The sequence below is a fragment of the Haliotis rufescens genome, unplaced genomic scaffold (genome assembly GCF_023055435.1).
Source record: "Haliotis rufescens isolate VD_foot unplaced genomic scaffold, xgHalRufe1.0.p SCAF_9, whole genome shotgun sequence".
NCBI classification, from domain to species: Eukaryota; Metazoa; Mollusca; class Gastropoda; order Lepetellida; family Haliotidae; genus Haliotis; species Haliotis rufescens.
Window position 1 is genome coordinate 43,324,336 of NW_025964383.1, and position 60,948 is coordinate 43,385,283.

The 60,948-nt window shown below is 39.5% G+C and overlaps 2 protein-coding genes across 3 annotated transcripts in view; both read left to right on the top strand.

Moving 5' to 3' along the window:
* The window catches only part of LOC124126353, a 15,609-nt gene extending 8,897 nt beyond the window's left edge, over nucleotides 1-6,712 (top strand). For both annotated transcript variants that reach the window (XM_048390943.1, XM_048390944.1), the window contains 5 exons: nucleotides 52-150; nucleotides 978-1,045; nucleotides 1,897-1,988; nucleotides 2,300-2,409; nucleotides 5,693-6,712. In XM_048390943.1, coding sequence (XP_048246900.1) covers nucleotides 52-150; nucleotides 978-1,045; nucleotides 1,897-1,988; nucleotides 2,300-2,409; nucleotides 5,693-6,046 — 723 coding nt within the window. In that variant the 3' untranslated portion in view covers nucleotides 6,047-6,712. The remainder of the gene's footprint in view (nucleotides 1-51; nucleotides 151-977; nucleotides 1,046-1,896; nucleotides 1,989-2,299; nucleotides 2,410-5,692) is intronic.
* Nucleotides 6,713-11,587: 4,875 nt separating this feature from the next.
* Nucleotides 11,588-56,901, top strand: LOC124145157. Its single transcript, XM_048390427.1, has 10 exons — nucleotides 11,588-11,760; nucleotides 12,805-12,977; nucleotides 15,868-15,932; nucleotides 37,614-37,683; nucleotides 38,108-38,281; nucleotides 41,869-42,036; nucleotides 45,419-45,619; nucleotides 51,679-51,801; nucleotides 55,359-55,540; nucleotides 56,666-56,901. Exons 1-9 carry the CDS (start codon nucleotides 11,588-11,590, stop codon nucleotides 55,538-55,540), a joined length of 1,329 nt encoding a protein of 442 aa, XP_048246384.1. The 3' UTR covers nucleotides 56,666-56,901.
* Nucleotides 56,902-60,948: the final 4,047 nt, after the last annotated feature.

The window sequence follows — 60,948 nt, forward strand, 5'->3', positions numbered from 1 at the left end:
GCATACCATGATACGTTTCACCGTCAATTTTCACTATATTTGTATTTCCAGGTTACCGCCCTAACTGCAAAAGTTACACGTTTGGACAACAGGGTCCAGGAACCAACACAAACTTCTACCAAATCCAGCAAAGTCAGTACAAACATAAGGGTAAGATCCCAGCAAAACATCAAAACGGCGGATATGTGGAAAACCGTGTTTAGCGACCGAGATTATACAGCTCGTTAAACGAGGGCAATCAACATAAACTATGTGTTGTTATTGGGAAGAAAAACACCATAACGATTGTTTTCCCGATGTACTCGGCACTAATAAGCGGATTAAGGTTCAATTCAGATACTTTCGGCTTGAAAGCATTCACTTTCTTTATCTAAAATAATATTTGGCATGGGGGAGATTGCACTAGTGTAATGATAAAACACCACTTTGTTTACAATCAAGTTGTAAACAATCAAGTTGTAAACCAACGCATGGACCTGTTACTGTTGTGGTACGGTATATTGTAGACATGGAGCATAGAGTGTTTTTGTATGTTGGATGAGTGTGTTTGGATGAGAAAGTGTTTGTATGCGTGAACGTTGTGTTTGTGTCCAGAATGGTAAATGCGTATGAGTTTCGTATGTACCCCGGTATGCAAGTATGAAAGTAATTATGTCTTGAGTGTATGTGTGTGAACGTTACGTAAATTTGTGCATGGAGGTATCTGAGTGAGGTAGGTATGTTGTGGTGTGTCCACAGAGGTGGATGTGGGATGCAACTGTATTTTATTGTAATTTTTTAATTTTTTTTAAATGGCCAGGTGTATCTATTTTAAATAGCTTGGGTTCAGCAATCGCATTAATTTCACGATTTACAGTAATCGATGCGTTTCTCATAAGACAATATCAAGTTTCGATAGATTTATCTCACAGATAAAATCACCAATATTGATTCTTTCTATTGTCTGTTAACTATATTTTATCAATTTTCTTCCTTAGGCAGCATTGAAGGCAGCGATCGACCATGCTGAAACTGAGAAAGGGTGGACTATGGAGCCTATGTTCACGTAAGTATCGTAGTGTGCAGTGATCATTTTGGAAAGGACGATATGTTCATTCTGTTACAATCATTTAAATAATTCGAAAATATCATTTTTACCATACTTGACAACCATTTGTTTGGAGTCGACTTACACCAGGAAAACGCTGTGGCATTGTAAGCACTATTTCTGTTGATATGTGTATCTTTGCGTCTGTGAGACCGAGTATGTAACCTATATAATTATTTATCTCTTTTTAAACCCCTATAGGTTTGTCGCTGATAAAAGTTAATCAAAACTATCAAAAGTCATATGTAATTTATCTTTGTTTCACTTATACTTTTATTACAGTACTTTTTATTCAGATGAATAGATAGGCTTGTTTTAAAATCTTATCGCATTTTTAGTGTTCATTTTACCTCCATAATCAATGAACGAGTCGCAAAGTTTTGTGTGCCTCAAGTTTTTCTGATAAAATTGGAGGTACATCCGAAAAAGACTGTTACGCAATTTTGGCAAAAATAATATTTTCTTAATACCACCACGATTACTTCTCTTCCATGAATCCCGTTTCAGTAGAAAATAGTCATAAATAAAGTCTTAGGAATCTTTGTAATGGGAAATTATATGAGACAGTCACATAAATATATATCTTTTTGTTATTTTTGTACCAGAAAACTGTACCACCAATATATCTCAAATCTAAACGAATATGTCTTAATTATGCAGTGAAATTATACCTAATAATCTTGCTTCTTTTAGTTACTTCAAAATAAGTTAATAAGTTCATGCTGAAGTCGTTAAAGAAGATTATATGTAATAGTTATTGGCATATGTATATTTCTGGTCATATAATAAAAGTAAAACATTTGTTGCAGGTTGGAGTCCGCACAGAATCGACAAGTTGTCAAATACATCTGGGACTTTTCTAAGGTGATAGCTCCAAGCATGACAAAACAGGAATTTAAAGGTATTTTTATCATTTAAGTGTATTTCAAATGCATGTGTCCGTCATGTACATTTTTAAAACATTTCAATTCCATAAGTCAATGCAAAGGTACACATGCCTACTAGTGGAAAGATTTAAACCTTTTTTCATTGTTTTGAAATGACTTATCTATGATGCGTAACATTCCCATTAGTCTGTCAGGAAAGAATTATATGCAGCATTCACAGGTAAACTAATGGTTAAAGACTTGCTGTACACTATTTGAAGATATGGAAAAAAGACCGGTATGTTGCAGTTCACATCCAAATAAGGAAAGAAACATTATGTTCCAGATGGTATGACCAGGATCATGTTAACGAAGAAAGAGAAGCTATCCCGAACACGTAACGGAAAAGAGAAAGAACACACGGACGCGTCCAGAAAGAATTCAAGGAAACTGACGGTAAGTTGAAAGATTTGTGTTGCTGGAGGGATTAAATACCCCCTTAGGATATAAAATTTGGATTATTGAAGATGAATTTTGAGTGAAGCTTAACTTGGGCAAAGTAAGGCCAATTGTTGGAAGTGTTTGAGGTGTGACTTTATATAGGCCTGTTGGCCATGGCCGCCGAGTTAAAAAAAAGAGAAATTTAGAATGAGGTGAGTGGCGCCTTATTAATATATAATTAAAAGGTGCCCAGTGGAGTAAGGTTATAGGGAGAGGTGGAATTTGGAATACATATGTTTTTTGCAGAATTAACAGCAGGATAGATTAGAATAGAGAATTTTATTAGGACAACCGGGGTGTATAAAAATTGGTAAATTGCCTGCTTTTAATATTTACCTATTTACCCTTATATAGTTTACACCCCGGGTAATTTTCTGTTGTTTATATTATGAGTGTATATATATACATAGTGCCCCAGGTAATTTTACAAGTATACACTACAATTCTAAGACGGAAAGGCCGTCATGTGTTGTCTAGACTGTCCAATCAACGTGAGTTAACAAACCGTGATCACTTGACTAGCATTGATTAGCTTGTCTATAATGCCCACCTTTGTAACATGTCAATATATTGCTTTGTCATTATATCATTGTAATTAGTGCTGAGAAAATGTTGTTATGAACAGTGGCACGACCATCACCCGACACCTGTATATATTCAATGTGTTACGTGACAGACTATTTCTATTATCCCCCAGTCTCTGTCTTGTTAGTTAACGCCAGAGTCGACACACGCGTAGCTCAGCTATTTTAGTCAGTCTTCTAATGACTGGGACAACACACACGACTTGTGTAACTTGTTTATAATTTCAATCACTGTTCAGAAAACATTTGTGGAGGTGTAATAAACCACAGGCGCGAAAGAGATTTTTTTTTAACCTTTAATATGAAAGTATATATTTTACAAGAGCTTTTTGCCAGTCTAGCTACCACTCGCTCGTCTTCTACATAAGAGTAAAAGTGGGGCACATCTCTGCCGGTATTCTTCCATGTATTCGCATAACAGCTTCGAAATAATATTTTGGGCGTCCATTGATGCACATATGCATCGGAGAGTCAACTAGGACATTGGCAAATGAATTCATGTAAATGCAATATCATCATACAACGTGTTTAGAAAATAATAAGAAGAAGAAGATTCCAAGCGATGCTCCCGAGTGCTTTGCCGGTACTGACGTCAGTGGTTAGGGCTTGTGGTTTTGCACATTAGTAGATAATAGAATCCAGTCAATATATATAATATCGTTTTTTAAGTCTTTCACAGTATTTTAACCTGTGAAATAAACTCATCATAATACTTATTAAGAGGTGTGTCGCTAATCACCTCGGGATATCTTTGATATTCCATGTATAACTTTGCTCTGACTTATTGAATTTCCTATTTACCTGGCTTGAATCAATTCATATACAGAAGAGTAAAACGACTGAACCTGCATACATTTTAAGCGGTCATTGATCAAAGGATATTATGAGGCGTACTACTTTTTGTTTGTCAACATCACGCCTCGAAACATTTTATAAAGTAAACCGTGACTGTTCTGTTGTTAAAATTAGGTATTACTGAAACGGATTTTTGAGCAGTTGTCAATATATGAAATAATAGGTCATGTGTATCCATTAATGCCCATCCGACGGATATGTTTCCATTACCAAGCCTAGTAAGGCAAGGTTGCCTGTTGTCCTCAATACTATTTTGTGTTGAGCAATACGATTTAGCAACAAAATTTAAAAAATCATTGGCTTGCTATTATATGCGTATGAATTTCTCTTTTAACAGCAGGGTTTTGCCCGGTCTCAGTAATATTGAATTGTATAAACGTTGTTAGGTAAGGTTTAAATCTTACCATTTCTTGGTAGTTATTATTGTCGTTGCAAGAAATTAATAGTTTCTTTTAAATGTTACTTGACGAATTTACATTGCACCCTCAATGTAAATGTGTTGTCAATATATTCAAACAGTTGAAATCATTTCCTAAATAACTAATGTTACACAAATAACACTTTCTGCCATAAAAAAGGTACATAACGCCATCTTTCTACCTTTATAGAAACCCTGAGCGTCACCCAATGACCCTAATAAATCTGTCACCCGCGGCCGCATGTATATGCACATAGAAAATTGGTTAGAGGTAGATATGCCACAAATACAATTACAGAAACTCTCAGAATATGATAAATTAGGAAGCATTTGTTTTTAATGATTTAAAGAATGGTTTATCTCAAATAAAGAAGGCCAACAGACAATGCCTATATGAAGTTCCCTCCAGACAAATTCCTTCCACATAATTTACTATTGCATCTCAGAGGACTGTACCTTGGGTACTGAAACAGATAATGAACATTACCCTGATGAAAGTAACCACAACTAGAAGATAAATTATGAGGAGCAAATCTATCAAATTTGTAGCCATTTATTTCACTACGTTCTTATCTAAATGTACTATGTACTATCCAATTCTTTCCGTTACCAAATATTCTATATTGATGAGTTACATTACTATCGATCCGGACTTTCGTTGTCAAACATGTTAAATCGACACAAATTAGCCTCGAGCAGATCACCACTCAGCTGCCCAGCCATTCCACAGAGATTTTTCTTAAATTGTTCTGATAAACAAAACCAGAATATCGGAATCGTAACTGACATATCTCCCTTACTTGCGATATGTTCCAATGTTGTTAGAAATGTCGTGTCATTTTAAAACGTATATAAATCCAATCATACCTTCAGATCATTGTTGTAACATGTCTTTTGGTAGTATATTTATCTATACTACGAAATGTTTCATGTTTCATACTCTGTGGGGAGTGACTAATATTCACACCAAGTACCAGATAGATAGTTAGGAATGTAACGATGCGTATAACTATAGTTGCTGCAATTGCTTCTCTGAAATGAGAATAAAATGTTTCATGTTTGTTATTCCTGCATTAAAACGTCTTAAATAACTCCTGCTTGTACGCAGTGAGTTTTACTTTAGGAGTTCAACTGCAAATAATATGTACTATGAGTTGTAAGTTAATGTTACTGAAACTTGAAGATTATCTGTAGACTTCTTTTTATAGATTTAGATATGTATTTCTTCCCACTTACAGAATTTCGATTTATAGTGACTCTAAACACAACATGCTCAGGACAAACTATTCTACTGAAGTAATGGGCACATTTCTGTTTTGTCTTCGTTTTATTTCGTGTTTAAGAAAGGTGGGTGTTATAAAGTGAACGGTTTTGCTTTCAGAAAAGCAGAAACCGTGTAACTGGCATTGAAAAATCCGAACTACCTCATCACACAAGGACCAAGTACATTCGAGTAATGAAAAAAACGCAGCTCATGTCGTCAGAAGAGAGTTCGGTCGACGAGGATGGCAACCGGGTCTTCAATGTGAGAAGGAGGGACTGGGAGAGTCATGAAATGAGGGCCGCTAAAAAAGTGGCCGACGAGACATTTAGTAAAACAACCAAGACAGCAGCGTCCATCGTACCACGGACGAGACGAATTACAGGTGTCTCGTCATTTGCACCACCTCCTGCCTGGTTGCAGAAAGAAGACAGCTGGGTCAGCTCAGCACTGACATACCATGGAGTAGTTTAGAATCATCATCATTCATATCCTCATCAGAACATGCTTACTTACTTACTAAAAGGGGTGTTTTTATAGGTTAGGAATTTTAGGGTTTATTGGCAGCTTGTTTTTTGTCCTTTTTTTTAAATGCGGCCAAGTAGGCCTGGTTTGATTAGATATATGCTTAGTGCTTCAAAGGTTTAAAGTCATGTAGGGGGTTCAGTACAGTCATGTGATTGTTGCAATTTAGTGAGGATTGGAGTGTTGTTTGGTCTGTGTTGCTGGTAATGTGTTCCATAAAGTATTGAATAGGGCGCTCTAAATGTAAATGTCACACGGGAATAATACGTGTTCGGGCGTTTCTTTTTAAGTTGCAGTGGGGGTATTTACCGGTTTGGTGGTTTTTTTAATTAGGTGTAGGTGAGAGCTTAACTTAGTGTGGCCTGTTTGTAGTTTGGTTATTACTCTGTCAATGTTTTTGGTTTTATGATGGATATGTTTTTTTGAGTGGCGTTTTAGTTTGCAATCATATTTCTGATTGTTATTTTGCCGCTATTTTCCTTTGAGATACTTTTAACTTCTTTTTTTTTATTTTGGTAGGTTGATGCTTGGGATGCTTACTTCTTCTAATTTTAGTGCTGATTTGGCTGCTTTGTCTACATGTTCGTTGCCAAACACCCCAACGTGGGCAGGGATCCAAACTATTTCTATGTCTTTACCTAGTTTACGTAGATTGTTGGCGCTTTTATCTGTTGTATTAGTTTGGGGCGTTTTTTGTGGTTTTGTTTTTATGGCCTGGAGCCCACTTAATGAGCCGGGATGCGCATGAATCACGGTCGTCAAAACGAATATATTTACCAATTATATGAAGTCAATTAGCCAGTTCAAGAGACAATACCCTGGTGTAATTACGTCGCATGCCTCTGGTTCACGGTTCGTCTGATCTCCCGTCATAAAACCACGATGTTTATTTACCTGGAGCCCCAGACAGCGCTGACTTCCCTGTGTGCAAGTACGTACATGGCAATAAATGGTTTGACAGTTGTTTGACGGAATCCCCCCCCCCCCCCTCCCCCCCCCCCCTCCTTCTACCTTTTATGGCATATTTCAAAATTCCAAACTTGACCTGTTTTGTATATATGTATATATTATTATGTTAATATGGACAATGGTAAAATTCATAATCACAGTTCAAGGGCTGTTCACAAATTATGTAAATCTGCTTCGTGATGAATGAAGCATGGTAATAAATGTATGCATCTGAGTCATTTGTTCTGTATTCTTTGATGAGAATGAGTTTTCTTATATTAATGATGATTACTCTCACAGAATATTTGATAAGAGGATAGGACTTTCAGTTGAGAATAGTTATGCAAAAGTATAGGCGGTCTGTGCACATGTGGTAAAACTGATATATCATTGACATGATAATCGGGACTTGGAAATCATAGTCTCTCATTATATGACATAAATACACGTCTATAAGGACGCCCGACTTGTTCACGAAGCGTAATTTCAGGTTATCTGAAATCTGTCGGTTTGGAATTATTATTTTTTGTTTGTAATAAGGATAACAAAAACATGTTTTGTATTCTATTGAAGCATTCATAAATAATTCAGTGTTCGTTTCCCGCGGTTAAAGAGTTTAAACTGATTGCAAACTGATTTTAAAATATATGGTTCTGTCTGTAGTACGTCCTGATGTCATAATATTATGTCGTAAACATGTTAAATAAAACAATTATTGATAACTTCCTGAATTCCAATTGTTCAATGAACAGAATTATTCACAGCTCTGGCCTGAGACAACAATCAATTAGATGTTACTAAAGATTGTCCATTCTATGATCTTAGGCACATGTCGGCGCACTTACATGTGAGCCGTCTAGACGACCGTCTGTTTTGTCATTAAATGGCAGCTGCCATCCAGCCGAATACTTAATCTTGAGACCTATTAGGGTCTTGTCGAGTCAAGTGCGGGTCTCTCTCCCACCTTAGGGACTGAGACTGTAAAAGCCCCTCGCTACACAGACAAGTAGTGAATGTTTGAGATAAATATATTATTATATAGTTTAAACTCAATAAATAACTGTTGTTATTGTCCAAATTACTGATAAAACATATTTTAACTTTTTCCTTCTAACCATATTTCCAAACCATTCCAAACCATTCCAAGCCATTCCAAACATTTCCAATTTTGGAAATATGCTTGGAAATGTTGCCATTCCAATTTTGGATTTTTTGGAAAGATCGATCTTTCCAAGCTTTGGAAATGTTGGAATGAGCGATCTTTCCAAAGAAATCCAACGATCATTCCAAATTGGAATGGACGCTATTTGGTCTTGTGTAGAGCGTCCGCCCGGAGAGCGGAAGGTCCGGGGTTCGATCCCCGGCCGCGTCATACCAAAAGACGTTAAAAGATGGTACTTGTTGTTACCCTGTCTGGCGCTCGGCATTAAGGGGCTAAAACAAGGACTGGTCGGCTCGGAGTCAGTATACTGTGTCTGAGTGGGGTATTCATGTTAAACTGCGGCATGGTATCTCAGTGGGCTAGCACTATAAATCGGCATCAGTCCGGACTAGTACAAGCAGCCACATACACACACCTGCATGCACTACGCTCTACATTGAAAATACAGTATGTGTATCTCCTAATTAACATAATATAACCAGATCAAAGCTGTTTTACTCCTGTCTGCTCAACCCTAGATAACCTCGCTCGACTAGAGCAGGACATTAAAACAGGCCAACTTAAGAAACAATATACAACAGGCATCTTTCTAGACTTCTCCAAAGCATTCGACATGGTTTAGCACAACGGGCTAATACAAAAACAGTACAAAAAATAGGACTCAAAGGTCAAATTATCCATTACACCCTGGACTTCCCAACTAATCGTAAAATAACCGTGGGCATAGACCAGACCAATGTCCCCTAGAAAATGGTACTCCCCAGGGCAGCATCCTAAGCCCCACACTCTTCAATATTATGATTAACGACCTTTTCGAAGGACTATCCCCCAAAGTAAACACTTCAAAGTTCGCGGATGATGGAGCCCTCTGGATCCGCACTAAAAGCATTAAAATGGCCCCAAACTTACTTAAAAAATCTCTAAATAAAATACAGCCATGGGCTTCTCCCTTAACTCGATAAAAACAACAGGAATAGTTTTTAAGCACAAAAACATGAAACCCGGCTCCCCAAACCTCCAAGTAAACAACAAACCAATCAAATTTAAAAAATAAACCAAATTGTTAGGACTAATTTTCCACGAACATCTCACCTGGGATGCACACATTAAAAGCCTTATAACCAAATGCAGCAAAGATCTCAATACGCTTAGATGTCTAACTGGCTCAAACTGGGGAGCCTCCAAAGATACCCTCCTCAAACTCTATATATCACTAATTAGATCAAAACTAGACTACGGCTGTGCCATATACAATTCTCTAAATAAAAAAAACTAGACTCAATCCAATATCAGGCTCTAAAACTAATTACACGAACTCAACATGGCACCTCCAACACATCACTCCAGGCCTTAACAGGAGAAATGCCACTAAATCTACGTAGGGAACAACTTACTTACTCCAATATCCCAAAGAATAATCAAATACCTAAAAGAACACAAAATACATAATCTTAAACAAAACATTAAACAATCAAATATCTTCACCCCAAAACTTAGAATATCCAAGATAGACACAACACCAGCCAATGAAATAAATAAACAGACTGACCCAAAACATCGCTAAAACCACCACACTAGCATACATACACAAACATTGGCCAAATTGGTGTCACATATACACAGACGGATCTTCAGATCTGATCTCCAAACACACAGGTTTCGGAGTCCACATCACACAACCAACCAAAAGCACACAATCCTACCGACTCCCAAACAACCAATCAATATTCACGGCCGAACTAATGGGCATGGCCTCAGCCCTTCATCATCAGCATTCAGGAATCTAAAAAAAACCCAAAAATCCTTATCCTTACCAACTTCATCAGTGGACTGCACGCCCTCCAAAAAAACCCCACAAAAAAACGCCCTTAACTAATAAATCAAATACTTAAAAGCTCAAACGACTTATAATATAACTAAGGCAGGCAAACAAATAGAATTTATTTGGATCTCCGCCCACGTAGGAATCTACGGCAATGAAAACGCCGATAAAGCGGCAAAATCATCCCTTAAAATCCCAGTAATAAGCTTAAATTCAAAATCAGAAATAAAAATTGTCACGAAACAAAAAATCACCAAAAAATGGCAAAATATATACCTAAACTCAAATAGCCAAATCAGAAAAGTTCTTAAAAAAAACCTAACTAAACCAAAAATTCTACACCCATCCAAAAAAATCGACAGAATAATCACTAAACTACAGACAGGCCACACCAAACTAAATAACCACCTTAAAAAATTTAAAACACGCAACAGGAACCTGCTCACATTGCAACCAACAAGAAACCCAAGAACACATACTCATTCACTGCACCCACTACCAAACACACCGAACCACACTACAAACCACCCTAAATCTAAATTCGGCCCTACCCAAGAAGTACTCCTAAACCCAAAAAATAAAATAGATTTTTTTTTAAAAATCCTTAGGCATATACTTAATCAAAACAGGACTAATTAATCGCATTTAAACCCAAATAAACTTACAAATCCAAATCACGTAAACAAAACATCCTACCACACACAGCTCCCTTAGTTCGCCCCCAACCACTCTTGGCATTTATTCAAAATCTAAAAATCTAAAAATTACTGTATAAGCAGCCCTTAAATCCCCCTCCTGGGTTGCACCACCAATTCCTCTTTCCCTTTTCCCCAACCGGAAAGCGCACGTAAAATCTCAAATATAAGTAAGTAAGTATTATATAACATACTCGCTAATCCTACAGAATCATATGCAACCAACTAGTCGGATTAACGGGACTTGACTGTATATCCCCAGCAACCTATCCTGGTCGTGGATAGAAGAGAGAATGGGCCCACTGCCCAGGGCAGCAACTTGAGTAGTGATATTGCATGAGTTCACTGTACATCAGTAAATAATATGCACCCCTGAATAAAATGGACTTGTCCCACATTGCCGAAGTCGGACTCTATTCAGGGAGTCATCATTATTAAAACATGGGTACATATTGTTTAAGCCTGTACCTTTCATCATCATCATCATCATCATCATCATCATCATCATCATCATCCTAAAGAAGCTGTACATTATGTTGATATCTCATTTAAAGAGGTTATTATCCGTAAATTATTTTGTCTACTCTCCTTTATTAGGGTAACAACATTACTACGCATGCGCTAAAGTGTGGATGGCCTGTTACAAAAAGTGAATTTTAACAAACTTTACAGAAATGTAGAAAACCTCAAAACAAACATCGAGTTTGTAAGAAGATTTTCTATCATTATTTCAAGCCTTTTGTTGAAAACATGACATTACAAATTTTGTACTTAAAACCCAAACCCTTCACACAAACTGTATAATGTGTAAACTTGAAAAGACCTAGCCGGTGTACCTAGGCTTATATCTTGATTGAACAACAATGAGTGACAGGGGAGAGGAGGACTTGTTGTATAATACTCAACCCAGCGACAGCCAGGACAAAGCAATATATGAAGAACTCAAGCTCAAGCTTGGACACAAAGACAAGGACTCTTTTCAACAAGGCCGATTAGTATCTACAACAGTGACCCCAAGGAACCTAACCACATTCGTGTAAGTGTGTATGAGTATGCTAAGGCTTCTTGTGACGAATTTCCTGCTGGAAGACTTGTATCACGACGATATAAAAACAACAAGCAATCTATTCTCAACAAATACGCACAAGATGTGTGTTATATATTCCAATATGTGGAGGAAGGAATACAAGATCACGTTTTACAGACGAAAGTGCTCAGCCGGGAAAGTATCAAATCTGTTGGTAACCATTCGATTCTCGGTGACGAATACAGCCATGGAGGAGACGACGGAGACGGCAATGCAGTGGAGGAAAGCATCACACACAGTGAAAGTGACTGGTTGCCCTTGATTTTAAGTCATGTGATCTAACTTAAACAGTGGAAAACCAAGGGAATGATGCAATAGACAACAGGATTAAGAAACTGGAGCAGAAGTTTGAAGATGAAGTTTTGACATTGAAAAACACTATCTATGAGAAGGAAGTACAGGTGAATGAGTTAAAAGATAGACTAAATGAATCAGAAAATCGACCAGCAGAACTCAGAGCTGAACTTAAAATTAGTAGTCAGGAAAACAAATGCTTCCGGGACCATATCCATGAACTGAAAGCAAAGTATTACACATGAACTACTCAATTGATAGTAAACTTAAGTTCATAGAAACGAAGGTCAGCAATATGGCGTCTAAACTGAATACTTCAAATACCCCTAATAGACCGAAATCAAATGGAACCATTTCCACAATAAATGAAGTCCAACCGATTGAGATGCATGGGATGCAAGCTGAACCTGGACCAAGAACCAGAGAAACTTTACCGGACCCCAATGCAGGTGACAACTGCCTTGATCTCACCAATAAAAACTATCTGTACGACTTTACTTATACTGGTGAACACAGTGATAATGATTCCTGGAACTCTGTGAGACGAAGACAACGAAGCAAAGACAATGATGCACGTGAATCTGGAAGTAAACAAGCTGGATATGAATCCTATCCAACTAAATCATTAGCTAAAACCTATTGAACTCTTGAAGGTGTACCAAGAATGCGTACCAAACGGATTGTGCTATATAACATTAGAGCAGATGAACCTTTTGAGACTGTGAAAGATCTGATATACAACTATGCCAAGGACAAACATGTTCGCGTGACATTTGCGCGACTCATGAAGAAGAGAATGAACTATAACCATCAGGATACGTATACTGTGCAAGTTAACATGGTCTTTGATGACTATGATAATAACGTGGCTGGTAAGTCAGATTTTTGTCCCCCTGACATCAGAAGTAGAGACTATGTACCTAAACACAGAATGGGCTATGACCAGACTGACTCATACACATATTAGAAGTTGTGATATTATATTTAGACTGCTTAATCTCTTGTCTCTATTCACATTTGTTCAAATGACTCTGTCCTTATTAACATGGAATGTACGTGGGGTCCTCCATGGTACAGATTATATTTGTAACACCTTATCAAAGACAGTTGACCTAGTTGCCTTACAAGAGCACTGGCTATCGTCTGATAAAGTAGACTGTTTAAGATCATTTCAAAACCTAAATTTAATCACATACAGAGCTTTACCCCCAAATGCGAGTTATGCAAGAGGGTCAGATGGGTTAGCTAACTTATCTTATACCCACACTGGACATACGGATATTGTCATCACAGATTGTATTGCTGTGAGTATGTTGTGTTTCCGAACAGGTAGTTCTGTTTCGTTCCTGTGTGTGAAAACAGTTCGCGCACACACTGCTTTACTTCGTGGATTCATATCTAAAAGCAAAAAAAAAGCATGCATGTGCGCCAGGTGTCGACCACCATGTGTCGTTGTTATTCAGTTTGGCTTAAGAGTTAGGATAGGCAACATCGTTCGACACGCGAGTCATTTGGTAATCGTGGCCATAATAGAAATTTGGGAATTCAGAAACTTTGTAAATGTGAATTGAAGTACAATAGTAATTGTTGTCTGTAATTGTTACTGGAAACTAAAATAAAACTATCCTAAATGAATTAGTGTTCTTTGCCTGTCTATTGCACTTGTACTATTTCTGTTGACCACACACCAAGTGGAAAGCTATTCCAATAGCTATAAGCTCGGATTATGCAATAAGTGTTAAATTGTCACAAACAGGCTACTGTGATGTTGATGTAATAGCCAGTCGACTACCATCTACAAATGTGTTAAACTCTGTATACCGTAATACCCTTGATTAACTGATTGATATATATGATAATCTGTGTGAATTAGGAACAGTTTTTATCTTGGGTGATTTAAATGCTGATGTTTGTAAGGCCAATCTAACAGCACGGGATAAGCTGCTTAGAAATGTTGTAGCAAATAGACATCTATTACATGCAGAAATCAGGTAAAATTCGGAGGACCAGGATATATACTGAACCAAATTAAAAACTTCACAATCCTAAACTTTTAACATTTTGACCAGTTATCATTGTGGGGCCTTATTGTGTATTTAAACAGTAATGGCCACGTATTGTCTTCAGATAACACCCGTTTTTGTGCAGGTGAATCGATCAAAATCATGTGCACAGCATTATAGTGGCAAAAGTGGTTTGCAGCTATACTTGTTCGCAGTTATTAACAAAAAAAGAAACATACAAGAAAACAAAAGTCTTTATGGTCATTTGTCATGCCGCGCCTTTCAAATGTGCTACGTGAACGGCAATTTTGACAAGGAATTTCCTTCAGAATGCGGGGATCGCTATATAAGTGCAATGATCTTGGACGCGACGTTAAACCCCATTTCACCTCACCTCAGAATGCGGGAGTCAACGTCATGGACTGGCCGTCAAGGTCTCTCGACCTCAATCCCACCGAACACGTATGGGATGCTCTTGGCAGAAGTCTGCGCAGTCTCCAGAACCAACCACAGAATTTGCAAGATCGTGGCACCATTTTGCAGCAACAATGGCGTTGTCTTCCCAATCATGTGTTCACAAGCATCACAAGGTCCATGCGGAGGCGTTGTGTGGCAGTTGTCAACGCACATGGTGGCCATATACGCTACTGAACTTGTGTACCATCAGATTCTCGTGCTTGGGATTACTTTTAAAAATGTGAATATTTTAATTTGACTCAGTATATTTTAATTTGTGGGAAAGGTTTCAAGCCGCAGAGGTCTACAAGCACAGATATGGCTACTGGTCCCGCTTGGCTAGGCCTAGTGCCCTCGCAACATTGTTTCAAAATTTATATCTCCAAAGTTGCCCAAACTTATAAAATGCCTTAGCTACGTCACAGCTAGACACTGATTTTAAGTATATTAGACTGTTTTTTTGATAATGATAGCAATTATCTCTGTAGTTTATCCAGATTCCCGATGGTTAATTCTGACTCGATTGCCGAATGACAAGGGCGACGCCGTGTTTGTATATAAGCACTGAAAGTAGTCCCTACTTGATCTTTGATATTTGTATCTCTATCTGCATATGACCCCAACTGATATCGTTTTTATCCGTTGGCTTTATCTTGCCAATGAACCTTCCCATTATATGATAAAAATTTATATCACGCCAATTTCTAGATTGGATCTGCTCATAGGCGCTTTTGCATGAGTCAGGTGGTCAAAGAGAGAGTACAGAGAGAATGACTGACATAGTATTATCTAGTAGGGACAGTTTGATGATCTGATTACTCCACACAGACAGCAGATGTGCGTATTTTTCTTGTGACAAAGCATTCGACGAGTTTTCAACAGCCTGGGGCGACTGGGATAGTATCCCACGAGCTATACAAGGATGCTAAAGACTGCTAAATAAGGGTAACAGTCTCCCCCGCTCATCTTATCAGATGTAGTGTCTCGTTCGGGGGCCGGGTATCAGAGGTGTCAGGGCTGTCACATAAATTCGTGTTAGCGTAAATCGTACTAACTGTACTTTCTGTTTCTTTCTGATGTTCCTTTTAGTCATAATCCTGCATCACCTTCACACAACTGGGGCAGTATAGATGTGGTAACATTCCCTGGCAGTTGTTTACGAGTCAAAATTGAACAGCCCCTTCAAAAATCGACTGGCTCCCATCTTCTTCGCACGTCACTCAAATTCAAGCTAAACAAATGAGAAGTTTCGATTATATGCACATCTGTTGGCGAACCTACTTTTAACGTATATATAGCGCAGGATCTCATGAACAGGATAGACTGCTTAGCCGCCGTGACGAAGCCAGGTTGATGTTCCAAAACAAGGTAGGGTATATCATATGATGTATATTTGTCAATTCACTTTCCACTATGTATACTTTCAACTTCATATTGTAAGAAATCAGGTACTGCTGCAGTATGTAAAGAGCCGTACTCTATGTGTAACTGCTCTGTTAAAAGTCCAAAAGTTAACAGTAAACTAAAAAGCTAAAAGTAACTGGGAATACAAGGTCACTGTGTTTCTATGTTGGTTTGACGTCAAAAGTAAACTCTTTTCCCTGTTAAAGCGCCATGAAATCTCGCACAAACGTTAGACATTTCGCTGTAATAATGAGTGGAATCGTTTCGTAAGGAGACAGTGTTTATTAAAGTCTCACTTGCTGTACAATCGTGACTTCAAATGTTTTTATGTTTTTATTTTACATGAAAAGTGTCTAAAGTCTATTCATAAAATACACCAAGAATAGTGATTACGGCGCCTTGATTTACAACGTTTATAGCCTCATTTTCCATACATTGGGGACTTCAAACGGATATGTCAATAAAAAGATGACAAAGCCATTGTACATTAAAATACACTGAAGTGTACATAAAGGAGTTTGAGGTATTGAGAAGCCACTAAAACCGTAAAACTAGAATGTAAACCATAGAATACAAAAAAATATTTACCACACTATTTGACACATATTGTATCGCATACACACACCGCTCGTCACGGAAGCCCATTTCTTGTGTTCCCCATGGTGATATTGCTGGAATATTGCTAAAAGCGGCATAAAACCAAGCTCACTCACTCATACACACACACGCGCGCGAACACACGAATGCACGCATACACAGTGAATAATTATAATCCAGATTGAATTAGTGGAGTAAGATTAACACTGTTTTAATTTGCTAGCGCTTTCAACTCTTACCAGTTATGCCCAGTTACAATTTTCAAGTAATCAGTAATGCTTATTAAAACGTTTTATGGCAGACATGTGGAGGACATTTCCGATATTGACGCATCAGTGACAAAAATGATGTCCAATTCCCTATTTTGACTTGTACCATATGTTCCTATGTTTTTTCGGGTGAACAATAATTGACTTATATAATTATAACTATTTAGGAATTATTAATCCAAATTGATTGTGTTGGTCGAAAGATGGTCAGACATTGGTGTCCAAAGCTAGTGAAGCTAAGTTATAAACTGTGAACTATTTCTCCAAAGGCATTGCTTGGCCTTCAGATTAAGCCGAATATTTATGGATCAGAGATCTTGGATCCTAATTAACAGGTGTTTCTCAAATTTTCTAAATTTGTTTCGGAGTTGGTTGAAAGGCTGCAAACGTTGCAGTGTTAGGGGAATGTGGTCGTTATGGTATTGATATTTTCACGAGATGTGTGAAATACTGTTTTAAACTCCTCAGTATGTCTCGAGGCAGATATACCAGACGGTGTTACGATATGTTAGTTGAACTATATGCAGTCGGGAGAAAACATGGACTTCAAATATCAAGAATATAACTTTTTCGTAGTCTTCGTTCAAAATATTTCCCATTTTTCAATGTCCATACTTATGTTAACCCAAGGTATACTTTGATAACAATGCTGCAGTCCTCCGATGTATGCTTTCTTACACATTTAGCAGATTACATTTAAGATGCCATCAATCTCCTATCTTCACATTTGTACATAATTGCACTCGTGCTCGAGATACTATCATTGTATTAATTGTACGTTGGCCTGAGAATGATGATGATACATACTTCAAAATACCATTCCTTGTCGTCACTGTGATAGTGTTTAATTTTCTACATATTTTTTCCCGTCAAGATATAAGTAAGTATCATATTTCATTATAACATATTTTCTTCTTTTTTTTTTTTTTTGTGTGCAAAGCAACTGTGCAATATGAATTTCCGTTAGGATAATATAGTATTATCTTATCTGATGTCTCTTTGTCTTTATGTGAAACGGGGCGGTCGGGTAGCCTAGTGGTTAAAGCGTTCGCTCGTCACGCCGAAGACCCGGGTTCGAATCCCGACATGGGTACAATGTGTGAAGCCCATTTGTGGTGTCCCCCGCCGTGATATTGCTGGAATATTGCTAAAAGGAGCGTAAAACCATACTCACTCACTCACTTTATTTGAAACCATAGGAAAATACACCATGGCCAGTGTCAGGCAATGACCATGTTCCCAGGCATGGGCGTTAACTGACTATGAAAGTCCAGTTTCCATCGTTGTCGAATTAGGGGATAATGTTACATCTAGAGCTTGATCAAAATCCGTAAGGTAAGACTCGTCAATGGTTTTGATCCTTCTTACATGTAGGCAACTTCGACGTGACTCTTATGTTCACGACGTGACTCTTATGTTCATATTATTCTTATCACAAATGTCAACTTGTGTTAACTGACTGTCACCCGCCATTACCCGTCTCACGTCTCACGTATGAAGTCGCATCGTCATGTACGAGTTCAAGATTGTTCATCAACCAGGTCTGTGCATTATCGGGAAAAAACGAGTTTAGGATAATTACTGAAGTTAATAAGTATCCCTTTCTATGTAGTTATATGTTTGTAATCAGGTAATAATTCACCTTTTCGTTGACAACGTCATCATGCTGCTTTCAAATAGACCGCTTCTTCCTCTTTATGAATCTGAACATTGTTTATTATCGTATCCTTCACTTGACTCAACGAAGACAGCATTGCCTAAAAGTCGGCATTGCCTAAAAGTCAGGTCGGGCCGGGCCAAGACGGGCCAAAGTGTTAGTAATTACATCATTGTCGGCGATCATACCTACATATTATTGATGCAACATACACACATGACATTACTGAACAACCACCAACAAAAACGGGCCCCATAATTAAGTATTTTGGAGTAAATCACTTGAAAACCAGTGCTGTGTGTAAGCGTAGCTGGTCTAGGTAATCGTTAAACGAAATAAGATTTGAAACGTACCAAATACTTCTAGCTATCGTGATACAAATTTTCATCTGTCGGCGTAGCGTTTATATTTATAGGAACGTACTATATCTAAATAAATACCACTTTATAATGTCACTGTTCATCGTATTTAAAGCAGACACGTTGGTTGAAGTAGACCTCTGCTCCTCATACTCTCAACAGTCTCACAAGTGTTCGGTCTGACTCGGACCAGGCTGTCAAAATCAACTTAAACCTCACAGATGTAACATGAAATGGATTCACACCTATGGATTAGTATTATATCTAAACAAATAAATACCACTTTATAGCGTCTTAGATCGCGGTATTTAAAGAAAACAAGGTGCTCAAAGTCACAGTCCATAACTTGAATCAATTTAAAATTTCAAATGCCAAGCCTTGTCGCACCTTTAAGCAAAATAAATGACAGTCATGGCAAACATATGTTTCTAAAATTAATTCACGAACGCCTATTTCAAAGGTTTGGAATATGGTTCAGAAAATTAAAGGAAAAGGGTTCAAATCCAGTGTTCGCCATCTCAAGGAGGGTGATACTCTTCTAACAGATAAATTTGATATTGCTAATAAATTAGGTAAAACATTAGCTCAACATGCCTTATCATCCAATTATGTATCTAACTTTCAGAAATATAAGGAACAACAAGAAAAAAAGAAACTTAATTTTCACTCAGATAACGGTGAGGATTATAATGAAGTATTTTCCATTCATGAGCTCCATACTGCCCTTGGGCAAGCTCATGATACTGCTTCGGAGCCTGATAATATTCATTATCAGCTCCTTAAACATTTACCTGAATCGTGATTAGAAACAATGCTAAATATCTTTGACAATATTTGGACTTCTGGTAATTTTCCATCATCATGGCGAAAAGCTACTGTCATTCCTATACCTAAGCCTGGTCGAGATCATAGTGATCCCTATCGACCATTATCCCTTATTAGCTGTGTTTGTAAGACTATGGAACGTATGATAAATAATCGTTTAGTTTGGTAACTGGAAACCAACAATCTCATTACTAACATTCAATGTGGCTTCCGCAAAAATCGTAGTACCATCGATCATTTAGTACGTTTAGAATCTTTTATTAAGAATTCCATTATAAATAAATAATAATTAACAACATGCTGTATCAATATTTTTCGATCACGAAAAAGCATATGATACCACATGGAAGAATGGTATTTTAAAAGATCTACATGATTATGGTTTAAGGGGCCGTTTGCCTCTATTTATATCTCAGTTTTTAAAAATAGACAATTTCAAGATCGTGTGGGTTCAACCCTGTCTGACCATTACAATCAGGATCAGGGTGTCCCTCAAGGTAGTATCTTGTTTGTAACATTGTTTAACATAAAGATAAACAGTTTGTCAAAGGTTTTAAACGATTCACTTGATAGATCATTATTTGTGGATGATTTTAATGTTTCTTGTCGTGGTAAAAACATGCATACCATTGAAAGGGAACTGCAATTGTGTTTAAATAAAATCCATAAATGGTGTATTGAAAATGGCTTTAAATTTTCAAAAGCCAAGACCAACTGCATTCATTTTTGTAGAAAGTATATACCGCATAAGGACCCTGATTTAGTTTTGAATGGTGCTCCTAAGTTGTCAAAGAGGCCAAGTTTCTTGGTATTATTTTTGACCATCACTTGACCTTTGTGCCACACATAAATTATTTAAAAACTAAATGCCTGACGGCTCTTGATATCATAAAAGTAATTTCAAACGCAAAATGGGGAGGAGAGCAGAAAACCCTCCTCCAACTGTACAGAGCCCTCATCCGCTCTAAACTTGATTCCGGGTCCATCGTCTATGGTGGAACATGAAACAGCAATTTGAAAAAACTGGATTCTGTTCATCATCAGGGTCTGAGGCTTGCCTTGGAGCCTTTAGAACTTCACCAATTCATAATTTGTACGTGGAGTTTGTAAGTGGAGTTAAACAACGTCGCATTAAATTATCTTTACAATATGTTTCTAAATTACGTTCTTTGAAATCCAACCCAGCCTTTGACTGTGTTTTTAACCCACTTTACGAAGACCTCTATACTAAAAAATCATCACTCACTCCACCCCTCGGCCTACGAATACAATCGTCCATTTCGGCTGCTAAAATAAATCTCGAAAATATAGCCCAACCCAACTTTTGACATCCCCTCCATGGCAGTTAGTGAAAACAGAGGTGGATCTAACCTTAATTAAATTTAAAAAATCTGAAACAAATCAACTAATTTTTCAACAAGAGTATAATCAATTAAGAAACAAAAATGATACTTTTAAATCTATATTTACCGCAGTTTCCAGCGCCACCATCACTGGATCCAGGACAATATCATCTAGAATACCAGATAACTGTTCCATGTTTACAGCCGAATCAAAGGCCATATTAACAGCTGAAGAATACATTCGTAAACAATCAAAGCATAAACAATTCCTTATATTTTCCGACTCCCTTTCCTGTCTTCAGGCAATTACAAATCAATCTACCAAACATCCACTTTTAATCGAAATACTTGAATTATATACTGAACTTGCTACTGGCCAATACGACATCGGTTTTTTCATGGTTACCAAACCATGTTGCCTTGAAAGGTAACACAGTAGCCGGTGCTGCTGCTAAAGCAGCACTCAACAAATCTGTGACACCACTCCTTGTTCCATACACTGATTAGAGACCTGTGATTGGATCATATATACGAGATCTGATGCAAAAGAAGTGGGACACCCAAGAAGGTATCAATAAATTACATGACATTAAACCAAATATCGGTTACACCTTCTTGGGTTGTCAGTCCAGATTTGAAGAGGTTATTTTAAGACGATGTCGTATTGGACATTTGCGTTACACCAATGAATATTTATTGAAATCTATGAATGTGTCTTTTTAACACTATTAGTTGTTTTTTTAAAGGAAATTGACTTGATTCATAAATTTTGATTGTTATGTTTCGTAAATAAATAAATACATTTTATAATTGGTTGAATAAATCAATAACTGAGATTGTTAGTGGCTATATCCTCGAAGGGGGTTAAAGTAGTGTAGAATTATTGTCCCCCTTAGAGGGTATGTAAGACCACGTCCTTCAAAGTATATTTATTTCTTCCACGTTTTTAATAGTAGTATATATGTTATTTTAATGTTTGGCTAAATTAGTCAGCCATCGCCAACAACTGAAGGGATGATGTAAATCCGACTGGGGTCCATGCAGGTAGCAAAAGTACTGTAAGTTCCCATGGTTCCCAGCGCGGTGATCAACCTTCAGTTGGTGGTGATCTATAGCCTGTTTTTATAATGTGTTGTTAAATGATAAGTTAGTTATCTATTTTTACTTGTTCTCAAACTAGTTTTACGAAAGTCTGTGATGTTCTAGTTAGTATACTGCTCTTTGTCTTTGCAGAATTTTATACAGTTGAATATATATTGTTCATATCAAATTTTGTTTCGTCACAATATGGCTGAAATATTGCCGATGTGACGTTAAATTTTAACTCACTCACTCACTCAGATCTCGGTATTTAAAGAAAACAAGGTGTTCAAAGTGAATGCCTTCTCCCTCTACATTCTCAACATATATAGTCTCTATCAGAAGTGTTTGGCTTGTGTTGGTCCGACATTCACTTAACCCCCTCAAGGGTTGCAAAGGTTGATACTCCCATATAAATAATACTGCAACGTTGACGCTCTTGTTTCTTAAGCCATTTAATTGATAGACCTGGTATCTCCAAACAAGACTTCAATAATAATTGTAGAAAGAGCAGGTATAGCATTCAAGTTCTGCTTTATATCATTGAATTCAGTAACCAAGTTTAAACTAACATTTTTTTATCCTGGACGACCCAATGACATATGACCGGGGTTTTCTGGCAGGGAGCAACTAGCACACTTTTTCGTTTTGATGGGATATAAGCTCCAAATACGATCCCACTATTTATTATCTAAGTTAAATTATGTGCCTTACCCATCATCACATACGGTTGGATAATGACGATATTCAGTAGCCGCTCGATTTTTGCTTCGACCATAGTCCATTTATTATCATTGTTGCGAGTAAGATTGTACGAAGTGTTTTTATTGAGTCTCAACGTCGACATCACTTAAATCTCCTAGATTACCTGTGAATGTGACTTCTTTCCACTTGTATACATTATCTTGTAAGTGTAAAGCGTATAACTTGCCATCGATACCGGGTTTACCGAATCCTTCTGTGTCTCCAAGATCGGAAAGTGCAATTGTATCAGAGTGTCTAAGGATATGTTCCAGGGCCTGATGAATCAACCATTGATTATAATATGGAGTGTTACACTCAAGTATCCTATATCTACAGGTGGATGTTTTATTTCTAATATAGAAATTTTGAGGTCTGAAATAATACCCTGCTTTATTTTTTTATATTCTAATGATGAGAATTATTCCATTCTACCGCTATTGTATTTTTCATCTTTGACTGGAATAGCCCTCAGCAGATTTGGAGGACTTTCTAATTGAATATTATCTGTTGAACTGATCTGCACAACTCTTTATAGGGAACTAAATCGGGTAATTTAGTTCCATGCCGTGTTTAGATGGGATTTATTATTGTTATTACTCCTCCATAGTTTACAAGTCCAAGTGTATCTGCTACGTTCGGGGCAAGCATTAAACTCTTTTCTCCAGAGTTTAAAATCAGCATCCCATTCCACTCATTTTGTGTGAGACTTACTCCCAAAGGCTTAAAAAATTCATCATTTAGTGAGCATACGCTGTAATACCCATCAGGTATAATGTAATTACCATCATCTAATCCACCTAGTACCCGAGTATCATGTCTTACAGCACTTATATTGGTCCACCGCGGGTAATACGTTACATCGCATAGAGAGACTTCAACTTGCCCAGCCGAGTTATCAATAGTATGAAGCAGTTGAATAGACTGACCATTTGTTATTCCTGGGAGTGTAACATACATATTAAATATATAAGATACTATATCATAACTTAATTATGAAATCAACCATTATTTATAAGATGGAGTGTTACACTAAAGTATCCTATATGTACAGGTTGATGTTTTACATCTAATACAGAAATTTTGAGGTCTGAAATAATACCCTGCTTAATTTTTTTATATTGTATTGTTGAGAAAGATTCTGTTCTACCACTATTATATTTTTCTCCTTTGACTGGAATAGCTCTTAGCAGAGATGAAGGACTTTCGAGTTGAATATTATCCGTAATACTTATCTGATCAAGATTGATGCACAACTCTTTATAGAGAACTAAATCGGGTAATTTAACTCCATGCCTTGTTTCGTTGGGTTGAAATAAAAATGATCCTACTCCTGCTTCGTTTAAAAATCCAAGCGTATATGCTAAGCTCCTTTCAAGAAGTTATTCCTCTTCTCCAATGCTTAATTTCAGCATCCCATTCGACACATTTTGTGTGAGACTATGTCCAAAAGCCTTAAAAATTTCATCATTGAGTGAGCATACGCTGTAATACCCATCAGGAATACCAATGTGATTGTTTTTATCCTCGATATCTTGAATTCTTAACCAATTATTATTTCTCGCAGCATGTATATTGGTCCACCGCGGGTAATATGCTACATCACATATAGCGACGTAAAGTTATCGATAGTATGAAGCAGTTGAGTAGAATCCTTGGAGTGTAACATACATATTAAATATGCAAAGATAGTATTTCATAACTTAAATATGAAATCAACTTACATTACTAATCAGTCGATTTTAGTAAGTGCCTCTAGTGCTAATTTCTTTGTTAAATTCCCTGATATCTTTGAAAAATTCAGGATCACGGCAACTAGTGATAAAAATGGTGCATGATAGGTTCCACAGTCCAATGCAATTTTGGCAGAACCAGTTAAACTTTGCCATATGGTGTGCCACAACAGGGTGTGGTGTATCTCTTTATGGCCCAGGATTTGAGTGAGTGAGTATGGTTTTACGCTCCTTTTAGCAATATTCCAGCAATATCACGGCGGGTGACACCAGAAATGGGCTTCACACATTGTACCCATGTCGGGTATCGAACCCGGGTTTTTCGGCGTGACGAGCGAACGCTTTAACCATTAGGCTACCCGACCGCCCCTCCCAGGATTTGAACTTAATAAGTATGTTTTATCATTTCACGTGTACTCTCAGATTAGACGTATACTTAAAGAAATTAATGCCCCATTACCGCAGGATCGAGCATGGAATTCATCGAATAATCCATAGGTTCGCGTATGAGCGTATTTGACAGGAAATTAATGTTTCTACGAGTAAAGATTGGCGTATTAAAGGACTTAACTATGGTCTAGGTGTTCCTTACAGCTGACAAAGAACTGTTAAAGAAGAAAGTGATGATTAAGTAAAAAATACTCATCAACCATTCAATCCATTTAAATTGTTACAGAAAACAATCTTTTTGCAAGAATGCATGATCTTTATCATGGCTGGGAACTTTCGAGTAACGACTGGAGAGGAGATCTTATGAGTTTTAAAGGTGGTTTAGCTTATATTGTTACAAAATTTGTGCAACTAAACGATACTGCAAACGCTTTGAATGAATGAGAAAACAGAAAATAAGTTTACTAGCCCATGAGTTGTAAGAGTTAATGAATCAATAAGAACTTATGTATGGGCAATTCTTGGTGCACAATCGCAATCACGAACGGGAATAATTGGTTCTGGGACGGCACTCGATGCGCAAAAACAGTTTGTCGCAAATGTGGAGGATCCTATTAATTCGCCAGTTGACATACCATCTTCTATAAAGCGTTATCAAGATGTATTACAGTACGCTCAAAGTAGACTACGTTTATGCGCCGGGACTATACATGTCTCCGAGTAATATGGAACTTATAATAATAATATTGTTATTGCTTCCGATCAGCAAAAACGAGGTATAAATTCAAATATTAACACCGAATTAATAACGCAAACAAACACAGGCGAAACAGGAATAGTAAAACCACAGATATCTACTGACGCTTCTACTGACGCATCTACTGACGCACAACCACAATTGCCACAACGTATTGCCGCTAAAAATCAACAGCATATCGATGAAAAAACAGCGCTTATAGTAGGTGGAGTCCTGGCTGGTTCACTTATGATTTGGTTTAATAGTTCTTAATGAACTGATTTGGTTAAATAGTCTTTAGCAGATACGAACAGCCCGGCAATTGCTACGATCAGTGCCCACAAGTTTTGACTAAGCCAAGTGGTGATTTTAGCTAATAAATGCAAGTGCCAGGATACAATATTCCCTATTATATGGGGAATTGCAGACACAGCATTCCCAGCGAGCTTTCCCAGTGCTTCTCCTAATGCTTTTAAATGCTTTTTTTCCCACTCTTTTACACCATTTTTATGGTGTGAAATCTCCTGTACTGCTGCCACCGGTTACCACGAGAGTCAAAGTCAATATAATAAATCCCAATGTGGTTTAAATACTGACAATGGTTATTCCCTGTTCCCTGAGCAATGTTATAATTTTATCGGTCAATGTTGTATGATCGTTGAGGGCTTGATCGATAGTCGTCTTCTAAGTTATGCAATCTTTCTGCAATGGGGCGTCTACTGAATTCATCACCTGCCTGTTTAAGTTTTGTTTTCTCATAAGCTTGTCGAGTTCAGATAGCTTGGCTATTTTATTATAGCCATATTATTATGAGTTCTCCCCGCATTGTTTGCATTGCCTTGTCAAGGCCTCGTAATTCCCTAATACTGTACTCCGAGTATGGTACCTGTAACATTGAATTATCGTAGTAGGTATCATCCGAGGCCAGCTTCGAGCTTTCTTCCAAATTATCTTTATCTATGGTAGCAAGTTCAGTACCCACAGTCTGAAGAACCTTAGTAGTCTTCGCAGAAGGTTTTGTCGTGAGTAGTCTACAAAACCTAATTCATTACGAACTGTGTTGATGCCGTGTTTACTGGCTATTGTAGACAAGGCTAGTGGCTTACAAGTACGAGAATTCATAAGATCAATATCCCGAGAGTCACGCAGTCGCAATATTCCTTTATATCTATCATAAACTTTGAATAGTGACAACCAATAGGACTAACATATTTTTGGTAATTTTTTAAGGCATCGTAATAATCATTAAAGGTTGATTGCATAAGTTCATCGTTAAGATTCATAAAGCTGATTTCATCAGTACCGTCTTCGACTGTACTTGGATAATCAAAGTTATCTAGATTAAAATCATCCATATTTATATTAAACATAAGGTTACATAATTTCAATATATCAATGTCTTTGCAATACGGATGCAAGTTAAATCCACATCGTACACTTCAGGATCCATTAGGGGTCAAAGCAATTCGTCAGTCTGTAACTATAACTAATAACCCGAGTACCTTTGATCAGAATCCAACACGTCTGGTTCACTTTCACAGGAAAATTTACAGTACCAAGATATTTGTAATCAGAACACATTGAGACTGTGTGTCGGTGCCGATAGTGGTAATAATACCGTCGTAGAAGATAAGGCTATTGCTGATGCATTAGTTAACCGATTCTATATTCTGCTAGACTTTGAATTACTAGACAGTCACATGCCCTTTTATCAAGCATCCCTTGGTGATAGGTTAGAATACGAACTCACGTTTAATGACTACGGCAGAGTAATCAAAACTACTGAAGATCCTACTAGCTGTTCTTTTGACAATATCTCACTGGAGTGTGATATGATAACAGATCCTGAATTAGCCAGACAAATTCGTAACCAGTATACGGGAAGTTTAGACATTTTGTACGATTGCGTGCTTCGACATTGAAAGATCACCAGGAACAAAAGAGATACGGCATGGAATATGAATCTAAACGTCCCCGCAAGATCATTGAAGGGTATTTTAATGTTGTTCAAGGACCCCTCTGATGCATTTGCATGAGATACTGAGAAGTTCTTCAACCCCAAGATTACAAAAGTAGAATTGACTATCTAGGGAGTGCCGAATCAACTATATAGCCGAGGCATGCCAGCATGTTTTCGATCATATTATTATTCTGTGCCTGACTATAAGCGTTGATAAAACATACCTGTCGAGAGAATGAATGATCCCAGGGTGCACAGAGTTGATCCGGGCGATCGTTTACAAGACTGTTTATGAGTATGTCACGAAAAATACAAAGGAGAATCAACCCTTTTCATTATAGATGACGCAGAGCGAGTAACGGAATTACCAAAAAGAAAGATATGCTTTCATATTTAGCATTCTCTGGTCGGCATATGGAGCATAGCGTTTTGGTACTTACTCAAAAATACAACTCTGTCCTGAAAAATCCCAGAGAGCAGACGAAATGGGTAGCCCTGTTTTATTCCAAAGTCTGGGATTCATTTGAGGAATGTCTATGCGAAATGATGTTATTTCTACCAAGCTCAATAAAGTCAGAAAACTGTTAGCAGAAATGAAGTATTGTAAACTTGCATTAAAAAAAGATCAACCAGCTGCTTATGCAATTGCTTAGCAAATATAGCAACTGCTGACCAAAAATAAAGCAAATGTAGCAAATGCTAAGCAAAATTACAGCAACTGCTAAGCAAAAATATAGCAAATATAGCAACAATAGCAAAAATATAGCAAAAATATAGCAAATATAGCAAAAATAGCAAAAATAAAGCAAAAATACGATAAATTGAACATGAGTGGTTATTATATAATAATGTGGTTTGAAATCCTCATTCTTTCGCAACAGTTTATTACTTTGGGCTGTATTGGATATGCCATATTTTATAATGTTAAATTTAAATATCTCCTTAGGTATTATATAATGGAATGCGACAATCTTATTGAACAAATGCTCAAAGAACCTGGTCAACATGTAGATAAATCTTTAGCTCAACATAGAGAAAGACTCGCGGCTTTGGTAGTGGGTGGAAAATGTTCTCAATATTTTGGGGAAAATTATACCACTGAAAAAATTGATAACATGACCGATGAAGAAATTAAAAAACTGTACGTGCATTACAAGTCTAGACTGGGAGCTACCATGACTAAAACAATAGGTTTGGCTATGTTACAACTATACACAGTCGTAGCTAGTTTGTTTCTTCCTATCCTGGCAGAAAATCATATGTATTTATGCGAATCTCTCGAGAAAGACCCATTCATCGAACATGCTATAAGCGCAGTAAGCTGTGAGTTTTATCATAGATACGGAATGTTCATAGCATCGGTGACCACCGCTTTAATAACGGCTAGGTATTGTCAATTTAAAAATAAGTGCCCACTTACTAATAATGGAGACTCAAGTGACACCACAGATTGTGGAAACACAATCACAACAATTGAACGAGAAAATAACCCAGATTGTACACAAGTGAACAAGGAAATAACCCCGATTGCGAAATCACCACAAGTAAATGAGGAAATACCAGCGACAAGCCAGAGTGACTAAGAATCCTCAAAAGTCGCAGCTGGTAGGAAGGGTGCGCTAGCGAGTAAGGCAAAACTAATGCATAAATCAAATATTGACATAGTCGTCCGATTAAAACTTGGGCTCCCTACGTACTAGGTTTTTTTGCTCTAGCGGCGGTATGGTTGTTTTATAAGACCGGAGAAGAGAAAACGTCACCAGTGATACAACAAGAAGTACAATTAGAGTTAAGCCCTCATATAATGTTATAAAGACATGACTACTCCAGTTACAGACAATAAAATGTTGGTAAATGCAACGTATCATTCAACGGTGGTCAGCGGCTCGGCCATTGGCTATGCCCGTATGGCCAAAATGATTACTAAAGCCACACCACCCAAGGTAGATTTTAATGGTTATGATATCGGTAAGTTGATTCTTCATATAGGATTGGCAATGGCTACAAAACATTTGCACATCAAACAAGTACTTATCCTAGAAGACATCATGAAGTAATGAAACATTTGAATATTTTATACTATTGAACATTTGAATATTTTATATTCATACAAAACATTTTGAATATGGCATCAATTGCGATTATGGTCAGTGGAGCTATTGTTAATGCTTTAGCTTTTTCGGGGAGTAATTTTGTATTTTCTAGTATGAGTGAGTGAGTATGGTTTTACGCTGCTTTTAGCAATATTCCAGCAATATCACGGCGGGGGACACCAGAAATGTGCTTCACACATTGTACCCATGTCGGGAATCGAACCCGGGTCTTCAGCGTGATGAGCGAATGCTTTAACCACAAGGCTACCCGACCGCCCCATTTTCTAGTATGAGAGGGTAGGAGCAGAAAAGACATAATAAAGCATTAGAATAACTTGAAACAGCCCAGTCACAAGGGGCCAGGAATAGGATATTAAGATTAGATTTTATTAATGATAAACTGCGTAAAGAGGGGCATTCAATTCAAACGTTTAAGAATGTTGAATCTGCCATGCAGGAATACTTCCTTGTATATTGAAAGAAACTTGACCCAATACCGAGACCAACAATAAGTCCGTTTTATACACCGTCAGAGGCTCAGAAAGTCCGCGAGATAGCGTTTATAATGTTTGGGTTATCAGTCATTGTAATGTTCAGTTATACAATAACTACACATAAACCATGATCTATTGCGTATCAACCATTAATAACCCTGACTGCACAGCTATAAATAGCGCTGACTGGCTGTTAAGCTATTAATAATCCTTACTACTCAGCTAATAATAACCCTGACTGGCTAATCTATAAATAGCGATGACAACTATAATTCACCAGTGGAGATGTAATTTGCCTTTTAGACAAATTATATGATAGGTGTATAACCTTGAATCTGTGAAGATATATACTCATGGGGAAGCAGATTCAATGTAACCGACATTGTGTGTGTGTTTACTGTGGTACCCATTCATATTACATCAGGCAAGGATATAAAAATTAATTTTGTTCTGCGTGTGGGATAGGGGTCCAAGTTAATTACTGTTTATGTAAGAGTCACGGTGCTGATAGGGTCAGGAAGCAGATTATTTACGCCAGGAAGAGAGATTATATAAACGCGAGGAATAGCTGGGGAGAATACGTATTTAGATATGAAAAACAACGATTTAAACATTTGACTCATTTTGTATATACCATGAAATCACAATGGTTTTTGTCAGAGAGTTGAAGGCTTTGGCAAAACAAAGTGGTCTACATGGATATTCTCGATTGAGAAAAGCTGAATTGATTGATTTACTCGGTTTGGAATACAACAAATCTCAGACTGTTAGAGAACTCAAAGCTCAAGCGAAAAAAAGTGGGCTGAGAGGTTATTCTTGAATGAAAAAAGCTGAATTGATTGCTTTACTAGATAATAATAAATCAGTTGGCGATGTTGATAAACCCATTGTTGTTGATAATAATGAGTTAACATTTGTACCCACAGCTGGTGTTGGTAAATATCTAAGAGGTTGGAAGATGGATATTAATTCCAACATGGATGTTAATGATTTTATGCCCATCGTATCGAGCAAAATTAATAAGGAGTTAGATGATTTAAATATATGAAATACCAGCTGACGGTTAAAATGTCATTGAGTAAAAGTAACGCAGACGATAGCACAGAATATACCGAACCTTATTTCCGGAGCAATCAAGAAGTTATAACCGAATCCTATACTATAAGCACATCATTAGATACATCAATTCAGAGGATACAAGAAACTTTAGAACGCTGGACTAATAGAAGTTCGGGCTGGGGTGTGGATAAAATCGATAGTTTATATTTAGAAACAGCAAATTATATGCCTTTCAAAGATGGATCTTATATAGATTTACCCTCGTATCATAAAAAGAAAAAAGCCATAACTAATGTAAAAAATAAAGGTGATGACTGTTTCAGAATGATGATAAGATCTGCATTGTTCCCTGTAGATTCTAAAATTTCAAATAGACCTTCTAGCTATCCCCAAAACGACGGAGTAAACCTTGATGGTATAGACGAACCTACACCAATCTCACAAATTGATAAGGCGGAAAAGCAAAATAATGATTTTGGACATAAAGGAATTGTTGTACACAGGATAAGCTCCGCCTCGGAACATATTCCCAGAATCAATTCATTTCTGATCGATTAAGATGGTAAATATTATTATACATGGATAAAGAGTTTAAGCAGGCTATTACCCGATCAAACAAAACATGCGGGAAAGAAATATTTCTCTGAAAGATGCCTACATGGGTACAGCAGACAAGACTGGACAGACTGCTATCAGGAATGATGTGCCTAAAGAGGGAAAATATATATCAAAATTTGAACATTATTGTAATCAAATGCCTGTACCGTATGTAATTTACGGCGAATTCGAAGCAATTATCAAACCTATAGAAAATACCGAACACCATACTGAATGTAGTTTTACGTACAAAACTCAAGAACATATATAGTTGTAAGGTATGATGGGAAAACAAACCTGCCTGTGATTTACAGTGGTCCCGATGCAGCGGTAAAGTTCCTAGAATATCTCCAAAATGAAGAGAGAATAATCAGGGAAAATTTATCGCGTAAGAAACCCATGTGAATGAAGAAGAATGATTGGAGGGCCTATAAGAAGTCAACGAGTTGTCATGTTTGTAATAAACCCCTGAATGGGGATTCTGTAAGAGATCATTGCCATGTCACGGGTAATTATCTGGGAGCTGCGCATAACGAGTGTAACTTGAAACTAAAAATGAATTCTCAAACAATACCCATCCCCGTTGTGTTTCATAACCTTAGAGGATATGATTCTCATCTCATCATGCAAGCTATATCAAAGACCGATGGTGGCTTAACATGCATTCCTAACAATATTAAAAAAAAATAAATATCATTCTCGTTGGCATTTAACTATACATGATACGGATAAGGATGGGAAATCTAGAATAAAGCAAACTAATGAGCTTAGATTCATAGACTCCGTACAGTTTCTGTTATGTTCCCTGAACAATTTAGCTATTGCGAACAATCCTGATCATTTTGCAATAGCAAATCAATATACTGATCGGTTAACCCGTCATTTGTTGTTGCGAAAAGGTGTATATCCTTACGAATATATGGATGATTGGTCTAGATTCGAGGAAACTAAATAACCACCCCTTGAATCATTCTATAATAACTTAACATAATCTAAAATAACCGATGCCGATTATGAACAGCTCTGACGGTGTGGGTTGTATGAATTTAGGTGATTATCACGATCTGTACTTAAAAACCGATGTAATGTTACTCGCCGATATATTCAAGATATCTAGAAAGACATGTTTAAAACAATACGGCTTGGACCCGGCATGGTACTATTCCAGTCCCGGACTATTGTGGAATGCATTGTTGAAGAAGACCGGTGTAGAACTAAAATTACTCACCGATTACAATATGCACTTGTTTATTGAGAAAGGATTAAGAGGTGGTATATCGATGGCAGCGAAAAGGTATTCTAAGGCTAATAATGAATTAGTGGAAGGATATGATCCGAGTAAACCCGATACGTACATATTATATCTCAACGCCAACAATTTGTATGGATGGGCTATGAGTCAACCTTTACCCACGAGTGGTTTGAGTGGATCGAAGTGAATGATATTGATGTGAATAGTATCCATAATATCCATAATAACAATGTGAATAAAGGGTACATAATAGAAGTTGACTTGGAATATCCAACAGATTTACACAAAGACCATAACAGTTATCCGCTAGCTCCCGAAAGATTAATGGTTAATAAAGATTGGATGTCGGAATATCAACACTCCTTGATGGGTAATACTAAGTTAGCTAACGTAGAAAAACTCGTACTAAATTTGATGGATAAGACAAAATATATAGTTAACTACAGAAATCTCCAGTTATATCTATCGATAGGTATGAACCTAAAGAAAATACACAGAGTTCTTAAGTTCGATCAAAGCCCTTAGATGGAGCCCTATATAAGGCTGAACACAGAATTAAGAAAGATGGCTACCAGCGATTTTGAAAAGAACCTATATAGCTAAGTATTTGGTAAAACTATGGAGAATCTAAGGAAGCGTGTTGATGTTAAATTGGTCAGATCTAATAAGGAAGAAAAACTCAGGAAACTTATAATCAGTCCGGCTTTTAACGGAAGCAAGATATTTGATAACGAAATAGCGGCGCTGCATATGCAGAAGAGTAATATAAAGTTCAACATGTTGGTATGAGTATTCTTGACTTGTCAAAACACTTAATGTATGACTTTTATTACAACGAACTTAAGAAGCAATACGGCAATAGATGTGAGGTGTTATACCGACACAAATTCTTTGTTGATGGAAATACAAACCGAGGATGTGGCAGAAAAAATAGATATGTATGACACAAGCGATAACCCAAAAGATTGTCCACTGCACAGCATAGTAAATAAAAAGGTCTTAGGTAAGATGAAGGATGAATGTGCTGGGACCCCTATAGCGGAGTATGTCGGATTAAGACCTAAAATGTATTCTATAAAGAAGTCCGATAATTGGGAGATAAGTAAAGCTAAGGGCGTTAAGAAGTATGTGGTAAAAAAGCATATCAAACACGAACAGTATAAAGAAGCATTATTCAATGGTCAAACATTCAAACACGAGATGAACTCTTTAAGAAGTGTCAATCATAGGATATATGGATTAAGAATGAACAAGACATCATTATCCCCCTTAGATACAAAGAGATGGATTGATAAGGATGGTGTAACTATCTATGGTTATGGTGGTAATACTGTATCGTTGGGAACTATGAGCAACTCTTCTCATACAAATGCCCTGCCCGGTCACCTTTAAGATAATAAAGAATAGGCTCTCCTTCTTTCATAACCAACCGACTAATGTTATATGACTTCAGGGACCAAATCGGATCAGTTGTGCGACGTTGGCCTCCTTCGAGTTCACCGGGCTGGTATAAATATCTACGCTAACTCTATCTAGAAGGTTTTATACGGCACTGATATACTGATTCGATTTCATTTCAATCCCATACTGATAGCCCAACAAAAGTTCCGCTAATGTCTGGTTAAATCTTTCAACGATACCTTGACTACGGTGGGCCTCTTTTTCATCATGCCTGATTATGACATCGTGCTTTGCTAACAGTACTGTGACATTATAAAGCTGTATATAGGTAGATACAATACTAAGCTTCAGATGTAAACACATTTGATGATACATCTGTGTGTTTAAAGTTGATTTTGACAGCCAGGTCCAAGTCGGACCCAACACAAGCCAAACACTTCTGATAGAAACTATGTTGAGAATGTAGAGTGAAAAGGACTTCACTTTATATAGAACAGAACGATCTTTGTGATTAAATAGCTTGCGTGTGGTTTGTTTGGAAGCATAAATTCAACTAACAAACCCCTATCATGTAATTATATTTTCCTGAATAACACGTTGTTTGCATGTAAAATAAATGTCCCTGTTCATGTAGAAAGTCAATAAGCGAAATAAAACTGAGTAACAGACTGTGTATTATAGATCCATAGAAATACGATTGCATAGACGATCAATTCAGAATACAACAGGTGTGAAGTGTGGCTAATTGAAATGTATCTCGATGACTAAATGAAATGTATTTCGCAGGTAATAATCAATAAACAATGTGACAACAACAAGTGAAGGATTGGCAACAGCTGATTGAGTTGAATTTTAGTTTTGCGAAAAAACTCCGTGGTTTCTGTGGATGAAACTAAGTTTGACAATGTTACAAATGATCACTTTCTTTGTCTTCATTACGGATTCCTCATCCTGTATCGAGGAGAATTGTTTACAGTTAAGTAAAATTCTAATTAAGATTTCTTAAATCTGTCACGGTGGCAAATTCAAACTTTGATATCATGGTACACAGTTCTATTGTAAAGTCAGATTGGGACCGAATCCGAGTTCAAGATGGCGCTATGTATTTTTATCTCGAATTTGAAAAAAGCGGTTAAATTTATATGCTTTGTTTGTCTGTTTTGTTGTTTAATGCCTCACTCAGCAATATGCCAGCTATATGACGGAGGTCATGCAAAAAAATCAAGTCTGGATCATGAGCATCAATCCACACAATTGAGATAAGATGACATGCATCCAATCAACCAAGTCAGCAAGCCTGACAACCAACCTGATCCCATTAGTCACCTCTGACGAGAACCATAGTCACCTTTTAATGTAAGCGTTGGTTGCTGAAGATCTGTTCTAACCCTGATCTTCACAGGTCCAAATCTATATGTATTTTTATGGTGAGGTGGTCGTGATCGGAGAATAGGTTCGAGAGTTCGGCACACACATTCGTGGTAAATATCTCTCATGTTGTGCCTGATAGGGACTTTGTGATGTTTTGAAGAAATGTCATCACTGTCAGGCTTTTGATGGTAAACAAAGGTTAAGCTTTACCTCGAACATGCTACTTCCGGTCACAAAATATATGCTTTACTGCTTTTCTTCTGATTTTCGTATTAATAACATTACAACATTTCTCAAAGTTTCAGACTCCAAGGATTTATTAAAGTGTATTTTAAGCACCTGAAATTGACAACTCACACTCCCTCACTCACCTAACGATTTATACTAAAAATAGATACGAAAACTTTACTGAACCCGAGATTTGAATGACTGACAAATACGTACTTTCTTGTGTTCTCATACATAAAACAGCAGTGAAAACATGATCTAACATGGCTTACTGTGGAACGTGTCTAGGATTGTAAACTGTCCGTATTATTCCAAATTGTATGCATACACATGTACATGTCTTTATTTGGTTTTGTGTCTATACCTGCTAACATATGTGACAAGATACACCTTCCAGGATAGTGGGCGATGAAGACACTGACGTAAATTTCTAAAAAATGTCGAAACATTCACAAACAGACAGAATCATATGCTTTCTTAAAGTCAATCCAGCACATTGTTGTTGACGTTGTCGTTTTTGTCGTCTACGTCACCATTATCCTCCAAGGATAGTGGACGGTATGTACACTGACGTAAATGACACCAAACTAGGCATACATGTAAAAATGATTTGGAATATTTGGAAATGTGTGCATTTTAATTAATACAAACACTATTTTAAGCGCCAGGAAACGGGATTTTTCTTGTCATGAATGGCGAGTATAACAACTTGGGAAGCTAGCTTGACATTTCGTATATACGTAAGTACGGTCCTCATGCTGTATTTGCCTTGTTTCTCCCGATTCTCATTAGTTTCAAAAGAAACAGATAAATCAGTCATACAATGATTTCTTTGGATTTATCAAAAAGGACCTATCAGGTTTGTTCGCTTGGATACGTTTGACTCTGTATGTGGGCGTATTCCAAAGAATTGTATATGTAATTATCATTTTCTATGACGCCCTCTACATATTCTGCGTCGTACCATTGATGGTCTCGGAGTCAAAACCAAAAAGGTGCTGACGGTAACAAGAGGATCGAGCCATGCCTAAGATACCGTGTTTGTGTCAAGTTGGACATCCACTATGATACAAAATCACACATTGACGTTTTCTAGTGGGAAGTGACTGGTTCTGGGTCGATTTGATATGGCACTTAGCTTGGTTGACACTTATTTCTGTAACGTCCAGCACTCATCAACAAAATAAACATTAACATTGATATTCAGTACTACATCAATGGGTCGTTTGGGAAAATATATTGAATGACTTGTTTTCAGTCTTGATATGCTTCACAAGAGGATCTTCAGAGAAATAAATATGTGCAATAGTGCACGATAAAATTCAATCATGAAAGGCCTCCTTGTTATTCACTCCATGGTCTCCGACCTCATCATACCAAAAGACGTTAACATATGGTGATCATCATCATCATAAACAACTATCATCATCATTATCATTATAATGTTTATGTTCCCGTAGATGCTGATCCTCCTAAAGCTGTGTGTTTCAGTCTGGGTGCTAGTGTTGGATGCAGGAGCACAGGTCGACAGTAAGTAGCCTGCTATTATTTCTACTTTGGTGTGTTGTTTTTCTAGGTCTTTTTCGATCAGGTCACTGGGATGAGAACTAAACCATTTTAAAATTATCTATTTCTTAAATGGTATTTATGAGAAACTGGAATGTTAAAAGGTGTACACATACATATTTTATGTTATTATTAATAATTCTGAAGACTTACGTGTGAATATCAGACTCGAGGATAATTAAGAAAAAATAAACCTGGATGCTCTGTCACATTCCTGTCTTTTAGGCTTGACTGTATTAGATGGTGTATTAAGGAGCGCCTTAAAATCAAAATAAAATGCCAAAGTCCTACAACCTAGAAGACCGCATGTGACTTTATACCTTCAACTGAAAATAAAGTTGTATATTTAACTTTTAGGATAATAATCAGACGATGTTTTTTTTCTCAGTTTGTGGTAGTGAATCAGTGCTAGTTGCCAACTCAACGCCCCAGACACTCCAGAACACAGATGGGTTTTCTTCACAATGTACAGTACAAATCACCGTGCCAGCTGGTTCCTCTTTGAAACTTAATTTCACCAGACTAAGTGTCACGGAACTAGATATTGAGCTATTTGCGAATGGTGAGTTAAAACACAAACGTATCGTGAAAATTGCTTAACTTCAGCCTGCTTCTATAGTGCAGTGGGCAGAGAAGGGGTGTAGTGGGCGGGGTGCTCGCCTTGAGAGTTGTTCAATTGTTCAATCACCTGGCCGTGTCATACCAAACGATTTTTAAAGATGGCAACTCTGTTTCCCTTCCTGGATCCCGCCATACAGGGAATAACACAAGGACGGGTCGGCTCAGAGTCAGTGGATTGTGACCGAGTGAGGCTACCATGTTAAACTGGGGCATCTCAGTGGGCGAGCATAATAAAACCAGTATAATTCCAGGCTAGTACAAGCAGCCACACACACATGCAGAAACGTTGCTATATGAATGGAATAATCTTGAATGCGACGTTATAATTCATTTCCCCCGTGGGAACCCGGGGTCGAATAGAATGTGTCCTCAGCACCCCATTGCTGGTCGTAAGAGGCGACCGATTTGGGCAACTTGTTTGCCATGGGTTGCGCCCCTGTGTCGGTGGAGGAAGGGAGTCTGGTGGTTGAAGGCACTGGAGCCAGGAACAGGTGTTCCTTTTGCCCAACACTTCACTTTGATCCTTACTTCATCTAGACGAGTGGTAGAATGGGCCCTGTTCTATCAATCGGCTGGTCATACCGTGTCCTGTGCATGGTCAATTTCAATTTTGATTATATAAGTATATCACACAGTAAATGTGGTACATGTCAACCTTGCCTAGAGTCCTATGCCAGAAGGCAGTAGCGCATTGGCCAATCTGGCATTAATGACCTCCAGGTTCCAATTGTCTTCAAATGACTGTTAAAAGGCAGAACCAATCTGACTTTTATTCTGTTTGACATTATAAGCTACCTATGTTGATATAGCTTGCGTATAGCACGCCTGTAGCCCTATAGTGTATGTTAACATTCCATGCTGGGTGGGGTGTAGGGTTGTCAAATCTGTTTTCTTTCATCATGGCTTCCTAACAAATCTCTGGTTCTCGTTACAAAAGTAATTGAAGGCACGTTGACACAGATCTAGTTTCAACTTCTGATGATTTGCCAGTGCCACCATCGTTGGATCCAGGACTATCTCATCTAGATTACCAGATAACTGTTCAATTTTACAGCAGAAACGATTCTATTTCAACAGCACTAAAATATATTAACAACCAAACTAAACATTAACAGTTAATCAGTTTTTCAGATTCTCAATTTTGTCTTCCACACATGTTCTGTTTGACTATAGATTTATCCATCACAAGGGATAACTATTTCAAGACATCATATATACACATGCACAAAAGTTAAGCGCCACCATATTCATAATCTCTTGATTTCACGTGTGGGAATCAGAAATACGAAATATGATGATGTATGACTGAATTAGGCTTCAATAGTTTCATGAAACCATATTTGTCCAGCGTGCTTTACGTGTTGCTGCAGTTCCCCTGCCCTATAAAAAGTGAAATTCAAGTTTCAGACACGTGGTTGCATTTTGCTCCTGTGTGAGATTCCCCTTCCAATAGAGGTTGAAAATCAGCCACAGTGAGGAGAAAGTTAACAAACGCTGAAAGATGGCAAGTGATAGGCATGAATAATGCTTGCATGTCATGCAGGGCCATTGCAAGACGAATGGGTCGTCATCACAGTGTTATCACTCGTTTGATTGTCAAACATGGTCAAACCAATAACGTCAATGACAGGCTTAGGTCTGGTAGGCCACGAAAGTCCTCTAACAGAGAGGATAGACGTCTTTTCAGGATAGTCAGACGAAATCCGTTTGACACTTCAACAGATTTAAGACTGCAGTGGATTACCCATCAGAGACTCTCGACGATGACCGTAAGGCGTTATAACGCCAGAAGACCAGTAAAACGTCCTCAACTGACTGAGAGGCACATGCGGAATCGTCTGATATGGTAATGTGCCCGTTAACACTCGTTTTGCACCAAGGAACATCCAGAAGACCTTAGCATGTGGCGGGGGGTCTGTCATGATATGGGGTTGTGTTTCCTTTGGCTGCAAACTTCCGCTGGTGACAATTCGTGGAAGCCTGAATGGCCAACAATACCAAGATGCCGTTATTCGTCCAGCGGTAGTCCCTCATTTTGACAACAATTTTCTTCAGACAAGACCTGTTTACATGGACGACATTGCTAGACCAAACAGATCTCCGGCAGTTTTGGCTTATTTGCGTCAAGAAGCTATTGCCACTCTTCCTTTGCCGGCCTGTAGTCCGGATCTTTATCCGATTGAGCATCTCTGGGACATTCTTGGCCGGAAAATCAGACATCATGATCCCCCAGTTCAAAATCTCGCTGGACTTGAAGCCGGACTTCATGAAGAATGGATCCGTTTGCCTCAGAGAAGCATTCAGCTACTTGCAATGAGTATGAGTCGTAGGGTTGAAGCTGTGGTCAATGTCGATGGATCACACACACGTTACTGACGTTTCTGTCGTGCAATAGACTATGCACCCCCTAGGGTGTCTATGTGACACCTGATATGGTCTGCTGATATCATGACAGTTACATGACAAAAAAAGTTCTTCAATGTTTTCTAATCCTTCAATTTCTGGTCTTCGGTAAAATTCCTTTCTGCTCATATTCGTTTGGAACACAAGATAGACTTGCTTTGGGACAACTTTTGCATTACATGAGGTTTACATATACGGCTTATAACAATCGTACATCTCGCTATAATAGTCATCATTAAGTGTCAAAAGTAAAAGCTCACAAATATGGTGGGTGGCGCTTAACTTGTGTGCATGTGTATAATAAGAATCTCCATAACCCAAGTAAGGTGATCTACCTTGAACTGTTATCGATCTATTTTTAAGGTTATATACAGTGATGTCCATTTTATGATTCCATACTAGTTGTAAATCTTTTTCTGTGATACGTCCAGTTATTTTACTGTCCTTTGTGGGGCGGTCGGGGGGTAGCCTATTGGTTAAAACGTTCGCTCGTCACGCCGAAGACCCGGGTTTGATTCCCGACATTGGTACAATGTGTGAAGCCTATTTCTCGTTTCCCCCGCCGTGATATTGCTGGAATATTGCTAAAAGCCGCGTACTCACTCACTTACTCATTCACTACTGTCCTTTTTTGGCAGGTTTAAATATAAGCCTCAATGTATTTATTGTGTTTCACCCTTGATAGTCACCATATGGATGAATGTTGACGATGTGATTTAAAATATATCTCACCCTCTCATTAGAAATCATTTCATTTCAACTAATTAAGGGGCATTATTGTTGGCCAATGAGGTTCCAGGGACCGATTACTATATCCCCAGTAATATATACATGGTTGTCGACTAAAACTAACCGGGAGGCTCTGTTGTTATAAAATGCTGCTTAAACAGCTCCACATCGGATTGAGTACGCTTCACTCATGTTTCATTGCTGTGTAATTTTGTATTCGTATTCTTGTCATTTTCTCTGTCACCACTGTGATTTAGGTGAATATACAAAGCTGCGAGTGAATGATGATGTCAGACAACATTAATCAATATAAAATTATGCAAATTATCCCTACAAAACAGCCGTGCCATTGAGATAGTTTGTGCTCGATTTTAAGTATTGTTCATTCTTGTATAGATTCGTCAGCCAACAGCCCGAGCTTTGCAGACGTCATCAAAAATGCGGAAGACGGCAGAAGCGCACCCATCTACGTTTACCATGGATCTGTCTACATCAGAGTTTATTTCCACTCCACAATTTCGACATTTGTCATGACGTATCAAGAGGTAGACTTCGAAGAGAACAGTAAGTCGTAGCCATAATGTTTAGTATTTGGGAAACTGGGGGCCCATTTGTATAAGGTTGTGCATTTGACAGGATCCGCTGATCACAGACAAAAGGAGATTCACCTGATTATGTTTAAACCTTTGTTGTGTTCATTGTAATTCCTGCATTCTGATTAGCTGAAATGGTCACATGTTATAATTGTATTAATTTCCAAATGAATGTAAAAAAAAAAGCCATGCCCATCGAGGCGGACTACTTTCACCACTACGGAATATATGGGAATCCCAATTTTGCTGTTGATGGAATTACCTTTCTGCTCACCTGTATTATCATGCGCAGGGCTTGTGATCGAAATTCATGCATTCATCATCACGTCACGCCACAATATGTATTCCTACGCAGGACATTTTAATCAATCTCGTAATATTTTTGTGTCTGCTTTGATTAATATAACTGTTGGGTTTAATTAATTGGGTATGCATAACACATAATGTAATATCGAACCTTTTCATTAGGATTGATTCTTTTCGGTCCGTTTTGAGGTATGACTAAGATTACCGATGTGCACACTTTTGCAAGAATCCACTGTGCCCCAATGAACCGAAAAAACACACAGTTAATTATTGAGTAATCACTCTACTATCAGCACCCAACTAGGGCTCTTGTGCGTCCCCAATTTGTCAACCTGCATCAATTCCGGCTTTTTCTCTTCACTCACCCATTCTCTCACGTTAACAAGGATATATAACCCCAAAACGAGGTCCGTCAGAAAATTGTTTTCACAACATGTTAACTTAAAATGGGAACTTGAAACAGGTTAAAGGTGTGGTGTTTTTAATCCAGAGTAACAAGCTAGAGTAGCTCAATGATCTTAGGGGAGGGGATGTGGTCATTATTTTGCATGAAAGACATCATACCCAATATATGGATACGATAGGGGTTTTCTTACAGTTTTTTTTAAAGTTATCAGAAGAATTAGTGAAGTATCTTTTTATCTTGTTGTATGTGATGACAAGAGAATAATCACCAATAAGTCATACTCTCCTGTCATACTTCTCCATGGATGATTTCAGTCAAACTCATGTAAAAGAAACACTCAAAACCATTTTCTTTCCAGCCAAAACATAGGCTACAAAATAGAACATTTTTAATGTTTTTTCAGCGTGGGTTAAGTCAGTGCGTGATGTTGTCATTGGTAGAATGCTCAAACCTAAAAAGAGGAAGCGGAATTGGAATAAAGCCTGTCCCAAATCTGTCTACCCTACAAGAACAGTCAGGCTGGTTTTGTTCTTAATCAGCCCAGGGCCCTTGTCTCCTCTACACGCTGCCCAGACAGTGAATGGGACCGCTCCAAGGAAGCGCTACCTACTCGAACTCACCGAGAACGTTTCGGAGAATGTGAAGACTCCCAAACACTGCAGCATTCTGCATTACCCAGATTGGCAGAAGGCCTGTATTCCTGGCAGAAAATCCATGTACTCACCCAATGTCAGATAACAGATTGGGAGGTACCAAACCTAAAGCACCGAGAACAATGGGGAGTCGGACAGCTTGGTACTTGGGATGCGAGCGTGACATTTCGAAAGTCCGCATATTTGCCATGTTTTTCCTCAATCTTGTCAATACATTAGCGTCAAAAGGGACAGAAAATTCAATGATATAAATGATTACATTGGATTTATCAAAAAGGACGAGATCAGGTTTGTTGGACTGGATACGGGCCTATTCCTAAGAATTTTGTATTTATCATTTTCCATGACGCCCTCTATATTTTCTTGGCCGAACCGCTGATTGACCTCTGTGTCAAAACCACAAGCATGGCGAAGACGGTAATACAATGATCGAGCCACTGCATCATGTCGCTTAAGATACTGTTTTTGTGCCAAAGCTTGGCATCCACTGACAATGTGTTTGACAGTCTCATTAATTTCATTACAAAATCTACATTTCACACCAACATTTTGATGCAAAATCCTATATTGACGGTTTCGAGTGGAAGTGACCGATCTTGAGCAGCAAACGGAAAGGCTTTTGTTTCATTTTTCAGGCCAGACGACTTCATTCATGCGAAGTACTCTTCAGGGTTGCTGATTTTCTCAACACACAGCACATAAACTCGATGCAGTGCTCGTTCTGATAGCCTCTCCTTGAAAAAACGGAGTCTGGGCCGATTTATATGGCACTTCACTTGGTTTACACCCATTTCTGTACCGTCAAGCAGTACAGAAGCATTAACAAAATCAACATTGACATTGAGATTATGTCCCACATCTTTGGCTCGTTTACGAAAACTGTGGAATGCCTTGTTTTCATAATTAGTCTTGACATGCTTCACAAGAGGATCATGAGGCAAATAGATGTGTGCAAAAGTGCACAAAACCATTCTATCCTGAAGAGCCTCAACGTTAATCAAACCACGCCCTGCCATTACAATTGGTAAATATAAGCGATTGAGGGAAGAGTGAGGGGTAGTTTGATCTATTGTCTGACATGATCCTTCGTGTGAGAGTGTCAATACTGTCAATATTCTTGTTTCGTCCAATCAACAACACCAACAGGATATGGGGTACAGCAAAAGTATTTGTGGCTTTTCTTCTGGCTCCAGATTTTCTTGAGTCTACATTTGTACTCTGCCCCAAGTTTTTTCTTGATACAGGCATTCTGGAGTTTGTCCCTATTCTGCTTCCCTAAGTACGTATACGTGACCTTTCACGAGATGGTCAATAAATCCCCCCCCCCCCCCCCCCCCCCCCCCTCACCCCACACCCAACACCCCTTCCCCCAGGTATACTGACTGATCTTAACATTTCTACTTTGCCACGTTCCAAATGGAGAATGTTGCATTTGTCGAGTCCAAAGGACATGCCGATATCATTAGAAAAGGACTCGACAATCAGAATCAATGAGGCGAAGGTGCCATGTCTGCATCAATGCATGAAGTGGACACACTCGCTACTGACCATGGGAACTTGCTTGTGAACCCCCTCTTGTGTTGTGGCTCGTTTGCATATGCCAGGTGCCCTGTTCTTATGGACTGTTGATTGTTACCACACCTTGAGACATTTGGGTAAGCTTTATGTATGAACTACCCGATAAATTGCACGACTGGTCGACAAAGCTACAATCAAAAACAAAATGCCCAATTGTTCTCGAGAAGTATAGTGTAGTTTCACCTTGAATTGGCTATTGTAATGGCCAGTGCTTGATACAAATGAGCATTACTGATAAGGGACAGACGAAAGTATCTATCTTACCTGAGTGCTGTAGGCTGAGTGCACTGATTATTCTCTGGCGTTGATGTCTTGAATCATATTGATTGCCAGGGTAATAAAACCCGATGCAAATGAAAGTGTATCACTTTCATGACTACATTACTATGTGTGCCATATGTCTGTTGCAGTCTGTACTCTACCGAGTCTGGTTTTTGCTGACACCACTGTCCAGGAAGTTGTGACGCCCAACTTCAGGAACGGTCCATATTTTGACAATGTCGATTGCGAAGTCGTGATCGAAAGTAACATCACTGGTGCGAGGGAAGTAAAGGTTGAGGTTACGTCTTTCGATATGGAGTGTTGTTGTGACGATGTACGAATATGTGACGGTAAGTATATAGAGATTATCACGCGAGTGTTTTGGGGGATGGAAACTATACTTCATTAGGAATATGCATTCTATTTAGCGAGCCTTGGTGAGCTAAATACATAGCGTTTATTCTTTATACCTAGGGATTACCAGAGATGAAAGTAATACAGAGGGTATTCCCAGAGATGGAAGTAAGACGGAGGGTATCCCCTGAGATAGAAGTAAAACAGAGGGTATCCCTACAGATTAAGATAAGACAGAGGTTATCCAATGAGATGAAGGCGACGGAGGGTATCCCCTGGTATGGAAATAACACAGAGGGTATCCCCTGAAAAGGGAGTAAGACGGAGGGTATCCCCTAATATGAAGGGAAGACAGAGGGTACCCCCTTAGATGGGGGTAAGATGGAGGGTATCCCCTGAGATGCAGGTAAGACGGAGGGCCTCCATAGAGATGAAGGTAAGACAGAGGGTATCCCCAGAGAAGAAAATAAGACAGCAGGTATCCCTTGAGATGGAAGTAAAGGCAGATGATATCCACAGAGATGGAAATAAGACAGAGCGTATCCTCAGAGATGAAAGTAATACGGAGGGTATCCCCTGAGATAGAAGTAAAACAGAGGTATCCCTACAGATTTCAATGAGACACATGGTATCCCCTGAGATAGGAGTAAGACAGAGGGTATCTCCTGAGATGGGAGTAAGACGGAGGGTATCCCCTGAGATGGGAGTAAGACAGAGGTTATCCCCTGAGATGGAAGTGAGACAAAGGTTATCCCCTGAGATTGGAGTAAGACAGAGGGTATCCCTTTGAGATGGGAGTAAGAGAGAGGGTATCCCCTTGGATGGGAGTAAGAGAGAGGGTATCCCCTTGGATGGGAGTAAGACAGAGGGTATCCCCTGAGATGGGAGTAAGACGGAGGGTATCCCCTGAGATGGGAGTAAGACAGAGGTTATCCCCTGAGATGGAAGTGAGACAAAGGTATACCCTACGTATGAAGTAAGACAGAGGGTATCCCTGAGATGGAAGTAAAACAGTGGGTATCTGTCCCCTGAGATGGGAGTAAGACAGAGGGTATCCCAAAAGATTGGAGTAAGACAGAGCGTATCCCCTTAGATGTAAGTAAGATAGAGGATATCCTTTTGAGATGGAAGTAAGGCGGAGGGTACCCCCTGAGATGGGAGTAAGACAGAGAGTATCCCCTGAGATGGTAGAAAGAGAGAGGGTATTTCCTGAGATGGAAGTGAGACAGAGGGTATCCAATGAGATGGGAGTAAGACAGAGGGTATCCCCTGAGATGTGAGTAAGACGGAGGGTATCTCCTGACATTGTAGTAAGAGAGAGGGTATTCTCTGAGATAGGAGTAAGACAGAGGGTATCCCCTGAGATGGAAGTGAGACAGAGGGTATCCAATGAGATGGGAGTCAGACAGAGGGTATCCCCTTAAATGGAAGAAAGGCGGAGGGTATCCCCTGAGATGGTAGTAAGAAAGAGGGTGACCACTAAGATGGGAGTAAGACTAAGGGGTATCCCCAGAAATGGTAGTATGACAGAGGGTATCCCCTGAGATGGGAGTAAGACAAAGGTATGCCCTACGTATGAAGTAAGACAGAGGGTATCGCTGAGATGGAAGTAAAACAGTGGGTATCTGTCCCCTGAGATGGGAGTTAGACAGAGGGTATCCCAAAAGATTTGAGTAAGACAGAGCGTATCCCCTTAGATGTAAGTAAGATAGAGGATATCCTTTTGAGATGGAAGTAAGGCGGAGGGTACCCCCTGAGATGGGAGTAAGACAGAGAGTATCCCCTGAGATGGTAGTTAGAGAGAGGGTATCTCCTGAGATGGGAGTAAGACGGAGTGTATCTCCTGACATTGTAGTAAGAGAGAGGGTATCCTCTGAGATAGGAGTAAGACAGAGGGTATCCCCATGAGGTGGTAGTAAGACTCAGGGTTTTCCCTGAGATGGAAGTGAGACAGAGGGTATCCAATGAGATGGAAGTAAGACAGAGGGTATCCCTTGAGATGGGAGTAAGACGGAGGGTACCCAATGAGATGGGAGTAAGACAGAGGGTATACCCTGAGATGGTAGTAAGACACAGGGTTTTCCCTGAGATGGAAGTGAGACAGAGGGTATCCAATGAGATGGGAGTAAGACAGAGGGTATCCCCTGATATGGTAGTAAGACACAGGTACCCCTTGAGATGGGAGTCAGACAGAGGGTATACCCTGAGATAAGAGTAAGAGAGAAGGTATCGCCTGAGATGGTAGTAAGAAAGAGGGTGACCCCTGAGATGGGAGTAAGACTGAGGGTATCCCCAGAGATGGTAGTAAGACAGAGGATATCCCCTGAGATGGGAGTAAGACAAAGGTATACCCTACGTATGAAGTAGGACAGACGGTATTCCTTGAGATGGAAGTAAAACAGTGGGTATCTGTCCCCTGAGATGGGAGTAAGACAGAGGGTATCCCAAAAGATTGGAGTAAGACAGAGCGTATCCCCTTAGATGTAAGTAAAATAGAGGATATCCTTTTGAGATGTAAGTAAGGGGAAGGGTAACCCCTGAGATGGGAGTAAGACAGAGAGTATCCCCTGAGATGGTAGTTAGAGAGAGGGTATTTCCTGATATGGAAGTGAGACAGAGGGTATCCATTGAGATGGGAGTAAGACAGAGGGTATCCCCTGAGATGGGAGTAAGACACAGGGTACCCCTAGAGATGGGAATCAGACAGTGGGTATCCCTTTAAATGGAAGTAACGCGGAGGGTATCCCCCGAGATGGTAGTAAGAAAGAGGGTGACCACTAAGATGGGAGTAAGACTAAGGGGTATCCCCAGAGTTGGTAGTAAGACAGAGGGTATCCCCTGAGATGGGAGTAAGACAAAGGTATACCCTACGTATGAAGTAGGACAGAGGGTATCCCTAAGATGGAAGTAAAACAGTGGGTATCTGTCCCCTGAGATGGGAGTAAGACAGAGGGTATCCCAAAAGATTGGAGTAAGACAGAGCGTATCCCCTTAGATGTAAGTAAGATAGAGGATATCCTTTTGAGATGGAAGTAAGGCGGAGGGTACCCCCTGAGATGGGAGTAAGACAGAGAGTATCCCCTGAGATGGTAGTAAGACACACGGTATTCCCTGAGATAGAAGTAAGACAGAGGGTATCCAATGAGATGGGAGTTAGGCAGAGGGTATCCCCTGAAATGGGAGTTAGGGAGAGGTTATCCTCAGAGATGAGAGTAAGACAGAGGGTATTCCCTGAGATGGGTGTAGACAGAGGGTATTCCCTGAGATGGGAGAAAGACAGAGGGTATCCCCTGATATTAAAGTAAGACAGAGGGTATCTTCTGAGATGGGAATAAGACAGAGGGTATCTTCTGAGATGGGAATAAGACAGAGGGTATCCCTTTAGATTGGAGTAAGACAGAGGTTATCCCAAAAGAAGGGAGTAAGACAGAGGTTATCCCCTCTCATGGGAATAAGACAGAGGGTTTTCCCTGAGATGGAAGCAAAACAGAGGGTATTCCCTCAGATGGAAGTGAGACAGAGGGTATCCCCTGAGATGTGAGTAAGACAGAGGGTATCCCTGAGATGGGTGTAGGACAGAGGGTATCTTCTGAGATGGGAGTAAGACAGAGGGTATTCGCTGAGATAGAAGTAAAACAGAGGTTATCTATCCCCTGAGATGGGAGTAAGACAAAGGATATCCCCAGAGATTGGAGTAAGACGGAGGGTATCCCCAGAGATGGTAGTAAGACAGAGGGTATCCCCTGAGATGGGAGTAAGACAAACTATCCCCTACGTATGTAGTAAGACAGAGGGTATTCCCTGAGATGGAAGTGAAACAGAGGTTATTCATTGAGATGGGAATAAGACAGATGGTATCCCCTGAGATCGGAGTAAGACGGAGGGTATCCCATGAGATGGGAGTAAGACGGAGGGTATCCCCTGAGATGGGAGTTAGGGAGAGGGTATTCCCTGAGATGGTAGTAACACAGAGGTTATCCCCTCAGACGGGAGTAAGACGAAGGGTATCCCCAGAGATGGGAGTAAGACAGAGGGTATCCCAAGAGAGGAAGGTATGATATAGGGTATCCCCAGAAAGGAATTTTAAACAGAGGGTGTCCACAAAGAGGAAGGTAAGAGAGAGGGTATCCCCAGAGAGGAAGGTATGACAGAGGGTATACCCAGAGAGGAAGGTGAGACGGAGGGTATCCCCTGAGAGGAAGGTAAGACAGAGGGTATCCCCAGAGAGGAAGGTAAGACAGAGAGTATCCCCAGAGTGGAAGGTAAGACAGACGGTATCCCCAGGGAGGAAGGTAAAACAGAGGGTATCCCCAGAGAGGAAGACAAGGCAGACGGTATCTCCAGAGAGGAAGGTAAAACAGAGGGTATCCCCAGGGAGGAAGGTAAAACAGAGGGTATCCCAAGAGAGGAAGGTGAGACAGAGGGTATCCCCAGAGAGGAAGGTAAGACAGAGGGTATCCCCAGAGAGGAAGGTAAGACAGAAGGTATCCCCAGAGAGGAAGGTGAGACAGGGGGTATCCCCAGAGAGGAAGGTGAGACAGAGGGTATCCCCAGAGAGGAAGGTAAGACAGAAGGTACCCCCATAGAGGAAGGTAAGACAGAAGGTTTCCCCAGAGAGGAAGGTAAGACAGAGGGTATCCCCAGAGAGGAAGGTAAGACAGAGGGTATCCACAGAGAGGAAGGTAAGACAGAAGGTATCCCCAGAGAGGAAGGTAAGACAGAGGGTATCCCCAGAGAGGAAAGTTAGACAGAGGGTATCCCAAGAGAGGAAGGTAAGACAGAGGGTATCCCCAGAGAGGAAGGTAAGACAGAGGGTATCCCCAGAGAGGAAGGTAAGACAGAGGGTATCCCCAGAGAGGAAGGTCAGACAGAGGGTATCCCCAGAGAGGAAGGTAAGACAGAGGGTATCCCCAGAGAGGAAGGTAAGACAGAGGGTATCCCCAGAGAGGAAGGTCAGACAGAGGGTATCCCCAGAGAGGAAGGTAAGAGAGAGGGTATCCACAGAGAGGAAGGTAAGACAGAAGGTATCCCCAGAGAGGAAGGTAAGACAGAGGGTATCCCCAGAGAGGAAAGTTAGACAGAGGGTATCCCAAGAGAGGAAGGTAAGACAGAGGGTATCCCCAGAGAGGAAGGTAAGACAGAGGGTATCCCCAGAGAGGAAGGTAAGACAGAGGGTATCCCCAGAGAGGAAGGTCAGACAGAGGGTATCCCCAGAGAGGAAGGTAAGACAGAGGGTATCCCCAGAGAGGAAGGTAAGACAGACGGTATTAGCGGCGATAGTATTAAGAGAAGGAAGTAAGATGGAGTCTTTCCACGGGGTTTAAAGTAAGTCAAGTGAAAGGATATCCCGAAAATTGCAGTTTGGAGGGACTTCAATCTCATAATATTCACATCTTTTACTCCGACGCCATACATTTTCGCGTGAAGTTGGCCACCACCACGGGGCCACCTTTTACTCACTGTCAAAGCTTCTAAATCGGAACCACATGAAAACAAAGTAGCACCGCCCTAATATATTGTTGTATATATTTTATAAATTCCGTCGTTTGAGGGTATTGGCATGTACACCTCAACGGGTGTATTATGAAGAGTATATCTGGGTTTTGTGTGGGTTTTCATTTGCTAAGATGAACATTTCCGAATCGAGGTGTTTAAAACAGAATCATTTAGAAAGCCGGCGGGTGATTGGCTCAATAATCCACAATCCGTCGTTTACATTGGATTGTCAAAGTTTGCTCAGGGTTCTCATATGATGTGATCTCCTTTGGAGTGAGTGAGTGAGTTTGGTTTTACACCGCTTTTAGCAATATTCCAACAATATCACGGCGGGGGACACCAGAATGGGCTTCACACATTGTACCCATGTGGGGAATCGAACCCGGGCCTTCGGCGTGACGAGCGAACGCTTTAACGACTAGGCTACCCCATCCCCCGATCTCCTTTGGAAATGTGATTAGATTTACATGTGTAGTATCTGAGTACAATATCTGATTTTAAAACGGTACACCATAATCCACACACGATAAACATGATGTTTTCTTTATTTCTTCTTCAGATGACGGCTGTCTTAGTTTGTGTTATACATCCAAAAGGATCTTCCGTGGAAGCAATGTTACAATTCGTCATTGGTCAGATTACTCTTTGGGTTTCAATGGTATGAGATTAGAATACACCGTAGGTAAATATCTTCTTTATTATCTTATTCAACCCCTCCTTTTTCAAAAGTAAACATAGTATATGATTAAAATTACCTTTCATATCTTCCAAACTGTTAGATCTGTTTTAGATTTATTGCTTAATGTAATCATTAAAAATGCAAAATGAATTACTTGTTATATGAATAAAATAAAAGGCCAAAGTTCATAATCAATGGCAGGCCCTATCATTAAACACTATTACAACTGATCAAATCAAAATGTTATTGTTCTTGTGTTTATACTTGGCGTGGCACATTTCCGCCAAACCCAGCACATAAAAATTGGAGAATATGTGGCATAATCAGCGAAATTTGTGTCTTCAAATATGCAAACATGACGACGTTGTCGTTATTTCGTCATTGTGGTCATTAAAATCCATGTATTATGCATATGATTTCGTGACAATAGCGAAGTGACACGAAATATTAACGCACATGTCGCTGCTAAAAAAGGTTTTATCCCATTTGTCAAACATGCCAACAAGGAAAATATATTTATTAAAAATATATATATACTCTTCAAAATAAGAAACACAAAGCCAAGTTTGTGTGAGGTAGCCAAAATGTTGTGGAGAGAACATTTGGTCATTGTAGTCCTCTCAGTTATCAGTACATAGGAAAAGTCCAAGGTGAAGGTCAGCTACCATCAATAACGCGTATTTCCCCTGTTGGAATTGATAGCGGCCTGACATCTCCTGCCCATGGAAGAGACGAGTATGCGAATCACATCCTTGGGTATGTGATTCGGTAGCCCACACTCTGCCTGCAACGCAAAAGCCAACTGCTGCAACGTCTGGGGTTGTGGTTGACGTCGGCGTAGCCGTCTATCCAATTCATCCCACAGGTGCTCTATCGGTTTCAAATCTGGGGTTCTGGAGGGCCAGGGGAGAACATCAATGTTGGTGTTGTGTAGACAGGATCTTGTGATCCGTGATGTCCTCTTGGAATACACCTTTGCCGTTGGCTGCAATTAGCAGGACGTATGGTAGGAGAATTTCGTTGATTAATCGTTGAGCCGTAAGATTGCCCTGGATATGTACCAAAAATGTCCTGCCATGATGAGAGATAGCCGCCCACATCATAATGCTACCCCCACCAATCATGTCCACTTCATGTACGCAGTTTACGGCGTAACGCTCTCCCCGACGTCTGTAGACCTGTGCTCTTCCATTCCCTCGACGGGGGAGAAATCTCGATTCGTCGCTGAACCAGACATCTCTCCATCGCAGTTAACCACCAATGCAGTCGTTGTTGGCGATGTTGTCGACTCAATATGGCGCATCGAACAGAACGTCTTGCTCGTAGACCTGCTGCTCTTAAATGGTTTCGCACGGTCTGGAGAATCTGTGCAGTCCGGGTATTCTGATGCGGTTGAAGTGGCTGTGGTCGTCTTTCGAGTATGTGGCGCAGTCGGATGTAGCGATCTTAGGCGGGGGTGGTTGCTCTTGGGCTTCCCGAACTTGGCCGATCACGTGTTGACCCATGTTGTTGAAACCAGTCCTATAGCCTTGTGATGGTGCTGGGTGCTACATTGAAAACACTGGCTTCAGCTGATCGGGATTCCCCTGCTAGCAAGCGGCCTTTGACGCTGTTTCTTTGCACTTCTGTTAATCTTGGCATGTTGTTGAGCTGTCACTGTTTGATTGACGCAGATGCCAGGCAATAAAAAACCCTGCATTTTAATGCCGTTCATAGTACTGCTGCACGTGCAGCTCCATGGCCCTTTTTTTTACTGCACTGGGTGCGTTTTTCCGAATCGTACGTGTTTCCCGACTAATGGTTTGCATGTCCTGGTTGTGATTTTTTTGATCCGGGAAATTTGTCACTGACACTATAACACATTAAACCTTTTCATTTTGCACATCTTGGTCCGTAAATTTTGCGTTTATGGCCAACAATATCGGTTTTGTGTTTCTATTTTTGAAGAGTATAATATAATATAATTCTGATTGGCTTGTGCCGTTCCGACGCACGGCGGCCTTCGAAAGAGGGACGTGTCGTCTTGTAGGTTACGGATACTCTCTCACCACATGTCTATTCCCGTTTCTCGTTTGCACAAAACATATGTCCTTGTTACGTTGTAGCGTTAAAAGCTAACGTATTAGAACACTTAGAACATATACCTCGTATGGTGGAGTAATCCAGTTATATCACGGCGTGTCAGCTTAATGTGGGAGGAAAGCCAAAAGTGATGCGGGTGCCAGACGTTTACCACGGGTATGGTGTATGGTGTAGCACGGGTATGGTGCTGAGAAACCTAGAAAGATAATCGGGGCGATTCGGGATTCGAACCCACAATCATAGGTTTCTGGCGTGCCGAAGGGACGCAACTCTGCAGAGCGAATCGCGACGCCTTACACGAATGGGCCACCCGTGCCTCCTATGATAAAGTAAACCAAACCTCACTCACTCAAACGAAGAGGTCTTCTGCCTGGGTCACGACGGCGATGGTCATCACATGACGATGTAAAACAGTCGAACCGAGGCTTGTTCGACTCCCGTCCGACCTCGGCGCGTTGTGCGTGTTTTGGTCGTTACCAGGTGAGTTAAAATTAGGTTTAACGTCGCGTCAAAGATTATTGCACTCATTAAGCGACGTGCATGCACGTGCGCGTGCGTTTGGGGCTGCTTGTACTTGTCCAGACTGATGCCGATTTATAGTGCTAACTCACTGAGATACCATGCCGCAGTTTAACATGAATACACCACTCAGACACAGTGTACTGACTCCGAGCCGACCAGACCTTGTTAATGCCGAGCGCCAGACAGGGTAAAAAGAAGAACCATCTTTTAACATCATTTGGAATGACGCGGCCGGGGATCGAACCCCGGACCTTCCGCTCTCCGGGAGGGTGCTCTACCACTACACCACAGAGGGGGTCTGGTCGTTACGAAGAATAATGACGAAGAATAACGACCCCCGAAGCAATGGGCATAGTGAATCCTAGTGGTATAATTTACGTTGTTCTTACTAATATTCCAGCTTTATGACGACGGTGTGAAGTAATCGAGTCTGGACCAGACAATCCAATATTTGCCATAATGGGCATGAAAACAAACGCAACTGGGATACGACGACATACATCAATCAATTCAGCGAACATGCCCAACTGATCCAATTAGTTCCCTTTACAACAGGCATTGATTGCTGAAGAAAACTTCTAACCCGGCTATTCACGGGAGAGGGAAGATGAAATGGGGTTTCAGGTCGCGTTTCAGATTATTGGACTTATATAGCAAAGTGTTTGCGTGTGGCGGCTTTCATTAGTCCGGATTTCAGTCGGTTTTATAGTGCAGGCCCTCTGAGATATGGTGCTGTTGACCAGTCCTTGTTCTCGTCGAGCGCCAGGCAGGGTCACAACAAGCACCATCATTTAACATATTTTGGTATCATGCCGCACTCAACAATATTCCAGCTATATGAGGGCGGTCTGTAAATATTCGACCCCACCTCCACCCCTACCAAACAAACAAAGAGGTAATGTCCTTGTGTGGATCAAGCCTTTATTTCATGTACTTATATTGGACGTCAGTTTCAGATTTTACTGACTGGACTCCGTGGAAGAGCAACGCCTGTTACCGTGACTGTACCACCAAACAACGCCTGGTCGACGACACTAGAACAAGGGCTTGCCTCAAGGACAGCTGCATGGGCGAGACGAACCAGAAACGAACCCGGGTCTGCAGAACCACGTGTAAGGATTGCGTCCTCGGGAATTAGGTAAAGTTTGTGAACAATACAATATTTGGTTAGAGACAGGATATGTTTAGGACTAATGCATGTAGGAAGAGCAGAACAGTGGGTATTTTACACAACACAAGTTGTCACAGGATATCCAGCATGTTTCGCGAGGACATATGTTCTTTGAACAAACACGGGAACACATGACACACCAACCAAAGTTTTAACACCATTTTGATCACTGATGTGGCAAAGTTTGAAGTGTCCTACACTTGCCTAACACAACACTTCCTGAAAGCGCCACCAATGCTGTAACCCGTATCAAACAACTTCTGATAAAGAGTCTCATGACACTGTTTGAAATCGTCGTAGAAAGAACACATTCAATTGCACCGCTAAGGTGAAATCACACCAGATGCTGGCGCTGATCGTCACAAAGAAAACGCTGGCTTTTTGAAATTTGAAATAAAAACTCTGGTCATGGTCTTGTGTATACATGCTTCTGAATACTTTACATGTATTGTCATTCTAAATCTTAATGCATAAATCTCGAATGCACAGAAGACATCATATGTAAAAAGAAAATCATGTTATTTTCTTTCTGTACTAAAGTCTCTTCTAAATGTCTTTATAAACCTCAAGTGACGGCATGCCTTTCTTGTCGGGCCGGGTTATACCTCTTAAAAGTAAAACCCCGGAAATCATGTTCATTAGAATGAGCTTCAATATGTGTACAGATTATGGAGGTATTAACGTGTAAGCCGGTGTGCATAACATGTAAATTCGCGTTGAGGATTTACGCAAAGCCTGTACGCCCGTTTATAACTACGTAGCCGAAGTGAATACGTCAACAAAAATAACTTCACAGCATATTTTCACCAGGAACAAACACAAACTGTAAACAATAATTATCATTAGCAGCAAGTGATCAAATATGTAACTGTTTTTGTTTTTCTAACTTATCAGACATTAATATGTGCAACAGCATCGGAACAGATTCTACGTTTCTGAGAGCAATAGGCGAGAGGCGTTGTATCAATCAGATCAGTCTTCTTAGTGTGGTACTTGTTGATCTCTGGATTTTTTAACGATTTTTATTGAATCTTATGAAAAAATATTTTTGTCTGTTTTGAATAATGGAAGACGCCCTTTCATGTTTTACAGTTCCGGTCTGACAGAATACAAAGAATAATATTCTGTAAATGGATTCAAGATATGGTTGCGCATTCATCACTGACTAGAGAGGGATTCACAAAGCTGAAAATGTTTCGGTGCAAATACTGATATTTGAAAGTATTTCTAGGGGAAAATCAACACGGTATCTGCTTATATTATTTGAAGACATGTCTATCTTGGAGGGCCAACAACTTTTTGCATTTTGTTTTCTTTTAAATTGCTTTTGGGAGTTACAAAGAAATAAATCAAATGGTATACGTCTCCTGGCCTTCTTGGATTTGCTGTTGTGGACAAGTGAGCTAATATTAGTTATTCTGTCATAAAAGAATGTTTGGGGTATCACGGGGCATCAAATGGTATCTAGTGGTTTAGTGTCCGCCTGGAGAGCGGAAGTCGCGGGTTTGATCCCCGGTCACGTCATACCAAAAGACGTTAAAAGATGGTACTTGATGTTACCCTGTCTGGCGCTCGGCATTAAGGGGCTAAACAGGGGCCATCTTCCCGAGGCAAGAGAGTAAACTGACTTTAAACGTCCAGTTCCCATCCTTGCCGAACTAGGCTGGAATTCGGGGGCTCGATCGTAGCGCCACCAGTGGCTATCACGAGTTATGTCCCTTCTAAGCGTCTGCTATGGGCCAATCAGATTCCATCTCTCGTATCAGCAGCGCCCAGTCAAGACGATCTGATCGATATTCAAGATCTATATAGTGATAAAACGGGTCTTACATCGCGAAGTGAATCAAATCAAGTGAGCACCTTGATTAAAAACATGAAAAGATTAGGAAAATATCTGTTGACAACGAGTTGGCGGTGCACATGCTTTGCAAATCCTGCAATCGACCGAAATCTGCATGCCAGTTTACGAACCGGATTTCGATTTCGGTGCGCGATTTTGATTGGACTATGAATAGACACGTTAGTCCAGCCAAAATGTAACTCCATAATACCAGGCTTGTTCGGCATGGGTGGAAACTGGTCTTTTGTAGTCAGTAACCTCTCTTTCCCCGGGAAGATGAACAAGGTCCGACCGACTCGGAGTCATTATGCTGTGTCTGAGTGAGGTATTCTTGTTAAACTGCGGCATGGTATCTCAGTGGGATAGTACTATAAAATCGGCATTGGTCCGGACTAGTACAAACAACCACATACACACAAGTACAATTATCATGAACGAGACGGTAAACCCCATTTTACCTCACCTCACACAAAAAAGGCGAGTGTATGGATACATTCATAGCCTACATCATACATACACTAATGACTACAGATAACCCATCACAACTATATATACATTGTCGGGTGGTTTTGGGGAGGATTTTGATGTCCTGGACCTTAAACCTGACTGGTTTGTGATGAGATGGCAACTAGTTTGTTAGTTTGTCTTGTCTGGGGATGAACATTTATAGACAACTTGGGCTGGCCCAACGACTCACTGTGAAGCCAGAGGAATTCGTTATTGATCAGTGAATACAAAAAAGTACCCTCTGCATGTTAGTAGAGAAAAGTAACTCGCCATCTTGCCCCTTTGTTTACATCGACGAAATATACCGCCGAAAATCCAGCCAAGGTAGGTAAGGGTGGAACTTGGACGGCTATAGTCAGTTCACACAATTGATTCGGGAAGATGAAGTAGGTCAGCCAATCAGGTTGGCCCGCGGCTAATTCCGCTCGCCTTTCGTGACTTTTTTTCGAACTCAAATGTGTGTTTGACAACAAGTGTAGCATGTACAATATGCGGGAGGATGAGGAGTGACGGAGTGCATATTTTGTTCGGGCACTGACCATTATTGAGTTCCTGTTGGAAAGGTGCCTCAGGGTCTACGAGAAACAGATTGATTTACTGAGTGCGTGAAACAGAAGTAGCTAACAACACTGTCAATTGTTATGTGTTCTTACATGCGATTCCAAACCTATGAGTAGTGATGTTGATTTTTTCTCACTGAAGCAGTAGCGTGAATTCTCCTTCACCTGGTGATTTTGTTTGGAAACCCATTACATGAGAGACATGAACAGTTCTGTAAACATTACTGACTAACTGAGACATCAGATATTTTGTTAAAGCCTCGAATATTTTAATAATCAACAGAAACCCCCTATCCAGCAGGTGATATGTTTTAAACAAAAAACAATAGACTACAAAACGCAAATTGCTTCGCAGATTATTTGAATTCATTTTGCACTCTCCCTTCCCCAAAAACTGTATCCGTGATTTCTTGGCGCCTGTAATTGTTTGCACCAATTTATAGAACCGTTCGAAGTACCTCTTTAAATGTTAAAGAGAGTGAGTGTGTGAGTGAGTTCGTCATAGTTTGGTTTAACACTGCTTTGGAAGTAGCGATTGCAGATATATATCAACTCCATGTGTGAGAAAGGTTCATAATAATGCAGGATTCAGACGTTTACCCATGGTATGGCTGAAATATTGCTGCGTGCGGCGTTAAACAACAAACAAGCAAACAAATTCTGACGTTTACCACTTTTGTTTAAAACCATAATCACGATGTTATGATTCGGAAACCAGTTTGTTATAAGTCGGATCAATTTGTAGTCCTGAACCATTCGTCAGATAAAATCCGATGACATATAAGAGATAACGTCAGTGTTTTGAGGTTCTACCATGATGACAACTACACATGATATACAGGTCAGCGATCTCAGAACGTTCCGAAAAGGAGTCACAGATCTTGATAGGTGTAACACATTTTACTCAAGCTTAAGATTAATTACTTATATTCCTGCCTGGTTAAAAAAATGTTGTTAAATAACCCTTTTCACTCTTTTAATAACACTTCTTTCTATGTTTACACAAATAGATACATATTTATATACTCAACAACAAAAGCTCCTTTGACACCAATATTTTAGTTTATTTTTCAAACAAGTAAAGTTTGGTTTTCAGTGTTGTAGGACATGTATGGAATCAAGTCACAAAAACGCAACTGCTACAGAAAAACATGCATTCCATGCAAAAGTTTACTTTTATGCAAGTCCCATGCACTTCACTACCCAAGAATGGGTATAAAAACATGTGCGTTCACGGGATTCCATATGCATTGTTTAGCATCGTGCTGACAACAACCACTCAGAAAAACAACAAAATTACGCAATTATTCAACAATATGAAATGCCACGCCTGTCCGAAAATGAGCGTCTGCGAGCCATTGGTATGCTTGAAGCAGAATCGAGTCATAGTGATTTTGCAAGACAATTTAACGTCAACAGAAACACCATTTGGTGTTTATGGCAACGTTGGCAACAGAGGAATGCAGCCAGAGACCATCCTCGGAGTGGTAGGCCACGCGTAACCAATATTCGACAAGACAACTGGATTCGAACAACACACCTACGAAATCGATTCCAGTCAGCAACAGTGACTGCAAGAAGCATCCCTGGCCTTCGACGAATATCTTCACAAACCGTACGTCGCCGCCTCAGATGTGCAGGGATTGTCGCCAGAAGACCAACCAGACGTCCCATTTTGACAGGAAACCACCGTCAAGCACGTCTACAGTGTGAACGATTATTTTATAAGTTCACCAGATTTTTTTCAGTTTATCAATATGTTCACTGTCGCTGATCGATCTGATTCTGATCACTTTCCATTAGAATTGATGTGTAGATTTCCAAATATGGGTAAGAGGTGCAATAATGATTCATGTATGGATCCACAAGCATCAGAGAAAATTGTATGGAATGATCATTACTCCAGTTTGTTTCTTGATAACCTGAGATATAATTTTACTGAAAACAAAGAAATGGTCCTTAAAGAAATTGATAATGCTATTGAAAACGCAATTAGCCACTTTGTCGACATTGTATTAGACTCTGCTAACTGCATGAAAAAGACAATACGACATAATCCACAATTTGCCAATCACAAACCACTAAGTCTAGAATGTAGACAAGCGAAACGAGAAACACGTAGGGCACTTAGGAGATTTAGAACACAAAGAAAAGTCGCTAACAGAATTGTGTACTGTAGACAAAGAAATCATTATAAATTTTGTTGCAGAAAATTTAAATCCATTTCACGTAAGAAATCAGTTGAAAGATTGCATAGAAGCATAAATAGTCAATCTAGCTTTTGGAAACAGATAAGATCATTACAAAACAAACCCAGACAGAAGAATCATATAACGAAAGCAGAATGGCTGTGCCATTTTAGAGAGGTTTTTGCAAATGACAATGTTTTTTCTCCTCACTTAGATGATGAAAATGAACTCAGTTCTAATCAGTTTACAGATATTGATGCATTCATACTAAATTCTACG

What these genes read in the sequence shown, in the direction of transcription:
- LOC124145157 (XM_048390427.1), top strand. Translation starts at nt 11,588, where the DNA reads ATGAGTGACAGGGGAGAGGAGGACTTGTTGTATAATACTCAACCCAGC. An exon ending in CTATGATAATAACGTGGCTG is followed by an intron (nt 12,978 to 15,867) that starts GTAAGTCAGATT and finishes TATATAGCGCAG; the next exon opens with GATCTCATGAACAGGATAGA. An exon ending in GAGATTAGAATACACCGTAG is followed by an intron (nt 51,802 to 55,358) that starts GTAAATATCTTC and finishes CGTCAGTTTCAG; the next exon opens with ATTTTACTGACTGGACTCCG.